Source organism: Mytilus edulis, chromosome 14 (assembly GCF_963676685.1).
Source record: "Mytilus edulis chromosome 14, xbMytEdul2.2, whole genome shotgun sequence".
NCBI lineage: Eukaryota > Metazoa > Mollusca > Bivalvia > Mytilida > Mytilidae > Mytilus > Mytilus edulis.
Genome location: NC_092357.1, coordinates 17,589,719 through 17,661,807, shown reverse-complemented (window position 1 = coordinate 17,661,807; position 72,089 = coordinate 17,589,719). Strand labels below are relative to the sequence as shown.

General features: G+C 32.3%; 1 protein-coding gene across 1 annotated transcript; it reads left to right on the top strand.

The window, feature by feature from the left end:
- The first annotated feature begins 44,254 nt into the window (after positions 1-44,254).
- Positions 44,255-70,498, top strand: LOC139503052 (cell division cycle protein 27 homolog). Its single transcript, XM_071292726.1, has 20 exons — positions 44,255-44,384; positions 48,505-48,580; positions 49,192-49,339; positions 50,108-50,236; positions 51,134-51,231; positions 51,679-51,821; positions 53,553-53,737; positions 58,577-58,694; positions 59,338-59,432; positions 60,267-60,339; positions 60,621-60,816; positions 62,872-63,044; positions 64,947-65,099; positions 65,770-65,850; positions 66,165-66,292; positions 66,916-67,033; positions 67,270-67,398; positions 68,105-68,179; positions 68,794-68,950; positions 70,258-70,498. The coding sequence occupies exons 1-20, from the start codon at positions 44,361-44,363 to the stop codon at positions 70,344-70,346; spliced, it is 2,388 nt and encodes a 795-aa protein (XP_071148827.1). The 5' UTR covers positions 44,255-44,360; the 3' UTR covers positions 70,347-70,498.
- Positions 70,499-72,089: the final 1,591 nt, after the last annotated feature.

Sequence of the window (72,089 nt, the reverse complement as noted above, 5' to 3'; positions counted from 1 at the left end):
TTCATGTATTTCATTTTGAAATGAAAAATGATGATAGATTGGTGTGAGCCAATCAAAATAACGTATAATAATGAATCATACATCTAATGTAATTATATATAATTCCTGCGATTTGACTGGAAAAAAACAAATTTCATGGAGTAAATAAATATCATTAAGAAAGTTATTTTGGAAATGAACTAGTTAAATCAAGACGCACTAGCACATGAAATTAGTATGATTAAAACAAATAAATAACATACACGTTACTCATTACTTTCTAACAAGCAACAGTTACAAAATATCAATTTCTTTTCATAGCACTCGGTTGATAACGCTGATGGTTGTCTGTTTATAAGCTTTGATGGAATGTTTATCAACATCATATCTTTACTGAAAGAGTAGTTTCCCTCAAACTAGATAAAACTGAGAATGGAAATGGGGAGTTTGCAAAAGAGACAGCAGCCCGCAGAAAGAGCAGACAACAGCCGAAGGCAACCAAGGGGTCTTTAACGCAGCAAGAAAATCCTGCACCGCAGGTGATTCTCAGATGGCCCCTAAATAAAATGGTAAACTAGTTCAGTAAAAATGGATTTCACACTTAACTTCAAAACATATAAATGAACTAAAATTAAAAAAATACGAAACTAGCAATGACCAGAGGCACATGCAGCGGTGTTAAACATGTTTTGTGAGATTTTGGTACTTCAGAAGACAGTCGGTATTATAAAAGAATGGAGTTTTGTATGACTGTAATACAAATGAGAGGTCTAATCAGCTTAACACCAGTTTAATTCACCATTTTCTACATACAAAAATGCCTATACCAGGTCAGGAATATGACAGTTGTCATTTTTAACCGGATTTTTGTGACAAAAATGTCGGTTATTGATTTGGGGATGTACGGCGGGCGGGTGGTCGGGCGGGCGGTCGGTCGGTCGGGTGGGCGGGCGGGAATCAAATGTTGTCCGTGCATTAACTCATGAACCGTTCAACCAAAGCTTTTAAAATTTTAATATGTTGTTACTGACAACTAAATGAAGGTCAAGTTCAATAATGGCGATTTTGACTTTTACCGTTCAGGAGTTATGGTTCTTGAAAGATTGAAAAATGGAGTTTCCAGTCGTGTCCCTGCATTTACGCATGAACTGTTCTTCCTAAGCTTTCCAAATTTTAATATGTTGTTACTGATGACAAAATGGAGATCAAGTCCAATAATGGCGATTTTGACTTTTACCGTTCAGGAGTTATGGTTCTTGAAAGATTGAAAAATGGAGTTTCCAGTCATGTCCGTGCATTTACGCATGAACTGTTCTACCTAAGCTTCCCAAATTTTAATATGTTGTTACTGATGACAAAATGGAGGTCAAGTTCATTAATGACGATTTTGACTTTTACCGTTCAGGAGTTATGGTTCTTGAAAGATTGAAAAATGGTGTTTCCAGTCGTGTTCGTGCATTTACGCATGAACTGTTTTACCAAAGCTTCCCAAATTTTAATATGTTGTTACTGATGACAAAATAGAGGTCAAGTTCAATAATGACGATTTTGACTTTTACCGTTCAGGAGTTATGGTTCTTGAAAGATTGAAAAATGGTGTTTCCAGTCGTGTCCGTGCATTTTCTCATGAACCATTCAACCAAAGCTTTTGAAATTTTTATATGTTGTTACTGATGGCAAATTAGAGGTCAAGTTCAATAATGACGATTTTGACTTTTACCGTTCAGGAGTTATGGTTCTTGAAAGATTGTGAAATGGCGTTTCCATTCACGTTGTTGCATTTACTCATGAACCATTCAATCTAAGCTTTTCAAATTTTAAGATGTTGATACTGATGACAAAATGGAGGTCAAATTTGATATTGACGATTTTCACTTTCACCATTCATCAGTAATGGTTCTTGTGATATTGCCAGGACACAAATAAATATTAATAAATCCGGTTTGCTGTCGTTGTGACAGCCTCTTGTCTATTTATTTGATGCATTTGTGCTTTTTAATTTTAACATTTGCTTATGGACTTTTCATTCTGAATTGTCCTTAGAGCTCGATATTTTTGTTATTTAGCATTTTTCCAAAAGACGGTAACCTCACACTACTACTGTTTTTTGTACTTTTTGGAAGATAATTTATAAAAAAACAAAAAACAAAAAAAAAAAAAAAACAACCCTTCTCAAAGACAAAAAGAAAAAGCAGCTTGCAATTAATTATCAAAGGTACCAGAATTATAATTTAGAACGTCAGACGCGAGTTTCGTCGACATAAGACTCATCAGTGACGCTAATATCAAAATATTTATCAAGCCAAACAAGTACAAGGTTGAAGAGCATTGAGGATCCAAAATTCCAAACAGTTGTGCCAAATACGGCTAAGGTAATCTAGGCCTGGGATAGGAAAATCCTTAGTTTTTCAAAAAATTCTAAGTTTTGTTAACAGGAAATTTATAAAAATGAATATCTTATTCTGAGATACAGTGATGATGTTCTGGCACTCAATAACCTACATTTCAGTGATTGCTTACATTACTTATAATTCGCTCACAATGGTATCATCACCTGTGGAGTCATCATTGATATTTGTATTTGTCGTTACAATTAACAGTTGAGAAATTTGAATAATTTAAAACACTAAGCTTGTGTAGGGTAGACATTTTTCTTTTACATAAACTTTATATTTGGTTTGGTCCCTGTTGCCAATTCGTCCCCGAGGGTATCACCAGCCCAGTAGTCAGCACCTTAGTATCAATTATATGGTATTTTTCAAAAATTTAATTATTGCATTGTATGAATTATTCTCGTCAATGATGAGTCTTTTGTAGACGTAACGTGTGTCTGGCGAAAAATAAAAATTTCAATCCTGGTATAAAGATGAGTTTATATACCGATTTCTCAAACTCATCATTTCATTAAAAAAAATCAAAATCAGATTAAAATAAAACAATTGAGTAACACGATTGATATTCTAAAAGAGAGAAGTTAAGGTCCGCCGATGTAGTAGGGTTGCCAATTATATTTACTGATATCACCTGTCCTGATAAAGTTGCTCCCATTGGCTGATACTCAACCCGCAGCGGTATTGACCGAGTGGGTGTAAAGATCATGATATCTGCAAGAACAATACGTGTATTTATTAAACCTATTAAATCCACCAATACTGGAAATTGATGCTTATATAAGATCTAACATATATGTTAAATAATGATAAATCTATTAACTATTCATTGTATTCTACCTACAATTTTAAACGAAGGAAATGGAACCTCACGAAAAGTAATACAATCATCGGGTTTTAATGAAAAAACGGTCACTCCTTATTTAAATTAGAGCTGAAATTAGACAAGGCATTGGTTTAATGTTGCAACTACGATGAAAAATATTCTTTTATTACGTAGGTATCAAAAGAGGATGGTTGCAGCAATAGCTAAATAGAAGGTATAATCAGAGAATGGATATTTACCTGTTGCCTGTCTAACGTCTAACATGAAGATTATTTTAGTTGTACTCTTCATTCTTTTGTTTCATGGAATCAATGCAGAAAATGAAACTATTCCTCATTTAATGGTAAAGAGAGCATGGGGACCAACATTACCGTGTCGTTACTATGGAGAATGGTATTTTATTCCAATCGGGCTTACGAGATTCAGCTACAAACACCCGAAATGTTATTGTGTTGTAAAAAGACTCGGTAGATGAATGGTGATATTTTAAGCTAACGAATGTTTCGTAAACTATAGACATAAACTGGGAAAGCTAGTTGACATTAATATCAGCACGATTCTAATTTATGGACAGAATGGACCAATAGGGTGCATATTTGCTTCTATGTGAACATTAAACTGTTTCGAAATCATATTGGTTGAAGATTGACATACCGTCCAATACAGATTTAACATCACATAGTAGGCAGACCTTGGGCCTACTTTCAAATTGCACTCTGGAACCAGCACTGCAATAGCACCACCCGTTTGCATACGGGCTCTTAAAAGAATGTACGATTGTGTATGGTCCACCACCAAAATGACAATGTATATAAGTAAAACTTGATGTATTGAACAGTATTAGTAATAAGTACTTCATTTTGAATTTTCCTGTGTGTTTTTTTTTCCAGACAATTACGGTTAATATAAAGCTGTTGATGATGTTTATTTATTGTTTCTGTCTCAAATTTAAAGGATAGATGAAATTATTAGAAAAAGTTTGTGTTACATGTATTTCGTTATTTAAGAAAAGATCCATGAATATCACCATCAATTAAATTTACCATTATACATTAACATACAAATTGTTGCATATTACACTGTAAATAAACTCATCATAGATACCAGGACTAAATTTTGTATATACGCCAGACGCGCGTTTCGTCTACAAAAGACTCATCAGTGACGCTAGAATCCAAAACAGTTAAAAAGGCCAAATAAAGTACGAAGTTGAAGAGCATTGAGGACCACAATTCCTACAAGTTTTGCCAAATCCAGCTAAGGTAAAACATATCATAAAACAGCATCTACGATTAACACCTATTTCTTTTCAGTGGGACATAAACATGTTAAGTTTCCTGAGAAAACCTACATCAGTATCGCGCCGTTGTGGCCATATAATTAGTTGCCAATAATAAGGTCTTAATGCTCAACATTTTGATATGAAAAAGAAGCTTTAGGAGGTACCGCCTTGTCTTTGTGCTGATTTGTCTTCATACAAAACTCATAGAGTTCGTCCATGGCAAGCCGCAGTCCACGCACAGTTAGAATGAAACGAAAATAACTATTTTTTACTTAAAGATAATCAATTTATTTTCTTAAAATTGAGCCTGTATCGCGCACCTAAGCGTTTGTGGGTATTCAACAATGGACACTCTGTAACATACTCTGTAACCTTTTGGACTTGAGTATGAACTTTTTTGTTGTTGATCCTGTATCAATGATAAATATTAATCCACCAGTTTCTCGATATTTTGTTAACTTTTGCATCAAATTCAAGAAATGATAAAACATTGTTATTTACAGGGCAATCACTCCCATTAAAAGTATACTTACAATTGCAGCAAAATTTTGTTTAATTTGTAGATCTTTGTCGTGCTGATAATTTTTGCTTTTTAACGTGATTATCTCTCTTTTTTAGTTTTCGAGGTTTTAGGGTAAAACATGAAATATTTGCAAATCGTCAATAGGATCAAAAAGGATTTTAAACCTTGAAGATTGACGCATTTGTAGATCTTAACTTGTTGATAACATGGATAACTTTTCCTCATTTCAGATTCTATCTATCTAATATATGGATTCTGATATTAGACAAAACAATGATAAAATCGACATTAAATGGCAATAACAAATATAAAGAGAAGTCGGACGATTTCGCCAGTTTGACGTTGTTTAATATCTTGTCTTGTGGATTATGTTTGCTGTTTTAAGTTTCTCTCTATCTTTTCTGATTTTCAAAATCAAAAGCAAAAATGCCAAAACATTGTAAAATTCGTCATTTAAGGGCATTTACTTCTATAATCTGACAGTTTAAATGTGAATAGACAATAAGTAGATCTAATCTAGTGAACATTTATGCTTATAACAAATATTCCCTACCTTATAGAGGTTTTCAGGATAATAGAAAAAATGTTTTTATCCTCATGTAATATTCTTAGCTATGCCGGCCATCTCTTATCATTTATATATGTATATATTCTTCCGTGTTTTATTTGAAAAAGTTGCAGTAATAAATAAAATAAGTTGTTTTCTACCTCATTTCATTCGTACTAAAATAAATATTTTCTGATCTAACTAAAATAAACAACAAACAGGAAATAAGGTTGTGCGTTCGTTACAAAGATCGCATTAAATAAAGTCTGACGGTATCTCTCCAAAATTCTAAACAATTCTTAAGACTATTTTTAACAGTTTTCGACTTAAAACATACATTATTGTCAAACTCAGATTGTTCATCTAAAAGTATAAAATTAGAATACTCATCTTTACTGCTGTTTGTTGAAAGGTTCTGGGTTGGTGACTGTAGCGGCCGCTGGTTGTCCAAGTTGTAATTGGGCTGTGTAGGGGCAGAACTTGGCGAAATGCCCTGGCAGGTTACAGTAGTGGCAGGTAATGTTTGCTCCTGGGGTAAAGTTTTGTCTGTAGTTTTGAAATTGTGGTCTTGGATTGAAGATTTGGCGCTGACCGTAGTTTTGAGAGCCGAGAAAAAGCTGGTTATTAGACATGCCGTCGAAAACTCCTGGTCTAGTACGCTGATAAGATTGTTGTGTGGGTTGATTTCTGGCATAGGGAGTCTGCCTCTTCTTGGAGGCTCTGAAGATGGCTGCCCGGAACTTGGAGGCATCCTCACTATTGTCAGTAAGATCATTATCGGAATATTCTTTAACCGTCCCCCAACCATGTCGGTCTGCTATCCTAAGTAATTTATTACGATGAGCAAGTGCCTTCTTTTCTGAATCAATTAATTCGAAAACTTCTTCTACATTTCCCCTAGACAAATAGTTTTTAAAGCGGTTAAGATTACTAAGTCTTTCTTGGTTAAACGAAAATTGGATTTTTATCCCTTCCCCTTTAATATCCGTGTTTACCTGCAGCTTTTCTTGTAGTTCTGATACGATAGAGGAACGTTGCTTGTCTAACGCAATGTCAATCTTTGTATTAAACAAACTTACTGCGTCTACTGCACTAAACTCATTGGTATCTTTTGGCTTCTGCACATTTGTGTGATTATCAACGGCTATTTCTTCACCTGAATCGGACATTTCAATAATCAAACGCTTTTAAACTAAAAGGCTAACGCAATCTGGAATATATAATAACACGTCCTTTCTAACTTTGTAACAAACGTCGCATTAATCAAACAGACCCACAGACATTCCTTATATACTCTCAACCGAAACCGTCCGTGCAAACACTTAACCCGGGAAAATATACACAGTAAGGGAAAACCCCCTTAATGATATAACGGAACGCAAAGAAATAAATTGCTTGCAAGGGTCTCTCAGGCAGCAAGAGCGTGAAAATGTTTACATTGGCATCCGCTTTAATTCTAAGAGGAGCAGACCCGAGGAGTTCCGAAAACAGACCCAAGATATTCTAAAAGGGATGCTTTCATGGTACGCAATACGAGAGGTGTACTATAAGGCAGGAGAAAGAGGTTTTGAAGTTTCTATATTTATCAAATATTCAAAATGTAAGTAACAAGTAGTGAATATATGATAAATAAAATAAACAAACAAACAAACCAATCACATGGTAACTACTGTTTACGATTTAATTTCAATCTTTGTAAAAGTCATCTAATTTAGGAAATGAAGATATGTATGGACGAAATACTGCAACCCTGCTATATCTATCTTTTGGTGAAAGTTTATATCCATAAAGTCTCTACCTAACCTAAACAACAACAAAAAACAAACAAACGCCCCCTTTGAGAACGCCTTATTTGTCTTTTACTATCGTTTTTCTTATTTCTGCTTCTGGCAAATACTTATAATTATAACATTACCGTAATGGAGAGAAGGGGTGAAAGTACTATTTGTCACAGAATTTAATACTTTACGAATGAGACTACTTGGTATAATAAGTGATAAGAAATTATATCTAAATTATTATTTTAAATGCAGTATTTAATTGGAATTGTCCATGTGAATCCTGTTTATGGTAATGTTATAATATTCTAATATGACTTTATAAAATTTGTTTGCGTATGCGTATATCGACTACTGCAGAAAAATGAATTTTATCAAATTGGCATACATTCATTATATTTGATTAACTTAAAACACTTCTGACCTCTTAAATGATGCACATGTTGTTACTAATTCAATTATTATGACTGTAACGTGTTGCGATTCGAAATTGACATGTTTGACCTAGATACGACAACCGTTCATGCTGTCTGTTCAAAACTCCTACCTCACAAAAAATCACATTGCCAGTCGTTTGTTTGTTATCAAACAAAAAGGGAGGCTCATAGAAGAACCTACACAAACGCTCTACATCTATGCACATTGGACATACAATTACCGTAATTGTCCTTATCCGAATCGAAATAGTTGATGCAAGCTATAACTTATTGTAGTTTTATCATGGGTAGGCATCATGTTCAGGTTATTTTAGCCCTCACTATCGCTCGGGCAAATATAATCACGAATATAATGCCTATCCATGTTAAAACTACAATAAAGTATAGCTTTCATTAATTATGTCTTAAATAACGTCTATCTAAACGTACTATTTGCATTTGTAATGTTAAGTAACTTATTAAAGATTTTTTACTGGATAACGAGAGACAATCCAATTGAACCAAATTACATTATTGTATTTTATTTCATGTCTGGTTTTTTCACGCATCGTTGTAAATATAACGGAATTTGATGACACTGTCGGACAAGTGAGAGGTTTAGCGCTAAAAAAAACAGGTTTACACCATTTTCTACATTTGAAAATGCCTGTACCAAGTCAGGAATATAACAGTTGTTGTCCATTCGTTTGATGTGTTTTGTCATTTGACTTGTGATTGGATCATGCCATGCTTTTACGTATTCTGTAAAATGTTTTTTTTTAATTTTAGGACATACAATGACCAGAAAAAAATCTAGAGCTTGATTTGATCAAAAAGAAAAGAAAGAGGGATAAATCAAAATCTTCTGAAGCGGTATGCTTTGCCGCATATCTTGCAAATGTTGGATTTTATCCCTGTGTGCATATCCATGTGGTCTTTCAGATGGGATGCACGACTAAATGTAGCTTCACATTGGGTACATTTGTGATCGCCTCCCTTGTCCTCATACAGGCAGTGGTTCTTCAGATAGGCATCTGTTGCAAATGACCTGCCACACGTTTTACATATGAATGGCTTATGGTTTTGGTGTTTTTCGCTTGCCAAATGGGAAGTAAAGTTTGACTTGCTGAAAAAAAACAAGCTTGCATTCATTACATGAATATGGCCCCTGTCCATCATGCCTCATCTCATATTGTCGTAAACCACTTCGACCTTTAAATTTCTTTCCACAGTGCTTGCACAAATGTGACATATTCTATAAATAAATAGAAAGAAAATTGATTTTTTTAAATGAATATAAGAAAAATATAAATAATCTAACAATAGATATAATCTATTTAAAAACTTATCTCTCATCGCTTCTGTTTTAAGATAGGTTGGTGTCATGCGTGAGTTACTATTACGGGAGAGGTTAACGACTATGACTGGCTATAAAGCCCTTTTACGGTAGGAAAACTAAAATTTATGTATTTATATTGATATGCAAATGAGATGATTTCGGTTCTGTATGTTAATCAAACCTGTTCGCCCTTCGTTATACAAATGCGTTAAGTCCCTTCGATTAACATTCGATAAACAATCAAGGTCGTGAAAGTTGCAAAATGATTCGTCGAACAGAACACCATTCCGAGTTCACTTGTATAAATTTTTAAGACCTCTAACCAGGTTTTGTAAGATACACCACGCGACATATAAGAAAATTAAAGCGACGAGAGATTGCTTTTCAATTAAAATGTTATATAGGTTAAGGCTTATATTAAATTGTTCTTATGTTTTTAGTATAATGTAGTAAAATACATCATTTGACTTTACGTGAAACTTTGTACATACCTTCAGTTTCGGTTTGTGTGTGTGTGTGTGTTATCCGTTAAATTAATGGGGTGTGTGTGGTATCATTTGTGAAAATCGGCTATTCTCCTGTCAAACGACCATTTATCGTAATTATTTGATTGATTAAATCAAAATTAAAGATTATGAATTAAAAAATGCATTCTTTTTCCACTAAAAACTCCCATAACATTGACTTTTCAGAAATTTTGTTATAAAAACATATGAGGTGTGTGTGTTATCTGGTGAAATTTTGGAACTGTGTCGAAATGTTAGCATTAACTGCACGCTTTCCAGCAAGGATAATTGTGTATTTCAAAACTAGATAGTATCCGACATTCGGTGCACTACTTTATTTATTAAATTTTATTGATATAAACAAGTAAATACGGCTACTTACCTTTCAAGCGGTCTGCTCGACTGTTACTTCCGGTGTGTGTATATCCATCACGTGATTTTGATTGTACCCCTTGAATATCATAGCGTATATATTATTATCATATAACTTTTCATTTCACTCTATCTTTAACGCTGAACAACGGAAATAGAACCTCACAAACAATAATACATTCAAAGGATTTGAACAATATAAACCACGCTTTGTATGATTGAGAGCTGAAATCATAAAAGACAGGTGTATAATGGTAAAACTACGACATATACATTATTGAAATAAGTTAGTTCAAAAAGAGTTAATTTGGTTTCACCAATAATAAATTAGAAGGTATAATCAGGGACTAGTAATTTTCATGCAACCATTAAGATTATATTAGCTGCTCTCTTCGTCGTTTTGTTTAGTGGACTCAACGCGGAAAACGAAGTCATTCATCTTCTTATGGTAAAGAAGGCATGGGGGTTTGAAGCAACATTACCTTGTCGTTTTTATAAAAAGTGGTACTTTATTCCCGTCGGACTTACTCGTATTTGCTACAGACACCCTAAATGTTGTTGTGTAAGAAGACTCGATTGATAAATTGTGCTGTTATCATAACATGACTTAACATAGATATACATAAATCAGAAAAAAATGATTTACATTTATATCCAGAGGAATATTTTTTTATTGAGAGACTATATATTTTCTTCTACTTGAAAATTAATTGAATAAACATGAACGGTTTCCACATGCATGTTTTGTGGCGGAAAACAAGCTTATATTTAGGATAGCAAGTTTAAAAGAAAACAGCATGGAACAACATTTATACTTAATTTATGCATTACATTTCATGGAGAATAATACATGGTAAAATATTCAAAACGAGCTGTATAAGCCCAAGCCACACATATTAACCAGAGGGCCAAAGTCTTTTTCAAAACATAATCCAACATGGTTTTGACATCTCACATCAGGGAGAATCTGGTCAATTTTTGAAGTTGGAACCAGCGCTGCAACAGCATCATATTTGCATTTAGGCTCTTAAATGTGCGAGTGTGTATGGTCCGACACCAAAAAAAACTATAGATAAATGTTTTTAGTTCCGACTCATGGTGTTGCTTAACTTTCGATGGCAAATATTTACTCCACTTTCGACACTATTGTAAAAACTACCACCGAAAAGGAGCATGCCAGAACTGCAATTTATATACTGAATGTTAATTCTTGCTGTACAGACATTTAATACATAAGTATTTTTGTTTCTTTTCTTTGTTGTACCTGGATTGGGATAATGTTTGTCAAATATTCATATAGAAAATAGAGAATAATGTATGGTCAAATCCGTAGAACATGCTCTATCAAACAACCGAAAAAGCCAATATCAGCCAGTGCGTCGAAGACCTAATTGATGATATTGATCGGGGGTGATACAGCATATGATACGGATTTCATCGTTTTAATCAATTTATCATATATGTGAACAGAGGACTTTAGTCATTATAAACTGTAGTTTACTTTAGTAATTTATATACTAGTAAAATTCAATAGTTATCAAAGGTACCAGGTTTATAATTTGATACGCCAGACGTTTCGTCCACACAAGACTCATCGTTGACGCTCAGATCAAAATAGTTAGAAAGCCATACATGTATAAAGTTGAAAAGCAAATATGGAATTGAAATCACACAACGGGCAAACACAGAGCTGACTTTTCAAGTTGCACTCTATGACCAGCTCTGCATCTAGGCAATTTGAAGAATGTTCTAATGTACATGTGTACGGCTCATCACCATATGTAATCAGTATTAGTCTCAAAGAATCATTGCAACATATTTGCTCCTTATAGTTATTTAAGGTTCATATAGTACTGTTGATGTCTATTTAATGATTATATGTGAATTGAATTGAAAGTGGAAATAAAAAGATGTGTTGTTTGACATGTATTTGTTATTTTTTTCAGCCTTTGCTTTGGCTGACAATAAATTATACAAAAATCAATAATATGTAAAACATCGTCTTAAAAAATGCACACATCAGAATCGGGCAAGGGTGATCACACAATCAGATGTTGATAATGTAGTTTTTTCCAAAATTAAGCAAAACTAAGTCCAATGTCAACAAATGTCATGAATGGTCGGGGTGAATTCAGTAAATAATGGCAACAGTACTATTCCGGTGTTAAAAAGTTCATAAGTCAATTAAGGGGAAATTAATCCGGGTTACAAATTCAACCCGATGGAAAGAATAACAGGAAATTGTCCACATACATAAAAAATTATGACACTATTTGATAACAGCTGCCATATTCCTGAGTACAGGACATTTTAAGAGAAAACAATGGTGTTTTGAACATGGTTTTATGGCTAGCCAAACCTCTCGCTGAAATGACAATGTCTAAACAATATCGTTGAAATAACAACAATGCGTGACAGAAATATAGCACAAACACTCACAAGGACACTCATCGCAGAGTAAAGCACAAACAAATGATAAAATAGAAGTCACACCATGTTAACCGTAGAACAACAACGAACTTCTTCCATCACCGACAGACATCACAAGACGTCACAAACAGTGACGAATCTAAGGAACAAACTTGCTATCACAAACTTTATACTATTATTTGCACATTACCAGTCCAAACAGCTTTTAAGACAATGATGGTATTGAAAGGCCATTTTGTGATTATTTGGACTACAAACGATAAGGCATACTACATTATCCAATCGAAACCATAACAGAAACAAAAAAAATAAATACATGCATGGTGGATGTGCACAATATCAAGACACGTCGTACAGCAATGCAAATTCACACTCAATATAACAGTCATATTTAAGAATATGACAATGATGGTATAGACATGCAATTGTATAATTATTTTGACAAGGGAGGGACGAAAGTCAAAGTCGTAGATTGAAAATAAACCGACAACGCCATGGCTAAAGATACCAAGACAAACAGACAAATAATAGTACGAAAGACAAAAAATAGAAAACTAAAGTCTATTTTTTTACCCCAAAGATTTTGTTGCTCAAATTATTACAAATCCGGTAAATAGTCTCATTTGCTAGGTCACATTCGTGAAAATGGAAGTGTATTGAAACGGTTATCCCATAACGGTCAACCGACTCATGATGGCGTTAGTAAAATTTACGAAAGGGTGATTTCAACTTCACCATTTGGAACACTTGGTTTAATAGCTTCATTATGAGCAGCAATCCTCTATAAAGGAAGTCATGATAGGACATACAAGCCCGGGAATATCGTATCAATTGGAGTATTGAATTTATTGAAAGTGCAACTGATATCAACAATACTGACGACATCAAAATTAACATTTTATGCATATCAATAAGATCATTTTGAACCTTCTAAAGACGAATGAGTAAGGAAAAGAAAACTGTATTTATTTCTTACACTGTTTTATGAATAAAAGACGAATCATAGTCAATCTCGCAAGCGTAAATACATAATTGATTAGTTTGAAAAGCTATCATCATATGCTGTAAATTGACCTATAATGGTTTACTTTTTTTTAAATTGTTGTTTGGATGGAGAGTTGTCTCATTGGCACTCACACCACATCTTCCTATTTATATATAGCTAGAAAAATGGATAAGTACGGGTGCTTTCAATTTGAAAAAAACAACGTTTGAAACTATTTTTGTGATTACTATGAATACAACTGTCTCACAAGAGTTACATTTAGACACAATGAATGATAAGTAAAAGGCAAATGTTTAACTGGAATATATTGTTAAGGAAGTCAACCTGAATTTATAATAGAGTTATCTATCTTTCTATCGTAAATCATATCATTTCCAATGAATTTTCTAAAAAAATATACATAAGTTTTAATATTTTGTACGACAGACGCGCGTTTTGTTTTCAAAACACTCATCAGTAACGCTCCAATCAAACAACATTACAATTGCCAAATAAATAACGGCAATTTGTCTTAAATGTATGTTTTTTTCTTTCAGAATATGAAGTAAAATGGCAGAAGTCGCGAGGATTTCATTGATAAAATGATACATATGGACTAGAGCACGTAACGTACTGCACTGATATATGACATCATTTTCGAGTGGTATGGCATGTCCATGATCTTAAAATATTACACAGTAAAACCAAAGGGTAAATGTTCAAATTGCCGATAAAAGTATATGCTCCCCATCTAAGTATCCCCGTTGACATTTTCTGATAACAGACGACATCTAGACCATTAAACGTTGGGTATATTCGGAATAAGAATGAAATATTTTTTAAATCAAAATATTTTCTGAAAGGGACACAAAAAACTCATTGGTGGAAAAAAATAACAACGCCATGGTATAGCAAAAAAAAAAGAAAATCACAAATAGGCCAAGAAGTCCATCACCCTCCACAAAGAACGTCTTTTGTTAGTCTTGTATTATTTTTAATTTTAGTTTCTTGTGTACAATTTGGAGTTTAGTATGGAGTTCATTATCACCAAACTAGTATATATATTTGTTAGGGGGCAAGCTGAAGAACGCCTAGGGGTGCGGGAATTTCTCGCTGCATTAAAGACCTGCTGGTGACCTTCTGTTGTTGACTGTTCTATGATCGGGTTGTTGTCTCTTTGACACATTCCCTATATCCATTCACAAATAGGCAAAGAAGTCCACCAACCTCCACAAAGGACCCCTTGTTAGTCTTGTATTATTTCTAAATTTAGTTTCTTGTGTACAATTTGGAGTTTAGTATGGTGTTCATTATCACTAAACTAGTATATATATTTGTTTAGGGGCAAGCCGAAGAACGCCTACGGGTGCGGGAATTTCTTGCTGCATTAAAGACCTGCTGCTGACCTTCTGTTGTTGACTGTTCTATGGTCGGGTTGTTGTCTCTTAGACACATTCCCCATATCCATTTTTAATTTTGTTTTACTAAAGATTCAGCATCATGAACAACACTTAACAAACAAATATAATATCAATCCTAGAATGTAATTACACAACATCTAAAAACTGACTGCTTCTATTTGTTCCATAATTCATTAATAGTTGGTTTGATTATTTTCACAATCATATTAATATGTGATCTTGATCTCAGAGGATTATTCCTGTATATAACTTTTAAAAATTTAATTTACTGTGACCTATTCCCTTTCTAACACGTATCCATTTCAGAAAAACTGAAAGGTCATTACGATACCGAGGTTAAAAGTCTGTCCCACAGAATGCAGATAATGATTTTAAACAATAATAGCCATAAAGGAGATTGCAAATGCACATCCATAATTTGAAGAAAAAGATATTATGTCATGGAAAAATATAAATCAAAAACAGTTCACAAATTGTCATAAAGGAAATTAAAGAGTGAACAACAAGAACACCACAAAAACCGACATAAACTCGGTTGCTTCGAAAGTTGGACGTTATTGCATGCTACTGGAACATGTAACTGAAATAAGTTGATAGCTGACTATGTAGTATGGGCTTTGCTCATTGTTGAAGGCCGTACGGTGACCTATAAGTGTTAATATCTGTGTCATTTTGGTCTTTTGTTGATAGTTGTCTCATTGGCAATCATACCACATCTTCTTTTTTATATTAAAAGATAGATTCAAGTCAGTGAGCATGATTGAATATACTCTCAAGCAAAACAAATTAAAAAATTTAAAAGTAAAATGAGGTTACCTTCAGACTTAAAGTTTAGAAGCAAAACAAAATAATTGTCTACGGACTAAATTCCCTTAAAACTAACTCCACTTTATTATGTCATTTTGTGAACTAGACAATTAATGACGATTATTAATACTTGGTTCTTGCCATAATGCTACTCCGCGAATTTATAGTCCAACAAGAACAGTGCTGATGTAATGTTCTTATGCAATGTTCTTATTCCGCACACAAAAAAAAATTCCCGAGCTATAAGTATAGATAATGAACATAACTCTTGATTAATTTCGTCCGATACTCATTTGCGAATGTGTTTTCATCTTCATCAAGAACAAACCAACAATTTGAGAGCAGAGATTGTATAAGATCAAATCACAAAAAACTATATAACAAAACACGTGAAAATCGTCACATTTTTTAATGTAATATTTTCTTGAGGGAGTTGTAACCTTGGTTTTCTTGAGGGAGTTGTTACCTTGGTTTCTTATTACTTTATGTTTGTTTTTTTTTTAATTCTGACGTCAGACACACAAATCAATGAATGTGTTTGTAGATAGATGTTTTTTGTGTTCTTTTAAATTGTCCCTTTTAAAATTGTTATACGATGATGACTGATGTACCCATATTTTGACGATTTTATTTATTGTGTCTGTTTAGTTTACGCATCAATGTAAATTTGACGAGACCGTCATCAAATTGAGAGGGTTAGCGCTATAAAACCAGGTTTAATCCACCATTTTCTACATTTGAAAATGCTTGTACCAAGTCAGGAATATAACAGTTCTTGTCAATTCGTTTTTGATGCGTTTTGTTATTTGATTTTGCCATGTGATTATGGACTTGATTTTCCTCCAAGTTCAGTATTTTTGTGATCTTACTTTTTTCATCATCATAGAATTTTAAATTATTTATAGTTTGGCATCAATTTTGTCCTTACTTAAGCACTGACAATAAAGTTGGTCATACAAACCAGAATACATGCAATGTAGAAAATTGGTACCAACTATTGTTTTATAACTTTTGTTTATACCCGGATACGATATATTTCCGGTATATAACATGTCGATATGTTCAACCGATATCAATGGAAGATTTTTCGTTTTAAATAATCAATTTTAATTATTCTTTTGCGTCAATGGTTAGATCACCAGTGGATAATGTTCACGGATCAGTTACTTTATTCGTAAACAGGTGGTGTTTGTTATTGTTTAGAAATCCATATAAACATTCAGTTGACGATAGCTTTTCAATTGCGGTCTATATAATTCGAAATGATGATTTCTTTAGTTATTCTCTTCACCATTTTGTTTCCAGGACTGCAAGCAGAACACAATAGTATACCTCAGTTGATAGTTAAAAAAGGATTAGAAAACCAACCTACAATACCGTGTTGCTTTGACGGGAAATTGTACACTATTCCCGTTGGACTAAAATATTTATGTTGCAGGAACTCTAAATGTCAATGTGTGGCCAATCTGAACTGGGTTCGGCTCTGGTGATACATGACTTTGCATATCATATACTTAAACAGGGAAACATAACGAATAACATGTAATTGAAAGTACTGGAATTATTCGTTAAAATGAACTGAAAGACAATTTAACAGAAGAAAAAATGACCTATTTCACGAGCAAGAAATAGAAAAAAAATCAATATTCATAAATATAACATAAGTGTCCAGAAATGAAATTTATTCATCGATACATTTGCTGTAATGGAGGTGACATTATATAGTATTTCATTATTTTGTGTATCTTCTTGATTTTTGTTTAACAAACTATTTTAAAGCGTGGTAATACATTTATCATGTTTATTAACGATTGATATTTAAGCAACCGACTGCTTGATGTGGAACATAACACTACATGAAGATAACTCTGTAAAATCAACTGAACGTTTTAATCACGTTCTATTCTAAGATAATATAAAGCTTCTCAGTGATCAAAATATGTGTTTGTCAAACTATTTTATATCAAATAAAATTTTTAAAGTGTGTGGTTCTAAAATTTGTTTACAGTTTTTATATTTTTGATTATGGGTCAAAGTAAATATTTTGTCGAAATTTAATGAAAATTAAACCAGCCAAATAACTTTTAGTCAAAAACGTTTGGTACCGCCTTGTCTATCCAACGTCTGAGCACGTGGTAATATAATATAATATTAAAAACATTAAACATTTTGTTAAGAAGATAATATATGTGCTTTCACTGTGAACTATATAATACTTAGTATGCAACATTATTAACGTTAAAGAAGTTTTAAAATTAAGGGATATAGAATGATGTGGTATGATCGACAATGATACAAATATTCCTAAGTGTTTGAATGATGTGAATGCAAGCAACATAATTTCGCAGTAAAATATTCAACTGTGATTATATATAAAAATAATATATTGTGTCTGTTGCAAAATAATTTTTCAATGATTTTTCCTCTACCAGAGTGCTGGTCCTTGTTATGTTTATGATTTTGAAAAAAAAGTGTATCACTTAATGTCCTGTATGTGAAATAAAATATGAAATACATTTGTAACTCTTCTTTCCTGTATGGCTACCTGTATGTGCACGGTTTCTGTGAAAGATGTTATTCACATTTCCACGTACTAAATTATAATCCTGGTACCTTTGATACCTAATTCCAATATCAACTGACTTATCAATCTAATGTTTCCATACATAATTCTAAGAACAAACACTGCAAAGAAAATAAAATCCGTAACAGAACAACGGTAATCCTATGGGAGCAAAATGTGCTCTTCTTGTCGATTAGTCTTTTTATTCATGTAGCTTTCAAGAATATGCCAATAAATTACTCATTGTTACTGTTCCTATTATATTTTGCACTCTTCTCATTACATCATATCACTGGAAAATTACACTATGTTGGTGGCATCGAAAACGTAAATAACAAAAATACCGAACACCAAAGAATATCAAGTCCCCTAACAAATAGAAAAAATTAGAATTCAAACAAATCTAACGAATTGAAAACAACTGTACGAATTATTGGTATCGATGAACTTTGTCTTAAAAAAAACTACACTCGTCTTTGACACACCCCTGGTGCATCAACTTTCTGCTCCGGCACAGGGGACGTTTTAGATCTGCAACTAATGAGTTTCGAAATGCATATTCCATATGCAGATGAAGTTGATATACTGCAACTATGATGGGGGAAATTTATAATTCAAAATTAAAATCATCTCGTTTGCTATAGATTTTTGGCGCTTATTTCAAATGTGAGGTAGTATAAAGGGTTGAAAAATCAAAGTTTTTGATAGAACAAATATCAGAATATGATCGAGATCTTCATATTAATTTATACCTACGTATAGTTAAAACCACTACGTGTGTAATCATTTTCCCATTATTTCTGAAAACATTCTTTCACTGCCGACAGAATGTTTGTCAATTTAATGGACATTTCCTTTGAAGATTATTCATATATGCCGGCCATATACCGTTTTTTATACGTAAGTATGTGAAGATTAAGTATCAAATCGAAAATTAAATGGTCATTGAAGCCATGATGGACTTATGATTCGCTCAAATCTCATCTTTGTCAAATGATATGTTATTGTATGCGGGAGTATATGATGCTCGTATCAGAACGATATACAATATAATTTGAAGCTTTGTCCGAAGGGGTAACAACATATATAGTGTCTCATAAGTCGTTTTCGGCTGGCATCCTTTTACATAAATGTTGGGTTCTTATGACTTTATGTGTATATATATATATTGATATTGTAATGGATGGTGACACTTTAATAAAATAAATCTTATCATATTTATCGTAAAAAGATGACAGACATTTCCAAGCTTCTTTCCCTCTGAATACGTACTTTCGTCGATCATGTACAAGTTTTCTCAACTTTTGTATTCGACGTTCTATCAGAGACCTAATACACGGTGGGTATGGTTGTCCTGCGAGAGAATGTACTGTGCTGGTGATTTGGTCCTGACGGGTGCTGGTGATCAATGAAAAAATGTAAACAAAGACGAAAATAATGATTTTTGACGTTTTCACTCATAAAAAATGGAAGAAAACGGTTGAGATTTTTCAATTTTGTTTCTTATGGGTTCATATGTAAACCAATAAAAAGTTGACCCTCTAAACTGTTTCAGTAAGCGTAACACAAAAATGATCATTTTCAGAAAATCTAGAACTGAAAAAATAAAACAAAAATGCTCATAAAGTCCGCTTTCTATACCGCAATCCACACGACAAAACTATTTTATGAAAAAACATTGCAATTTATTAAAATTAAGCATTTTCTCAATTTATTCATGTCCTGATACTGTGCTGGTGGGTCCTGTCATTGTGCTGGTGGGTCCTGATACCGTGCTGGTGATTTTGGATAAGAAGTTGGTCATATTTGAAACAAATGTTACAAAATCAATAAAATTGGGCAGATAATTGTTGTCAATAGGATCTATGACTCCTATTTTAGCTCTTGTGCATCAATTTGGCGGTTTAATATATGTTTTCAAATGATCGTAACTTGTATTACATAATTACATAAAAGGGCAACATCTTTTGTCCAATATCAGATAACAATATATAGTATCTAAAATAAGAATAGTTTTATTAAGATATTAAATGCCCCTTACATTGATGCTTCAACAATGATCAAAGCCCATGCCGCATAGACATGTTTTTTGGCGCTCCGCATACCCCTCCCCACTTCCACCCAACCAACCCTCCTCATTTCCTCCTTCATTGTTACAGTGGTGTACCAACACAACAATTTATCACATAAAATAATAACACAAAGACACATTATTGAACAACGAATGCTCGCAGGTACTGAAAGCTAGTTCAAAGCCGCATTTTCAACTGATAGATAAACCATACAAAAATTCCAATCGTGTCGATTAAAAAAGTCTCAAGACTTAAGTTCGCATTTTAATGTTTGATGAAGTAGAACTTTAAAAGTGTGCAGTGAATCTTGTGCTCACAACAGTTATTGTCATAATTATTTTTACATAAGACTTATAAAAGAATTAAGTAGGTACCAAGAAATATTTTACAGTTCAATTTAATGATCATGAAGGGAAGGAAATGGTACGAAAGTTTACATAGGACAAAAAGATATTGATTGTATTTTTTGGCGAAAGACTTAAAGGCTTCTTTGCATTATATAGTACAGCTCTTCTATAAAAGCATGCAAAACAAACTTTGATTGACTTGCTTGCTATGTTTGCTTGGATGTTTTCAAACAATAGGTAGGCGGAGTTTCAATACATACTGGGATTTGATTGGACAAATACAAACTGACAGGAATTGAAGTTCATGTTTATTGTCCAAACACATTCTAGTATATAGTAAACAGACTACTAACCTGTCGTTTACAAACATCCAAACAATCATAGCAAGCAATTTGATCAATGGTTTGCTTTGCATATATTTATAGAAGAGCTGTTAATCTATAAAAAAAAATCTTGTTGTCGTAGATGGTTAAATTCTCAACAAAATCTCAATAACTTTGTTGGAACGAATACAGGTTTTAAATCAAATTTTCGTGGACTTTTTAGCTTCCACCCTGACGAGGCATGTTAGCTGTTCGTATGCTGTTGCACCTGACTTACGGAAACTTTGATATTTCCATCTTCTTTTCTGAAATATTTTTCCCCAGCTCATACTTGACAAGATTGTTATCCTAGTATTAAAAGGTGTAACCAATGAATTGAACACAAGTTAAAAATTCCACAATACTATATAATTCATTTTATGTGTCAATTTGTTCGAAAAAAGTCGAAAAGAAGAGAGTTTTTTTAATGTCATGATTATCTGTCGCTTTCTAGATCTATGCTTAACATTTATTTCAGATGACATGGACTCCTCACCCTGGTGACCCTGCTGCCTTTCATAACTTTATCCGTATACATATATTGATAGATAAACAAAAGGCTGCAACTGCATGGTATTTTTGTATTTAAAATGAGAATATTTGTGGTGAATGGAAACTGTGAGGGTCAAAATCTTAAATTGCTTATAAATGTTGCTGGACCCAGTTTCGTTATCTGATCTGAATTTTCTGAAATGTGCAACGTAGATAGACATTGGCCTTTTGATTTTTTTTATTCGGTAAGTTTTGCCCTAATTGCTTAAACTTTTGCAATATTAAAGCCGATTTCAATGAGTGTGTAGACAAAGGGAATATCTTTGGTTATCTTGCTTGCTGAACGGAAATACATTGTTAGGTTATGTAAACTACCCTACTTTAAGAGTAGACTAGTCCGACAAATGACACATCTTTCTGTCTGTAGGACCAGGCTACTTCGAAAGGAGGGTAGTATACCTTACATAACGATGACTTCACGGTTTAGCTAACAAGCAAGCTAACCAAAGATATTACCTTTGCCTACATACTCAATGGAATCGGCTGTAACTAAAAACTGGAATACATTTTAACAGACAGTGGTCATGTTTGTTGATGAATATTGTTTTTCCTAGATTCACTCTTGAAAAATCATTTAGTAACATTTGGTCAAGTAATTTCAGAAAATATCTTTTTGTAATTGCGGACGCAAAGACAATATATGAACCTCACATGACCCCTCGACACAGGTGAGCTTATATATGATCTCGTAGCGATTCGGGTTGATAACCAGTTGAAATTAAGCCAGTTTTGTGTGTGTGTAGATTTGTATTGTTTTAAACTGTTATGACCTTTTAAAATTAAATCTAGGTGTTTAATCTAAGAATTTCTTTTTTAAACTTATATACTTGTTTGGTAGTATGAAGCTACGAGATATTTTAATTTTTGAAATTAAAGGCACAATTAACAAAGCAAACGGTAGTTTCAAATACTTTTAAATAGATCTTTAAGGATAATGTACGCTTGTGTTGATCCCATGCTAAACATAACAAAAATCTCTGTACAAAGGTTATCTCGTCTTCATTCTCTGACATATTCTAGTCTGTCCTTTCATAAATAGTGATTTTTTTTAGTGTTATATCGAAAAATTCCTGATAACCGTTCAGACAAAAAAATTATTTTGAAAAAATCTTACAGATACAGCAAGTGATTCTTAATAGATATAAGATACATTTTTCTTTTCAAATACAACTTTTAAATCTTACGGGAAACTATTCCAAGCTTAAAACTTTCACTGTAACCTAGCTCTAACTTATCCCCCCCCTCCCCCCCCCAAAAAAAAACCAAACAAACAAACCCGCAATACTATTGTCATTCTTATAGTCAGCACTAAATTGTTCCCAAACAAATGTGTTTTAAGCTGCTAAAGACATATGATTCAAACGCTCAGAAAGTCCTTTGTTCTATATTTTTGCTCTCCATTTTTATGCAAAACCTTTTACATTTTTATTTTATGGGTTACTGTTGAAGGTCGTACGATGAAGTATGATTGTTAACACATACTTCCTTTGGTTTCTTATGGAAATTTGTCCATTGACAACAAACATACCACATCATCTACTTTATATAAGTATTGTATAAATTACAACGTATTTTGGTGATCTTGCAAGATGATCATCGTAAACATATTTTCTTTCCTTAAAAGGGGGCAAGAAGGGTTCCATTAACAGGCCAATAAATAAAATTACAGTTAATTTAATTTTTTTTTTTTTAAATAGGGGATTTTTTCTCTCATAATAACAGTAAACAGACTCACAACAATGTCAATTTCAAGAAAGCAGACAACAGTTAATTAGTCAATAATAGTACAGCATCAATGATCTTGAATATATGCCACTTTTAACTAAAATATAAAGACACAGAACCAGGACATAGGAGCACAGAACCAGGACCGTTTTTCTTATCACCAGCACATCGTCAGGACAATTCCGTTTAACGAACTTGCACGACTTTTGCAATTTTATATTGTTGAAATATACTTTGCATGGTACTTATGACGCATCAGAGAAAAATTAAGCAACAAAACAGTCGTTTTATTGCCGTTCTGATACAATGTAAACAAACCCACCAGCACAGAATCAGGACCCACCAGCACCCGTCAGGACCAAATCACCAGCACAGTACGTTCTCTCGCAGGACAACCATACCCACCGTGTAATAGATATACCGTAACACATTCTGCATGTTCTTACAAAGTGTCAATCTACAGATTAAGTTATTTGAGCTTTGTTAAAATAAAATCAAAACTATGATAAAAATCGAAAAAAGAACAAACAACCGTATTAAAATAATGCACATAAAATAAAGATGCTCTGGGTGGGTAAGCAGTTTCTGTTCAGCAAGCTGTATTTTTCAAGTTATTCATTGCATGTTCAGATGTGGTGAAAAGTCGCATTTATTGAAAAGAACAGGATCGTGGCTACAAGACGTCTGCTTACCCTTCCGGGGCACCTGAGATCACCCCTAGTTTTTTGGTGGGGTTGGTGTATTCTTTAGTTTTCTATATGTGTCATGTGTGCTGTTGTTTGTTTGTCTTTTTCATTTTTAGCCATGGCGTTGTCAGTTTGTTTTAGATTTATGAGTTTGATTGTCCCTTTGGTATCTTCCGTCCCTCTTTTTTGAACCCTTTGAATTTTTAGATGAAAGTCACCATATCCAAAAGACGTGTCTGCTGTATCTGAGGTTTCTTTATGTCAAGTGCGTTGAAATAGATGAAGCAAACATAGCCACTAAATTATAATCCTGGTACCTTTGATAACTATTGAATTATCATGTAAAATATTTCATCTGTATAGTTGAACACGAAGTCAAGGTTAGTGGATTTAACTAAGGAAACTTCTGTGCTTATTCTATCTCATGAGAATGACTAACCGTCAGACCACGGCTGAAATCATTCCGACTCCAATTGTGTGTTCCAAAACTTATCCGTAAACAAAATAGGTTGTCTTTTTTGTATGTCAGTTATAGTGCTTTTATTTGAAACAGCTTTCATGTTTTACAGTATGAGTTTTTCATTTCTCCAAAAAGACATTCATGAGTATGTGAACATTCATTGTTATAGAACATATGTTGATTTATTCTGTCAACAGATCTGTACGTTCTTGATGAGGAATACTTGTATTATCAGTAAAACACGTACAATTGTTTATAGTATATCAAGAAAAGAATGAATAAGATTGTAAGTACTCTAAACAGGTCTTATACATTTTTATCGAGCCTTCGACTTTAGTCGAAAAAGCGAGACATAGCGATCCTACATTCCGTCGGCGTCGGCGTCGGCGTCGGGGGCGTCCACAAATATTCACTCTGTAGTTAAAGTTTTTGAAGTTTTAATAATTTCTTTAACTATCCTTGATTTCTGCCAAACTCGGTAAGAAAACATTACATTCACTCTGTGGTTAAAGTTTTTATAACTTAGATAACTTTCTTAAAATATCCTGGATTTGTACCAAACCTGGACAGAAGCTTGTTTATGATCATAAGATAGTATCCAGAAGTAAATTTTGTAAAATTAAAATTCCAATTTATCTGTATTTTTCTTTTAAATGGACTTAGTTTTTCTGCCAGTAAACATTACATTCACTCTGTGGTTTAAGTTTTTTAAATTTTGATAACTTTCTTAAACTATCCTGGATTTGTTCCAAACTTGGACAGAAGCATGTTTTAATCATAAGATAGTATCCAGAAGTAAATTTTGTACAAAAAAAATCCCATTTTCCCCGTATTTTACTTATAAATAGATTAGATTTTCTTCCAGTTAACATTGCATAAAGTCTGCAGTTAACGCTAGTTTTTAAAGCATTTCTAGAGATCCTTAAACTATCCTGGATTTTTACCAAACTTGGACAGAAGCTTCTGACAATCAAAGGATAGTATCGAGAGGAACATTTTTATTGATTTCTTTCATCATTTTTGTTGAGTGTGTGATTAACAGCAAAAGTAGGCGAGACACTGGGGTCCGGGGAACCCTTACAAATGTTTTGAACATATATCTTATTTACGCTGGACATAGAGTAGTTAGTTTCATAGTAAACCATGAAGCATATTTTGAGTGAAAATATAATTAAAATAAATAACTTGGAAAGAAATTGTGATGAATCGTGAATAATTTTATTTCAATTTCCAACTGTAAACTGTAAACTTTCCATTCTCCCCAAGCTCCTGTACTTGGAGTATCTATCTCCAATTTGACATTCAAAAACAGGTATTTGAGTTCCATTCATTTTGAGATAAAAAAAAAAATGATTCAAAGAATTGAAACTTACCCATGTTACTGAAAACATAGCAATCTTTTGATTTAATATTCGAAACGAAGTTAATTTTACAATGTTTTAGTCATCCCACACTTTAATCATAGCGCTTAATAGCAGTTTCGCTCGAGAAAGAGAGGTTTTTTTTAATGCAAGAGTATAGTGCTTTTGACAACACACGAGTGCAAAAAATATGTTGTGTTTAGCAAAACTTTTAGGAAATTTCTGTCGTCAATGCTGTGCAATTTCGCAGTTTATTTGACCCTTTTAACCTGCTGAGTCTTTTCGAGACAAAACGCACGTCTGGCGCAAATATAAAGCTTCAATCTTGGTATCTATGGTGAGTTTATTTGCATTGTTGCATTTTATGGACTGAAAATATGGTGACAAACCGCATCATCTGGTTGCAGAAAATGATGAAACACTCGCTTCTATGTGAAAGGTTCATTATCTTAGACTATCAGTATACTCTAAAACTGATAGTTATAAGCCAAAGCTATCACTGGTTGTATAAACTATAATAATTTCTTTGCGCCTATATTCTGGTTTCTATATTCATTCAATTTCCTCGAATAACTGTATTAGTAAAGACATTGATGTCATTCTATGGGTATTTTGATATTTCATCTATTTATGTTTAGACACAATCTTTTTCGACGAATATTATTTCAATCTTTTCACTCAACCTTTAGAGTACATGATTAATTGATACTTCACGAATAATACTATTTTTTTTAACAGGAAGATATTATTTACTTTTGACGCAGTTATTAGCAAATTCATGATACCATTAATTAAAGACGGTTCTAAACAAAGTTTATAGGGTCACTGATGAGTATTTTGTAATCGAAACACACCATCTGGCGGACGTAATTAAAAGCATGATGAAGCTTTTTGCGTCATTTGTATATTTATTCATACTTTAGGAACTACATGTTTCCTTTTCTGTTATCGACAATAAACATTATATCAGCTGTGTTCATGCCAAGTCATTTTGAATGCAAAAAGGGGTATTTTAGGATGTCTACTTAGAAAGTTATAATATCTTTGGCTACATTTTAAGGATTTGTTTGTCCTCAATGCTCTTCAACATCTTACTTTATTTGGCCTTTTACACTTTTATGATTCGAGCGTCACTGGTGAGTCGTTTGAAGACGAAACGCGCGTCTGGCACAAATACAAAATTTCAATACTTGAATATATGATGAATTTATTGATGCATTTCAAGTCCGTGCGTTTAATTGGTAAAGGTGCCAGAAAAAGATACAGACACTTAATTTTGATTTGATTAATACTTACTGTTATTATAATTTTGTCATGTTATATCCGACAGTAGAGTGGTTATCCTTGAGCGCAAATGAAATGTTATCACTACTTTTGAACTTCTAGGGAAAGATGTGGTACCAGCATAAGCCATAAGGGCGTTAAAAAAATACTAGATCCCACATTTAATGCACCTTATTGTCACGAGTTCATTTAGTTTCATAAGTTTATGCTATTTTATTTTTTGAATAAATACTAGTTAAATATAAAAAAAATAATCATGAAAAAGCTAGCAAATTATTAGGTGCAATCTGTTAAAGGTTGTTTTTTCGCTCATTACTTAAGTTCAGACAACCTTGTTTTGCCATGAGATCATGGACTTCATGTTGGATTTTCCTCTGAGTTCAGTATTTTTCTGATTTTACTTTTGTTACATAATTGGTTACAAATAAACGAGTAAATATGTAATCTAATATAATGTCTGATAAAAGGGACAGGACATATTTCTTCTGTTTTTTTGTTGTTTTTTTATACACAGGGACACATCATAGGCATTTTTAACAATTTTAAGAAATTTGGAAATTAACGTGTAAATGAACCTTTTTCAATAATTTGACATACATTATTCGCAAATATTAAAGAAAATATGCATCGCTTTAAGGTAGATTCATGGTATACCGCCATCTTGGATTGAACAATCAGAGTAAATAATCGGTCTAGTTATTTGCCTAAATCTGCAGATTTGGAGACAGATTTGCAATTTAATGGTTAGACTGCTCAATAATATACAGAAAACTTGGCAACTTATTGTATAATTAAAAATATTTCAACAAATATAATTTTTTTTGCAGTTAAAATCATTTTTTTCAAACGAGCCATTAAAGGGAAGATAACTCTTTGAGTAAAAAATTTATACTGGACAGATAGGGATTTTTTTTCTTTTTACTTGTAGCAAGAAAACGAGTTCGGTGACACCATTTTTTCATTTTATTTTCTTAAAACATATTACAAAACCTATCTTTTCACAATTTATTTCAAAATTCTATCTCATAGATTTTTTTTTATGCACACAAATGAGTTTTTCCATGAACAATCTGACCAAATTTAGGCAATTTTGAACGACTCATAGCTTGAAAAATAGCACGGTGACCCCTACTTTTTATTATATTTTTGAAAAGAGCATATTAAAATCTTCATTCTGGCTAAGTATAAGAAAATTCTGTCTCAAAAAACATTTACTTATGATCTACCTTAAATTGAAGTTGAAGACAATATTGACATAGTAGTGTACGATATACTTTAATCAACAAGATTTACTAAAGATTGTTTTTATCTTTTCTTCTTTATTCGTTTATTTGCTGACATGGTTATAACAGATATTATTCTGCTACATATAATAACTTTGATCCGTTTTGATCTTCCGTCTCTCTTTAAAGTTATAAAAGATGTTTTAAGCCTTTATGATTTCTTAAAATGTACAGAAATACTACATAGTGTTAAGCAGTAAACATAAGAGGCTATTGAATGCTAGTCAAATAAAATTACTTTTGGAAATAACCTGAGGAAACTGCATGAAAAATAAAACCATCGAATCACAATACCAATTAATCCAGTTCCTGCATTCCAGCTACTTGTTTTATTCTGACAAAGTCATTCTGTCCTTTTATAGTTGTTTTAACTTTTGAATTTGTTCCTTTCCATAAGATTTTGTTATTTACAATGATTTATATGTTTATGAAAGATATATAATTTTTATTTCTACTTTTTAACTTTAATTATAACAAATTTGACTATATTGTAGTGGTAAGTTTTTGTTGGTCGAAGAAAGCCGATGTACCCGGAGATAACTACTGCCCTTCTGCGAGAAAAAAAACCCTCACAATCTAGTCAATTAAGATTAACTATATATATATCGACAGGAGCTACCATGTGCAGGGATAGAACTCACAACCTCTATGTTCACATGCAACTGATACAATAGATGAACAAATCAGACTAATAGGCCATCAAGGGCAAAAAGATTGTTTTAGATTTGAACATAAGCCAATTGATTTAATAAACACTATGTGAATTTGATTATTTGCCTTTGGTGTCTTTATATGTATTCGTTAGTATGTGAATATATATTTATTATAAATAAGATATATATATCACGGGTTATCTTTCTCATACATAAAATTAAATGAACTCTTAATTTGCATCTTTATAAGGTAAAATATATCAGTAATGTTACCCAACAAATTTATTAAGAGAAATAAAACACCAATATTTTCAATTTCAAGAACAAATTCCAGTCCTAAAATTCTAAAAATACAAAATATTACATTTTTTCCTTAAAACGACATTCTACTTTTTCTCTGCATCTCTTTTTTTAGCATATGCTGACGAGTGCTATCACGTCCTCCATTCAATTTTGCACCATAATGGTCTGCATTCGGTTGACAAATGAACTGAAAATGAGATCATTATCAAATAGGTTTATTTCAAGAGAAAAATGTGCGAAACGACTATTTATGTGAAGATTGACCAACCTTTTTTTTTGTAAAAGAGGGACGAAAGATACCAAAGGGACAGTCAAACTCATAAATCTAAAACAAACTGACAACGCCATGGCTAAAAATGAAAAAGATAAACAAACAACAGCACACACGACACAACATAGAAAACTAAGGAATAAACAACACGAACCCCACTTTTTTTTGTAACCGCCTTTTTTAAAATTATAGTTACTGATACTTTAACATAATACTTTACGTAAGTAATTTGATAGTTTCCAATTGAATACTGCTAAGTCTACCATCGTATTAATTACATATTCACCACCCATATTATGTATTTCAAGTGTTGGCGCAATCCATATAAGCAATATATCTAATAACTGTCCTGGTAAAAATTCAATAAATAACAAAGATTTATCAAGCCTCAATTTATAATGTTCTCAATCACGGACATCGTCATCATAGTTATTCATTGCAAACAAAAACGATTTATATTTATATAAAAAGCATTGCCACTGCTAGTATTGCTCATAAACAATTGCCAAATACCTGAAATATCACTTTCTTAAGACCATCAACTGGCCCACATTTTTCCCCAATTTTTGTAAAAAGATTTTGTAAGACAAAATCAACTGTTTAAACATCTTCCGTGTTTAACAAATGAAGGGAACAGACAGCTAATCTATACGAGTATGATGTACAGCAGAATAACACAAGACTAGCCTTTTCGGCTGTTTCGGAAGTAGTGCAATTAATACAGCATATTTATCATTGTATGTATTCTTCTTGTCATGTAATGTTATCATTTTAGAGTTATATTAACATTTTCATAAAAGTGCGAGGTGTAGCTAGCCACAAAACCAGGTTAAACCCAACATTTTATCTTAAAATGTCCTGTACCAAGTCAGGAAAATGACAGCTGTTATATTATAGTTCGCTTCTGTGTGTGTTGCATTGTCTTTTGTGTTTTTACTGCACTTCAGTGTTTATGTTGTTTCGTTGTTTTCCTGTTACAGTTGATGTGTTTCTCTTGAATTTAGTTTGTAACTCGGATTTGGTTTTTTATCTCAATCGATTTATGACTTTTGAACAGCGGTATACTATTGTTGCCTTTATTTTTATGTCCCTTTTATTCATATTGCTCCTATTTTTTCTAGTTATTTTATATGTTAGAATTTCAAATGCATAGTTTTTAGCCTTCCTGGTGAAATTAAATCAAGAAAAAGGGAATCGGACGCGGGAAATTTACAGAGTGTAGTTTAGTCTTCATTTAACTGTTTTTCGTCCTTCAAGAGGGGCGGTAGGTCACATTCATGAAAAGGGAAAGGGGTTAAAGTTACGACAAAAAGGACATATCCACTAGCATCTGTGAAACGGTTATTCCATAACGATCAACCATGCAACTCGTGATGGCGTCCATAAAAATTCCGAAAGGATTATTTTAACTTCACCATTAGGCTGGTCCTCTCCCTTGCAACATACGGGTATCACAGATACCTTTTTGTTATCTGTCAAAGCCAAACATATAAAGGACAGAGAACCAGTCTACTTCACCATTTGGAACTCAAGTCGACATAAACAATTTAGATCACATAAATATACATAACCCCGTCAGAGACCGAGAAGAAGGGACACACAATGAATCATAACGTTACCAGTGATTTGAATATTTCTATTTTGGTATATACATATGTTTAGATCAGGAATTAATAGGCCGATGGCAGGATAAAAGTAATGATTTGCATATCATGTAAATAAACACATGATCATATTTGACATCTGTTTTATATTTTGTAACTGGTCTAATGATATTAATGATAAGACATACTAACATAATTAATGTATACAATTTTCCAAAAAAGTATGATCCATTTTGTTTGACGGCATACCTGTTTGGAAATTGCAATCATGTGTAAGAAAGACAGACAACACCATACCAAAAACAGGACTAAACATATAAAGAATGTAAAAGCGGATTACCGTATAAATAGTTATCAAAGACCAGGATTATAAAAAGTAAAATCACAAAAATACTGAACTCAGAGGAAAATCAATTCAGAAAGTCTATAATCACATGACAAAATCAAATAACAAAACGCATCAAAAACGAATGGACAAGTACTGTCATATTCCTGACTTGGTACAGGCATTTTCAAATGAAGAAAATGGAGGATTAAACCTGGTTTTTAGTACGCCAGACGCGCGTTTCGTCTACATAAGACTTATCAGTGACGCTCATATCAAAATATTTATCAAGCCAAACAAGTACAAAGTTGAAGAGCATTGAGGATCCAAAATTCCAAAAAGTTGTGCCAAATACGGCTAAGGTAATCTATGCTTGGGAAAAGAAAATCCTTAGTTGTTCGAACAATTCAAATTTTTTTGTAAACAGGAAATTTATAAAAATGACCACATTATTGATATGAACACCGAAGTGTTGACTACTGGGCTGGTGATACCCTCGGAGACGAAACATCCACCAGCAGTGGCATCGACCCAGTGATGTAAAAATATGTGCTTATGTTGTATAATGACTGAGTAGTTGAAAATTTATAAACACTTTTGTAATTATTCCATGTGAAATGTTCACTCATTTGTCAGTTCTAATTATAAAATGTACCTGATCTTTAAAGTTTACTTTTGTCATGCATTGCTTCTTTTTGTATGATTAGTTAGAAACAATACATTTGCCTGCTTGATACATTGTCTTATCATTAAACCTTAATGTTTCTGTTATTGTCGTTTCATGTTGACAATGTACCAATGATTGACAAAGAACTGTTAACCTTTTCGGGACTTCTGATTTCTTGCATTCCTATGTTTAAATTTGGGCTCGAGTTTTTTTTTAAGCAAACAAATAACTGTTTTGTAAAACTATTTCATGTTCTAATTCGAATAGAACATGTGCTGCACGTGATTGACGTCACAATTAAAATTGCAACGTCAGATGAATTTTAAACAACGCCAGAGATCCAAATAGACATGTTTGTTGGTGTTGCTCGCTAGGAAATTAAATAAACAAAATTCTAAAAGTAAGTTTGAATGTTTCTGTTCTTTTTTTCTTGATAAACTGTTGATTTTTCTATAACGTTTTTGTTCATCAAATCAAAATGGCGACATTTCGAGCGTCTACTATAGGTCCGCTTCGAAGTACAAAGTTCAAAATATTCCTATTAGAATCGAAATAATTCTATCATGCCATGGTCTATGCTCATTTTAACATTAGTAGGCATTATATTTGTAGACGTTTAAACTTACGCTTGGTATTAAGATATCAACAAATATAATGCCTATCCATGTTAAAATGAGCATAGAGCATGGCATGAAAGGTCATTCTTTCTGATGCACATGTTTACTTGGCTATCATACTTCTCCGTTCTACTTATTTAAATGTTTATACGCATTGCTATCGGTATGATGTCATAACACCTGAAAACCCGAGAATGGCAAGTTTCTAAATCGTGTGTATTGAAACCATGCAGGTGCGTCGGATTTAAGATTCTAATTCTTCTTTACATAATTGCCTACCTAATATGAAAACAACTTACATAAGAGTGAAATTGAAACGATCCGTATTTGTTTTTCCAATTAAAAGTTGTTATAAAATTTTAAATATATGTAGGTGTATAGATATATAATAAAGATTTTCTCTGCAAAGAGTAAAATAACAAAAATACCGAGCTCCTAGGAACATTCTAAACGAGTGAGGCTATTTTGGAGTTGTTCAGTACAATGAATATCTTAACAGCCGTTATTCTTACAATACTGATATCCCACCTATATGCCAAGGAGGCTAGCCATGTTATCAAAGAGAACACAATGTACAAGTCGAAGGGTCAACACAAAGTTGTGCAATGCCGTATTGGTGGAGAGTTGTACAAGGTGTCTGCTAGCCTTGCAATTACCTGCTACAGAAATCCAATGTGTAAGTGTGTTTTGAAATAAATCAGCCATGATGGAAAAACGAAGACCGAGACGACAAAATGTAAACAATTTTACTTTCAGTTGTGATAAGTGCTGTTTTTAATCGTGATAAAGAAGAATGCAGCACAATTGAATCATAAAACATTTCTACTTGAAATAAAGATACAACAGATACTGTTACGTCTTTTTTATAACTTAACTTACATCTAGAAATTAGAATTCGGGTTAGGATGAGAACAAAACTTTACGACAAAAGAGATGATTTCAGTTTTTGATTGTGAACTTTTCATTTCTATGCAGAATCATTCCCGCATCGCCTGCGTCTGGAGTGTATATCTTCTAGTGGCTACGATATTTCAGAGAATGCATTTCGTATAAGATTTCCTTGATAGACGATTGTTGCTTACAAGAATACTTTTAATCCAAGAATTCCAAATAGTCAAGTTAAAATTCTTCCAGCAAACATTTTATAGACACCATCCGAATTGACCATTATGATCAATATTTCGATCACATATGACGGCGGATATGATCAAAGTGCCGTTTTCACCATTACATTTTATTTTCCTCCGTGTGACCTTCCGAATAAGACGGGGTAAAATTGGGATAAATACTTAGTTCATTGAATATGCGGTATGGGCTTTGCTCATTGTTGAAGGCCGTACGGTGACCTATGTTTGTTAATGTATATGTCATATTGGTCTCTTGTTGGCAGTTGTCTCATTGGCAATCATACCACATCTTATTTTTTATATTGTATTTCAATTCATTTTTCTATACAATCGACTCAATCGGTCTTCTCTCTCACATATACACATTTGTACGGTTGATTGTCTTTTTTCAGGTAAGTTTGATAAGTACTGCTTTTACATTGTAACATCGCTTATAAGTTCTACTCTAATATTGTATGGTCTCTAATAAATGGCAGTACAGGTCTTCGTCGGTTGTGAAGCAACTATGTATGAGCGAAAGAATTATGAATAGTCTACTTCAAATTCTTAAAGGACATTTTAAATGTTTCATTAAATATAAATTATGATTTTTCATGCTGAAGTATATTGTAATACAAATTGATTCACAAAAATAGCTTCGCACGGATTCATAAAAATACATAATATGCAATAAGAAGATGTGATTTGATTGCCAATGATACAACTCTCCAATAGAGACAAAATGGCGTAAAAGTTGGCAACAAAAGGTCACTATACGGCATGTCTCAATGAGCAAAACTCAAACCGATTAGTAAGCTTTAGTCCCCGAAAGGAAACATGTTTATCAAATCAAACTAACGGATTGATTTATGCACAAACCAATTAACGATAATCATATTTGCTATGCAGCAACAAACGACAACCACTGTATTGCAGGCTCCTACTGATTTTGGACAGGGTGATACAGGATTTAGCGAGTTTACACATGTTACTGACGCCAAAACCGCCACCAAAGGTAAATATGTTGATCATGATAAGCAGAAATCTTTGGAAAAAATAAAACCAAGAAAAACAATCGTTTGAATGGTCTTGGCGACATCAAAGCTATATGTTATCATTTGAACGTAAGACATAGTTTAAGCATACAATTGAAATAAGTTTATTATAATGAATAGATACTAGTATATGTGTATTTATAATAAATATTTAAATGTCTAAGAATATAAGTTAAACACGCTAATTGATACATTAAAAAGTTTTATTATAATTTGAATAGTCAAATTAGCTTCATAATGCGTGTGCATCTCTCAAGGGGAAATTGATTTGGTTTTTTTTTTTAAATCTTTTTTCGTCGCTTTCATTGAGTCAATCAGGTTCAAAAGTTCGTAACTGGTGCATTCAAAATCTTTTTGTACCCCGTTACTTTATAATTTAATGAAAACTGTTGACTTTACCGTCATATTTTGACCAACATTGTCCTCTTTGTCCCTATAAAGGGTGAGAGAAAAAATATTAAGCGAAAACCAAATATCAACAATTAAGTTAATGATGTACAAAGTGTTATTTGTGATCGTGTGTTGTTTGGTTTGATTTTTTTCTTTTCTTTTGTGTTAAAACGTCGTTTTTTGTTGTTGTTTTTTTTTTGGGGGGGGGGGGAGTATTACATATTGTAAGCGTCTTCATATATAGTGATATTGGTCAGGTCGGCCAAATATGTAATTGGTATTTGTTTATCATGTTCGCAGAACTGTTTGGTACAATTGTTTCTTCTGGACATGAACTTTATACGACGATTCCTGGTAAAATACAAAACAAAAAAATCAGTCCACAAAATACTGGGCGATAAATCGTCATCACATGGTTTATATTTTTATAACATTATTTCTGTTATCTAAAAATAGGTTTCACTAATGATCGAATTGTCTCAAAGTTTCATTGAAATGCACGTTCTCATTGCTTATACTATAGTATTCATCAATCAAAATTTCCATTAATATCACACATCGTTGTCAATATGATGGATTTTTATGCGATTGTCATACAAGCGAGAGGTTGAGCAAGCTTTAAAATAAGGTATTATCCACCATTTTTTACATAAAAATGCCTGTACCAAGTCAGGAATGTGACAGTTGTTACCCATTCACTTGATGTGTTCGAGCTTTTGAATTTAACATTTAACAAGTTTCATTGAAATGCACGTTCTCATTGCTTATACTATAGTATTCATCAATCAAAATTTCCATTAATATCACACATCGTTGTCAATATGATGGATTTTTATGCGATTGTCATACAAGTGAGAGGTTGAGCAAGCTTTAAGATAAGGTATTATCCACCATTTTTTACATAAAAATGCCTGTACCAAGTCAGGAATGTGACAGTTGTTACCCATTCACTTGATGTGTTCGAGCTTTTGAATTTAACATTTGATAAGGAACTCTCTCTTTTTAAATTTTTTCGGAGTAATTTTGTGATTTTACTATTTTCCGATAAGTTGAGATCCAATATGGCCATCGTAACTTATAATCCTACGTTCTACATTACACTTCTGAATAAACTTGTGTAAATGTATCAACTTCGTTACTAAAAAAGTAATATTATTAAGTAGTTGATGCTATAGGCGAGTGTAATATTTGAAAAAGACGTCTAGTTAAGGACTTTAATGCACCCACCTAATATACGGCTATTTCTTTTTTAAAATGAAAGAATAATGATTTAACTTTGATGTTTGCCCGGTCGTCACAAAATCGTACGGTGCAGTTTTTGTAAAACTGACGTTTATTTCAGAAATTACTTGAAAATTATAAAATTACGACATGTTTTTCAAGCAAAGGAAATTAGGCGTATCTCTTCTTTTAAGCAGAATAATTAAGTGAATTAGATTCTTAAAATATTGAAAAACAATATTTACAACTGTAAGTCCGCATGCTTTTGCATTCCAAATTAATATTTGGTATTTTATACGAAAATTTTCATAATCTCGACCTTTCGGATCTACAATTTATTTTTTATTATTATTCAATATTGTTGCACTCCATCCGTTTTAGAACACACCAAATTACTCGTTTTTTCATACAAGATCAAGACTTTATCTCAACATTTCTTATAATCACGAATTTCTGTAATTTTATGATGTTGGGTAACATCACTATAGTTTCCGGAATCCCTTATCTATTTCGTTATCGTTTTTTTACTGAATATATTAGTCGATTTCCGTGTACTTATAGTGCTATTAGAGCACGATAAATCATATTTAAACGGTTATATTTCTATCTTGAACTTCAGTGGAGCTCAAATAGATATAAAATCGTCCGAAAATAAGATCAAATCAAAGTAAAACATAGTTTTTGAGTTCTGTAGAATTCACCCATTTCTAAATAAGGAATCGTATCGGAAAATTGTAGAAAATCTTCCGAGTCCTGTCAAATTTTCAGTCCAGTTTTCAATAAAACCCTTCCTATGCTAAAGAGCAAAAACTATCCATTGATTGACAACAGATGCATAGTATGTCATGTATTTACTACACAGAAACTATGTAGTTAAACACTTAAATGAAGATGCAGTTGTATTGCCGCAGTGGGAAAACGAAAAGACGTTAGTTTACAGACTGGTCGATGAATATGAAAAAAATGAAAACATCCCATTTGAAAATACAAAATATCATAAGAGTTGCTATGAATATTTCAAAGTAAGTACAACCTATCAGCTTCTGTTTTGTCTGTACAAAGACTTTGTACTACATGTACCAATTCTACCGACCAGTCTCTTCTCATATATCAACGAGGGCAGTAGATCTACAACTCATTCTGATTTGTCTGTTTGTATATTTTGCAAATGTATAAAGCCTATAAGCAAGTTACACAACTTCATAAGGTATCCTCTGGATAGCAAACTCAAGCTGTATTGAGTGTTAATACATATATCTCCTACAATATATATCAAAAGAAAATGTGGTATGATTGCCAATGAGACAACTATCCACAAAAGACCAAAATGACACTAACATTAACAACTATAGGTCACCGTACGGCCTTCAACAATGAGCAAAGCCCATACCGCATAGTCAGCTATAAAAGCCCGATAAGACAATGTAAAACAATTCAAACGATAAAACTAACGGCCTTATTTATGTAAAAAAAAATGAACGAAAAACAAATATGTAACACATAAACAAACGACAACCACTGAATTACAGGCTCCTGACTTGGGACAGGCACATACATAAATAATGTGGCAGGGTTAACATGTTAACGGGATCCAAACCCTCCCCTAACCTGGGACAGTGGTATAACAGTACAACATAAGAACGAACTATAAAAATTAGTTGAAAAAGGCTTAACTCATCAGATGGACAAAAATACAAGTGGACGTAATGATCTGTTTTACAAAATAACTCATGATAATTTTACTATTAAGTCTGTATACCATCGAGCTTGCATCGCTAAATATTAGCTACCAAATTTGAAGTGAGAAAGTAAAGAGCTATTTTAATCTGAACATAAAACAGCTTTTACTAACATTTCGACGATTAAAGATGACGTGCCTGTACACAAGGAAGTATTCTGGTTAACAACTTTAATTACTTAATTTATGCCGAGGATCGCCGCCGAGAAAACTAAATAACATATTATCAGCTTCAACAAATACTAAAAATATATGGTCAATTTATAGTTACAATGTACATGTATACAGCCTCAACAAGGCCAAGGTACATCCAATGTTGTATACAGTAGCTCTATAAATTTGTCTTATTCTTTTTAACTCTTTTTCATTTAGATTTATCATTACAAATGCACCGTATTTGTGGACACACCTTTGATAACTATTAACAAGTTTGACTGATCAACAGATAAGAAAAATTGAAAATGGGGCATACATTCTACATGGCATTATTTTTCTTCTGGGGGTCAAAATTTTATCCAAGACAATGTTAACCTAACTACAGAAACAATAAAAGTTCTGCATGAATTTGGTTGGTTAAAAGGCAATATCGGTCCGGTATGATGTTATCCAACTTTCTACAAGATTTGATCTGTTCACGCAGGGGGGAGGGTTGAGATTGCAAAAACATGTTTAACCCCGCCGCAATTTTGCGCCTGTCACAAGTTAGGAGCCCCTGGCCTTTTTTATTTTTGTATGATTTTTTGTTTTAATTTCTTGAGTATATTTCAAAGCTGAGTATGACGTCCATAATCATTTCAAACTAGTACATTTTTGTTTAGAAGCCAGCTGAAGAACGCCTCCGGGTTTGGGAGATTCTTGCTGCATTGATGACCCATTTGTGGTCGTCGGCCGTTGTCTGCTTTTTGAACGTGTTGGTGTCTCTTTGACAACTCCCTCATGTCCATTTCCAATTTTTAATTCAATCTGTATATAGTAGATCTTGTGTCCGCTTTGAGCAAAACCTCTGCTGTACTGGTATATGCCCATGCCAAGGAAGTTGTCTTTGTATGGATATTATTCCGATAAGAATGATGAGATAACAAGTTAAAATGAAGCTATAATATTCTGATATCGCAATATTTCGACACCTAAATGGTCATACATCCCATTGGTCCGACGTTTCGATCATTTAGGTTATACGCTAACGGGATTTTAACATAAGAAAGCCAAATAAAAGGTTCAATATTAGGATAACCTTGTCCTCCGTTTGAAGCGGTGAAACAAGATATAAAAAAGTAATACGTAGTGCCAAAGTAGCCCGAAGGTCATCACTAGCGTAATTTAAAATAAGTACAAACTTCTTTGTCAAGTGTTGTTTGATTAATAAGATATCTCAAGATACACGGCGGCCGACTAAAGTAAAATCAAACACAGTTTAACGTAACAATGAGTGGTCACATTTTCCTTGTGATGTTTTATATTAAAAATTAATTGTCAATTTGTTGATATAAATATACTAGTAGCACTTTACTCATTTTAGTAATGTTAGTTAGTACTCTTGTCATATCTGATTTAGTGATGTAAATGAAATTGCGGTATGATCCAGACTCAACATATTGCACTACAATAATAAAAAAAAATCCGCCCTATGGTTGTCTGATCTTGAAGCGGTTGGTAGGCTTTCAAACTAACAGGAGACCATACGCTTCCTGAATTTTAATGTACAGCTCATCATGGAACTTTCTAAACAATTAAAAATATGTCATATGTTATATTTTCCCCTTGCTTCAAATATTTTGCTTCGAATTATTTATATCAAATTTGCAGATATATGATTGTAAATACGTGCAATCAAATGATATGGAGGTATAATAAGATTTAGATAATGCAAGGGCGACTACAGATACATTTGTGTGACTTAATGGTTGATTTTCAAAGACTCCGAGAGAAAACGTTACGTAACATGCGTTACCGTTAAAATCAACCAACATTAATTAATACTATGATAGAAATATATTTCCCAACAGTAATACAGCATTCCTATAAAATTGTTTCATTTTTGTATTTGTTTTGACTCGATTTTTCTACTGGAAGTATCCGTGAATTGAAATTGCACCCATGACCTTTGACCTCGATTTAAAAAAAATGCACCATAATTTCTTTTGACGATCGACCGGGATATTTAGAAAGTACACATTCTTAGCTTTCCAGTGATATATAATTTAGCCGTGTGTTAGGTAGGTGCATTAAAAATGTGAATTTGGCTCTCATATCACTCGCCTATAGTGTATAGTGACACGTATATAAATTATTTGCATTTCTTTAAGATAATCAAATCATTGAAAAAGATCAGAGGCGGACTCGGCCATTTTTAAAAGGGTTGGGGCCACTGAGTGTTTATTACATAATACAAGAGATACGTTACCCCGAAATACTACAAGCACCAAAGTAAGATTCGTGCGTATTCGATCCGACGGACGTCAACTGTTTACCAGCGGCTCCTTGACCCTGTATAGATAATTACATCCTTAGTGGCACCGTTCAATGTCAACTTCGTAAACTTTGGTTTTGGAGAATCTAGGTCATCCTGCTTCGCCGACGCAATCTTTGCCAGCCAAATATCAGATATTGCGGGGAAGAGTGAGTGGCTATCTCTAATGGCTGAAATTATAGTTCTTACAGTAGCCAAAGCAATTCCAATACAGTTTATCTGCGACACATTTTTAAGTGGTTTTGTGTCAAAAAAATGTCCTAAAACTTTTGAATACGTGCATCCTCCAAAACAATAAATAAAAAAATAAATAAGTGCTAACAAATTCACTGCCCCGATGATCGATCCGTCAAGGCTTAATTATATTCTGCACCTTCCTGAACTTGCACTTTAAATTTATTTATAAACACATTTCCTACACCCGAGGTGCATAGTAGATGGAAGGCGATAGAAAATGGTATAAAAAACTGAAAAAAAATAGATGTATAAATATATATCTGTAAAAATTATTTAAACACGATTAAAAAGATAACAAAAACTACACGAAACCTATAATCAATTTAGTGGAATAAATGTATATGATTATATATGAAATATAAATGATAAGTGATGTGAACCTCAAAAAAAGTTTATCTGATTACAAGCAATCCTTGGTCTAATTTGTCTAACTTTCTCCATTTGCTTCATTAAGCATTGGTAAGGTCAGAATGTCCTTCTCATAGACTATATGTCTACCCACCTACCCTTTTTCAAAGATGTAATCGGAAACACACATATTTTGTGGGGGCCTAATAGAATATTACCCATTGTGGGATGGTGTATTTCCCATTATCCTTGGTTATGATATCCATTATGTTTATAAGATAAGGAATCTTCTAGAACAGTTGTTTTTGAAGTGGAACATTTGATTTCCAAGCCCGCAGAAATTGTTAAATGTTTAACTTTAACCATTTTGGATTAAAATTGTAGTTACTCTGAATCTCAGGCTTGTATTGTCCTGAATATGTGAAAAAGTTTTTTTTTAATCAGATAGGCATGGAGACTAAAATTCATTTGACGCTTTAATTTCTCTTTGTTGTAAAAAAAAAAAAAAAAGACTACCTACCTACCCACTTGTTCAACCTTTGGGTAGGTTTGGACAAATCATAACATTTTTAAGTGTAGCCTAATTAAACAGTGTACATAAATCAAAAAAAAATACAAACTATTATCTATATTTTAAAATCGGCAGTTCAAACAAACGAAACATAGGAAATTGATTGCTAAACTTGATATGAAATATTTGCTTAAAGTTATGAAATAAAATAACTTGGAAATTTACTCACACTGTCATTGACTGTAGTTTACCAAGTACTGCACGAAAATCGTAAATATAAAAAACGAATCACAATCTTTCTTCACATCTGAATCAATGAAACTGATAAGGGTACCACTGATAAGATTTTACACGTCATGTTTTAAACAGTGAAAGTACGTGTAAAATACGGGATTTGAAATATCAAAAATAAGTAATAATGACAAAAAATATTCAAGTTTGGTAACATCATGAAACGTACTGACATTTAACATGGTTAACTGTCAGGTTATGTAAGCGGCCATTTTTTTTTAGAAATAATGGGTTAATTGTAACACTTGTAAAACTGACAAAAAACAATGCCTAAATATGAAAAATACATAGTTCATAACCCTGTACCGATAATAATTGCAATGCTCGCCTTAAGCTATCACGTGCACTAGTCTTGTTCATCTTGACAAAATCTTTTAAAAACCTCTACGATAATATTTAAGTTTGACAATGTTTGAGTATTTTAGCTGACATATGATTTCTGATTACAAGTTTAATTGATTATACTTCATGTCGAAATGTATAATATTGTAATTAGTTATCTGTGTATTTCTCAGTCTTATGTGTTCTTGCATTTATTTGTACTGTTTTCTGTCATGTAAATTAATATTGTCATTTTAGCGGTATATTTAAAATTGCCATTAAGCGCGAGGTTTGGCTAGCCACAAAACCAGGATCAATCCCAAATTTGTTCTTAAAATACCAATTAAAAAATATGGAAGTTGTTATCTTATATTTCATATTTAGGCATTGTTTTTTTTCTTCCAAAACGTTCCGCACGGTCAGTTTAAAAAGTGTTACAATAAACCCATTAGTAAAGCCATCAAAGCTTTGGATGAAATTAATTCTAAAAATTGATACAGATACAGTTAAGTCGGCCTCATATCTTGACTTACATCTATAAATTGACAATGAGGGTCGGTTGAAAACAAAACTTTACGCATGCCAAGAAATCCTCGCTAAAAATTCCGGTCGACCTCCTACGGCAGTCATTAGTAGCTAAAGATTTGATTTCATTCAAGAAATTAATTTATGACCTTCATGTACGTGTCGCTTAGAACACGGCCATATACCAAATGGTCAATAATAATCATTCATGTAATTTGCTCTATGGGATATTTTCAGAATTTCAACAGAGGCAATTTCTTGGCATGACAAAAAAAGATGATTTCAGTTTTCCAATTGTGAACTTTCCATTTCTAAGTAGCAACATTCCAACAGCACCTGCATACGGGGTATATATCCCAATTTGCTTGTATCTCCTATCATGATTTTCTTGATAGAGGGTTGCTGCTCACAAGGAAGCTATTAAACCAAGAGTTCCAAATGGTGAAGTTGAAATCATCCCTTGGTAAATTTTACGGACGCCATCACGAGTTGGTTGACCGTTTTTGGAATAACCGTTTCAGCGAAATGATATCGGATATGTTCCTTACGTCGTAACTACAGTCCCCTTCCCTTTCATGAATGTGACCTACCGAATTAGACTATTTACCGGATTTGTTATCACATTAGCAACACGACGGGTGCCACATGTGGAGCAGGGTCTACAATGTGAATTGTTCATGGTTAGACAGAATAAAGACTGTTCTAAACGAATGCGGTATGACTATCTCTAATGTGTGGGAAACGATGATTGTGAAGTATTTCTATATGTTAAATTTCAACAGGGACTTTCTATACTAAAGTTAGTCAGGAACATATATACTATACATTAATATACTGTTTCCAGAGTTTGTAAAGAAAGTCCCTGCCGATTTCACTGATTACTCAGCTTTTGTGGACCACATGAAAACCGCGTCTGGTCAAGTTTTACCAATTTTGATCTTTGAACAAATATGTATTTTAAATGGTGAAGTGATTTTTTCCGTTAAAAAACCCCCCACAAAATCAAATATATACTTATAATTGAATACAACAGGGACCAAACAAAGTGGCAAAACCATTATCAATTAAGTGTTCGGTACACCCCCCTTTTTTCAAAAAATAATAAAAAGAAAATCACGAACTACAAAAAAAAAAAAAAAACGAAAGATGCAACACAGAACCCATATATCTTCATATTTTACTTTATAAGAATATGTCATGTTAATGAAGAAATTATACAAATATTTTTTTTAAAAGTTTGTAAAGGAAAATGTGTGTCGAAGGGAAACGAGCCGGGTCCCAGAAAAGTAACCAGTCTTGAATTATCGCCCCTGTGACCCAAATATTATTGAAATCGAGGCGGTTAAAAAGAATGAATACAATCAACGAAAGTGTGAAAGACAGGGCAAATAAAACGTAAAATAGAAGTAATATGTTACTTCAAGAACCCGTACAGGTATGAAAACTGACAATGCTATTAGATGACTAAATATACCTACCCAAAATAAGTCACATTTCCTGTAAATAAAGTGTATTAGAGCTAAAAAACAGAACAACTAAAAGTGACATGAATCCATATAAACAGGTGTCTTATTGTTATTCGTAGATTTCCTCCTTTTTAACGATTTGAATTAAATTCATTCAAAATTGAATTGGCACCAGCAGTGTTCACATGAAGAAATTTATTGGCATCAGAAATATATGATGAGCCTGACAGTCTCAACTGAACTTGAGACCATTGTCTTGATAGTTGGCAAGGACCAGTCTGCTCAGAAATTCAGCTTTTTTCTTCAAAATTCCCAATTGCAACATCCTATCAAATCACTCTCTCTACATGCAAATGAATCAGCAATTACACACATGATTAGTCTTCAAATATTATCAGTCTGGGGTAACCATGATCATGATAACAACATCAGAACATCAACAATTTTGATTTGTCCCTCTATAAAAAAAAGTCGCTGTCGCGTAAATTTGGCACCATGTTTTTTGTTAAAATTTTCTTGAATATAGACCGTGTTTACTAAAGAACATGTTTTTCAATTAGCGGAAGAAAAATCCTGTCCAAATAACCACTGCAGTCCTACCTTTTATTGTGTTTGCACTGTATAATCCTGACCTTCACATAATCCAGGATTATTTTGTATGGTGGAATCCGACATTGTTATTGCCGGAAGTGTTGCCGTGGAGTTCCACGTGCTCTCCATTTTCTTGTGTCTCTTGGAGCTTTTTGTCATCTTTATGTAAAAAGCACGGGAAATTGTATCATCAATGACAATGATCTTACTGGAGAATAACGAATGTTATGGAACAAGGGATCCTCATAGAAACCAAGATGGCAGTTTTACAATGTAAATAATCTTAAAAATTTGAAGGTCAGGATTATACAGTGCAAACACAATAAAAAGTAAGACCGTAGTGGATATTTGGACTGGATTTAACTTTCACTAAATAAAAACATCATCTTGAATAAACACGGCTGATATTTAAAAAAATTTTAACAAAAAAACATGGTGCCAATTTTACGTGATCGTGATGGCGACTATAGTCTAGTCCAAATATTCATGATATTTATGAGTCTTGCAATGCTATTTCAAATAATTACACAAGGCTATTTTGATTTTCTTCTGAGACATCTTTCTACGATGTCATAACGCTGAAGCCATTTTTAGTGTCTTCTGAAGGCTTATGGTGCCGACTTTAAAATCATTAATCCTCTGTATGCCGCATTCGTTTCTGTGTATTACAATTTCATAACAACTTCTGATTCCAGACATCGATTTTAATGCATGATTATGCATTTGAATCATTTAATTTGTAAATTAGGATTGAAAAACAATCACTATCGTAAATGTGTATCCTTTTATTTATGTTAATTATTAGATTTCATCTCTTCTACATGAACGTTATTTGTTTATTTGTAACCGGATGTTTTTACTGTAGATATTTGTAGTACGCATGCATGAATTTAGTATCGGGACAACTCGCCCTGTTTACATGTTCGCCCTTGAAGTTACGAATTTGCAATCTTGTAGACAAGAAGATTTTGTTTTTAATAAATAAAAGGGATCTATTTCTTATTAAATTGTTGTCTTTATTCATTGTTTTCCTTTGTCATGTGAATTAGATACCCTTTTACTTCAAATGGTTTGAATCTATTTATAAAATTATTCAAGACTCAGTTGACAAGAGCAGTCAGTACGTTGCTGTTGGGAGAATTTTTATTAAACTCTAAATGCTTATAGAATATGAAATATAATCTAAACTGAATGTACCTCCTTCTGAATAATTTATTGCAATATAAATATAAATCCCTTTTGATAAGAGAAATCTGACTTTTGTCAGAAATATTTTTTTCACATGTGCAAAGGTAATCACGTGTGGCGGCCATATTAGTTTGTTTACAAATTTGTTAAGAAGCCTCTAGAACCATGACCTAACCATAAATAGTCTTCCGAAAACTTAAACTTTATGCAATACTATTTTATCAATCATGATTATTTTCATAAATTTAAATTTGATTATTTAAAGAAATAAAATTATAACAATTACCATTTTAGATTAGAGATTCTCCACAGACATGCTTTGATCTATTTATAGCCAAATTAGTTTACCTGTGTGAAAATGTAAATAATGGATATTTAATTTGTTTACTAAACAAGTAAAGACAAACTATGGATGGGAGATAATAATTCACATAAATATTTCAGGACATTTGACTTATTTTAATAAATATAGGATTTAAAAACTGCAAGTGCAAACAAATTCAATCATTACATAATCAGCTGATAATTTTTTAAGCAACCATCGTGGTGATGTAACTGATAAAAAACACTCCATCAGTCCTCCAGCCCTTTCACATATTAAGCAATATATCTGCTTAATTATTATTGCAGAATATTCAATGAATATACATTCATCGTCTAATTGAATATATCGGGTAATCTGATATTTTTAGCTGACATTTTGGGTATCCGGTTGGCCGGAGTCTACTGTACTACCTTAAAGTAAAATTTTTAAGATTTTTAACTCAAAAGTGGGAAAATTCATTATATTTGGAACAACTTTTCTAAATGAGGGGTCAAATTAATAAAGAAGATATATAACATGTATAAGTTAAGAAACATCACAAAATTCTTTTGACATGTTTTGACCATTTAATACTTAATAGATGCATAGTTCTTGGGGAAAAGTTTCATCAAATAATATGAATATAAAGGTGCTCATTTTTTACAGTGGGTTGTAATGTTCTTCCAGTGAGGGTTACCCCTCATTTGGAGTGTTGTTCCCAACCTGTTAAAAGTCCATCTTTGTGCATAATTCAAAATTGGAAATTTCTACAAGCCATGATCTAATATTCTTACACAAATAGATAAACCCTGATCTGCTAGCTACTTGTTCATCTTTTCTACCGATTTAATAACTAGAATCATGCAAACAGACTTAAGAAAAAGACATGCAAGTTTATCATACAAATATGACACTTTTTCTAGACAATCCAGATCGTGCAAAATACTTTGCTAAAAATTGTAACGTTTGAAATTGTTGTTGCGCACTAAAAAAAACCATGAGAACTTTCAAAAGTTGGCGGGTATGTAACAAGTCTTACTATCTTTATGCCCCATTTATGGGCATTATGTTTTCTGGTTTGTCCGCCCATCCTGCTTCAGGTTAAAGTTTATGGTCGAGGTAGTTTTTGATGAACTTGAAATCCAATTAACTTGAAACTTAGAAATCGTCACATGTGTTTCTTATGATATGATCTTTCTAATTTACCGCCAAGTTAAACATGTTTTTACCTAATTTTCACAGTCCACTGAACATAGAAAATGATTGTAGGGATGGGAAATCCATTTACTTATGACACATTCTTGTTTGAAGAAAAAAAATACATCATAATAAAAATGGAACAAAGCAGCCAGGGTTAGTGGGGCTGCTTTTATGGTAATTCAAGTTACCTTTTATTCACCTTCTTCCACCTCAGAGCTATCAGCTCTTTGATTACATCTTGACTTTGAGAAAGAATTTTTCTTTGGGGGGGAGGGACCTTGAGAACAAATTTTGGCATGTATTCATCATTGCCAGCTAGTTAATTTTACACAGTTACAAAGTCTTACATGTACCTTTTTTGTGCTTATCGATGCAAAATATTCCAAAAATACCCAAAAGAAATGATAAAATAAGAAACGATTGAGGTTGGCAAATATTTATTTTGTTTTCAAAATGGTTTTCAAGAATTTCCAAGAAATGTCACTTCCAGTAAATATAAACATGATAAATGATTAAACTAGTAAAAATTTGATGGACCTGAATTTCAAGAACATTGAATTTTCAGTATCCATAAAATTCAGGTCTGTCAAATTTACCAAGTTTAATATTTTTAGTCTTTTTCCCTGAAATCTGAGTAGGGTTCTGATCCTTTTAAAAATCTCCTTGACACTAAAACACATGTAAATCAAACATATAAAGTCAAATGATTCATGATTAAAATAAATAAGTTGAATTCATTTTTTACTACATATTGGGAAAACAACGATATAAACATGATAAACACAACATGAATTTGTCAATTTCAGGCAGCAATATGGGACTCCCTGAACCATTATGCCTATACAGATGCCACTTTCCTGGCTGAAAGATTATATGCAGAAGGTAAACATTATTTGAATTGTTAACAAAATTACATATAAATACTTTAAATTTCATTTATATATATTTGTTTCACAAACCACGCTGAGAGCTGTCACACATGCACTTACATGTACACATATACATGTACATGTATCATGTAATTCAAGTTTTCCATCGCTTTTGAAGAAAAAAAAATTACAAAAACTAACAGGATTTTTTTAATAATATTTTATTTACATGCAACTATTCTTCTTTATCAAATTGACAATTTTACCCAAAATATACCATTTGGAACAGTTGTAGGAGTTGCATTTCAAAGAGAACAGATATAATTTAACATGTTGAATAAAATTTTTTATTATAAATTACTTTTTGAATAAACATTTATCATGTTTGCAGGAAATGTTACAAATTACTAATTAAGTTTGTAGGAAATGTTACAAATTACAAATTTAGTTTATAGGAAATGTTACAAATTACAAATTAAGTTTGTAGGAAATGTTACAAATTACAAATTAAGTTTGCATTCTTTTCTAGTAAAAATCCATTAATTAATAAAGAATCTTTTCATTTAGATTTATTTTATCTCACTGCAAACAATTAAAAACTACTTTCATTTTATTTCATTTCAGTATCAAATGACGATGCCCTACACTTAGTTGCCACATGTTACTACAGAGCAGGCAAACCAATCAAAGCCTATATGATGTTACAGAAACATGGCTGCCCTACACCACAGTGTAAATATCTCCTGGCTAAATGCTGTATGGAAATGAATAAGTGAGTATCTTCCATTAAAAATTCAAGCTTTAAACATGTTAAATACTGTAAATTTAGAAATTATTGCAACGTTTTTGTTATTGCAAAAAATGCAACCGTGTTACAATCGCAATAATTTTAACTCACATTTTGATTTTTTTTTATATGGATTGAGCAGGATTCTTCTCAATATCGCAAAAATTGAAATCTCATTTTAGTCTTAAATAAAAACATGGCAATTATACATGTTATAAATGCACGCAATAATTTCTGATTATACAGTCATGACAGTATTTTTTTTAAATTTACCTTGTTAAATACAATTCATAATATGTCTAACTTATAGTTTAAAAATGTAGATCCTACATGTAAATGATACATGTATGTATCATTTTTACATAGGAAAGAAACCCAGATTTACATTGTAATAGCAATCTTAAAACACAAATAGTAGGTCAAGATAGGATGACTTGGTGCATTTTTGAAATGTGGGGTTGGATGGAGTTTGATAATTGTAATTTTAAAAAGTGCATTGATGAGTTAGGGCTATTCCAGAAAAACTTGTATGGGGGGTTGGAAGGCACTTTTTGTCAGCACCCGCCACCCAGACAATTGTTATTGAGACTTATAGTGCATTATAGTGTGAAAAGTTGCTCTGATACCCATCACCCATGTATTATTAATATAATGTGCCTTCCAACCCCCCCATACATTTTTTTCTGGAATAGCCCTTATGAGCGAGACATCTGTTGTTTTATTCATTTCTATTTTCATCAATTTTATTTCCAGGCTACCGGAAGCTGAAAGTGTACTTGCAGGAAATATAGTAAATGCTAAACCTAAAACCCATGAAGAAATTGAGAGTGAATTTGGTGGTATTGCATGTCATGTTTTCTCAACTCTTGGTGCTATGTATAGGTAAGATAGTCTTCACAATCATAATAAAGAAGAATATGTTGTATGATTGCCAATGAGACAACTCTTCACAAGAGACCAAATAACACTATTGTTCACCTCACGGCGTGCAACAGAAAGCAACTCAATACCGCATAGTGACCAATGTAAAACATTTCAAACAAGAAAACAAGTTGCTGAATTAAATAAATGGTATATTTAACAATGTTTACAGATTATATGCCAATTTAACATGCCAAGGATCTGTTCTGGACAGTTTTTTCGCACTTCTCCCTACATTGCCCTTTTCTGCTGACGCAATGTTAATTAATCATCAATCAGTCATTGACATTATTATAGAGGTTGGAAACTACCAGTATTAATATGCTATTCTAATAGCACTCTTTCATTAAAAGTCAAATGCTAATTCCAATAAATATCATGAATATGGGGTACACTGGCTTGATGTTACAATTAAAACAGGTTGACCAGCTATGTGTAAAATGACGCTTGAAGCCTTGAAATCAAAATGGACATATCTCATAATCTGTGGCAGTTGCTCACCATGAAATGCAATAAAAATCAATATTAAATTAAGTCTATTTGTATTTGTACACTTTGATTAGAATAGAAAGAGCTACTGGTGTAAGTGTCTTATAGGGCTTCTGTGACTATCAAGTGTTCAAATTTTTCTATGAGATTGAACAATAATTCTCTAAGGTCTTTTTTTGAAGCTCCACCATTACTCAGTGTAAAGATTTTGACAAATAAAATGTTTACATATATACCTGTATTAAAATGAGCTTAGAGCTTAACATGAAGAAACTGTTTCTACTTTTAATGAAATTGAACTACACAACTTTTATTTACAAATTTGATCTGTCTAAAGTATTATGAATATATATTTTTGTCATATTTCAGTAAAACAGAAAGAATATCAAAAGCCATAGAATGTTATCGTAGGAGTTTGAAGTTGAATCCTTTATTGTGGTCTTCATTTGAGAGACTTTGTCAGTTAGGTAAGTCTTAGTCACATTTGGTTAAAATACACCATATAAATAAAATTGAGAATAGAAATGGGGAATGTGTCAAGGAGACAACAACCCGAGTATAGAGCTTAAAACAGCCAAAGGACACCAATGAGTCTTCAACAGTTACACAGCGAGAAAATCCTACAGCTGGAGGTTGACCTTTTTTAAATCAATCGAAATTTTATTGAAATGTTTTGGACCACTATCTAACAGGTTAAAGTTCAATTTTTGTTGTTTTTATTTTTACTGTTCCATATACTGAAAGTTGGTTTTTTTTGTCCTTTTTCTCTTTTATCATTCCAGAAATATACATTATATCAAAATTTGTGGTTTCTGGATGATACATGATAAACACTTTAGATGCACAAAATTTATAAAGTATTATATATTCTTTTTTGTATGAAAATGTTCTTATTTCTTTGATTTATTTTTCAGGTGACAAGGCAGACCCAGTCCAAGTCTTTCATTGTATTTCTACTCCCATAGCAACTCAAGTCCCTACCATCAACATCCAGGCCCCTTTACAGAACCTTAATGATGTATTGACACCACAACCACTCATATCCACAGATAATCAGGTATGGTATAAATGTATTAATGATTGTAAACATACACACACACACTCAAGTCCCTACCATCAACATCCAGGCCCCTTTACAGAACCTTAATGATGTATTGACACCACAACCACTCATATCCACAGATAATCAGGTATGGTATAAATGTATTAATGATTGTAAACATACACACACACACTCAAGTCCCTACCATCAACATCCAGGCCCCTTTACAGAACCTTAATGATGTATTGACACCACAACCACTCATATCCACAGATAATCAGGTATGGTATAAATGTATTAATGATTGTAAACATACACACACACACTCAAGTCCCTACCATCAACATCCAGGCCCCTTTACAGAACCTTAATGATGTATTGACACCACAACCACTCATATCCACAGATAATCAGGTATGGTATAAATGTATTAATGATTGTAAACATACACACACTCAGTTTCCTTTCTATCAAAATTCAGGCCCCTTTACCGAAATTTAATGATGTATTGTCACCACAACCACTCATTTCCACAGATATTCAGGTATCAGTAGTATGAATTTATAGCATACAAATGTACAATCACTTATTACATGTATTAAATTACAAGCAACTAAGGCCCTTTTATCAGAACCTGTCAGATGAATTGACAAAAAAAAACACTCATGAGGACCATTTTGATGAGCTGAAGGCCTTGAGTAATTTTCTTGTCTGTAATTCTGTCACAAATTTATTGTTTCTAACATCATTATTCACCACTAGAAGAAGTTGTGTTCTGACCAACAACAAAAACTTCTTTGGAAGTTGAGAAAAATATGAAAAGTATCTAATATAGAGTTGATATTATTCAGCATGATAAAGCTAGAGCCTATTATCAACCTAGTGTTATTTGATATGAATTTATGGTCTCTTCAAGGTTTAAACAAAGATACAAAGTATACCTTTACCTTGTTCTCGACAGATTTTAGAGCTTTTGGAGAACAAGGTAAAGGTATAATTTGTATTTTTGTTTAAACCTTGAAGAGATCATAAATTCATATCAAATGACACTAGATTGCTAATAGGCAAAAAATAGTATTATCATGCTTTTCTCTAGTAATATAGAACAGAATTACTTCATATTTGGTCAGCAATTTGACAGTGATGAGTTGAAAATTATTAGCTCTTCATATCTGTCTAGCAACTTCTTAATATTTGTGATTATTACATTGGTTGCAATGAATTACATTGATTTCCAAGTGAAATAAAAACCGATAATTTCACATGTGAAACAAACGTGGTTATTTCACTCCTCTGACGTCATAAAACAATAGGCATTGTCATGACGTTAATAACGACGCCGACGGATCAAAACAAATTGTGAATGCGTAGAAAAAGATATAGTTCCTTACATTTTCTACTTTAATTTCATAAAAAAAACATTTGCCAATGTAATAAAAAGAATAACCAATCAAAGAATTCAAATATAAAAAAATATTCAACTTGTGACCTAACAACACTGATAATTAACTCATGCGCATTCATGAATTAATGTGTTGTTCCGTCACTCGTTGAATTCTCTATTTGAATTCTTCGATTAGTTATTCTATAAATACTTTTTATATTCCAGTATTTTGGATAAACTTTAAATTTCTTTGATTTATAATTGGGTGTATAATTGTTAGGATAAACAAAATAATGCATTGTTGTTCTTTTATTGTTTTATTGTGAATTAACAAATTAATGAGTTCATGTTTTTGTTTTCAGACACCACAACCTTTGATACAGAATAGTACCATGTCACATACACCAGAAAATTTCCCAGAAGCTACACAAATTAATGAAAAGTGTCCACGTGTCAGACGTGGGTCTCGCTTGAAAGATATTCCAGAACGATCAGACATTACCAAAAATATAATCAAACCATTGTTTCTTAGTCCTTTAACACCAAGGTAAATACATTTGTTGTCTCCCCTGTCAGACATCCAGGCAAAGGGGAAATTAGCAGAATAGCACTTGCCAATGGCTTTCTATAAAGAACTGTATATATTAGCTAAAAATAAAGCAGTGGCATACAATGTCAAATTTTTACAATCAATCCTGAGGATTTTGATTCGGTGCTGGAGGCTCAGTATTATGAATAATAAATCATTAAAATTCAGAAGGTAGAAGACCTTGATACTTCATATCTTATTTTAAATTTTACTGTGTGATGTGTTTTCACATCTTTGGCTTTGGGATGGCCATTAAGTTATATGTATGATTTTTGCAGATTGACTTTTTTTTTCATCTTTGATGCTTATATTTTTTGCTGAGCAAAATCTTTTTTCACTTTTTGTACACAATTATTTCCTGCATTTTGTGTTGCACTTATCTATAATACTGAAACAACGAGGTATAATTTGTTAGCCGTCATGGGGTAAAAACGACAAATCAAAGAATTCAACTATATATATAGCTAATATAGGACAATGGTGTTGATTAAAAATTACACCACTCCAGATCCTTTTGTTTTCCACATAATTAATATCGCCAATAATTAACAAATTCCAGGTTGAATCCAATACCAATACCAATAGTATATTCACCTGTTACCTATTACCTTATCTGTACTTCTGCATCTGACAGGCGCACCACCAATTGGTGTATTTAGGATTTGCTATATACACGGGTAATAATCACAGGATTGACACTACTAAACTCAATCACTGTCACATTGTTTCCTATTGTAGTATTTTAATCAGTATGACTTTATAAGATCTAAAAATCTAGACTTAAAATAAGGCGTATAGTTACAGTTACAGTTTCCAATTTGTTAGCCAGCATAACGTAAAACAGCAAATCAAATAATTCAACTTTATTTATAACTAATATAGGGGAATCAGTGTTCTCCCCAGAAATTTTGGATAGCATCACATTTTGCGTAAATAAAAATAACTGTATTTTTAGCTCACCTGGCCCGAAGGGCCAAGTGAGCTTTTCTCATCACTTGGCGTCCGGCGTCCGGCGTCCGTCGTCGTCCGTCGTCGTTAACTTTTACAAAAATCTTCTCCTCTGAAACTACTGGCCCAAATCAAACCAAACTTGGCCACAATCATCATTGGGGTATCTAGTTTAAAAATTTGTGGTGTGACCTGGTCAACCAACCAAGATGGCCGCCACGGCTAAAAATAGAACATAGGGGTAAAATGCAGTTTTTGGCTTATAACTAAAAAACCAAAGCATTTAGAGCAAATCTGACATGGGGTAAATATGTTTATCAGGTCAAGATCTATCTGCCCTGAAATTTTCAGATGAATCGGTCAATCGGTTGTTGGGTTGCTGCCCCTGAATTGGTAATTTTGAGGAAATTTTGCTGTTTTTGGTTATTATCTTGAATATTATTATAGATAGAGATAAACTGTAAACAGCAATAATGTTCAGCAAAGTAAGATCTACAAATAAGTCAACATGACCAAAATGGTCAGTTGACCCGTTTAGGAGTTATTGCCCTTTATAGTCAATTTTTAACCATTTTTCGTTAATTAAAGTAATCTTTTACAAAAATCTTCTCCTCTGAAACTACTGGGCCAAATTAATCCAAACTTGGCCACAATCATCTTTGGGGTAGCTAGTTTAAAAAATGTGTGGCGTGACCTGGTCAACCAACCAAGATGGCCGCCACGGCTAAAAATAGAACAAAGGGGTAAAATGCAGTTTTTGGCTTATAACTCAAAAACCAAAGCATCTAGAGCAAACATGACAAGAAGTTAAATTGTTAATCAAGTCAATATCTATCTGCCCTGAATTTTTCAGATGAATCGGTCAATCGGTTGTTGGGTTGCTGCCCCTGAATTGGTAATTTTGAGGAAATTTTGGTGTTTTTGGTTATTATCTTGAATATATTATAGATAGAGATAAATTGTAAACTGCAATAATGTTCAGCAAAGTAAGATCTACAAATAAGTCAACATGACCAAAATGGTCAGTTGACCCCTTTAGGAGTTATTGCCCTTTATAGTCAATCTTTAACCATTTTTCATAAATCTAAGTAATCTTTTACAAAATCTCCACTGAAACTACTAGGCCACAATCATCTTTGGGGTATCTAGTTTGAAAAATGTGTCCGATGACCTGGCCATTCAACCAAGATGGCCGCCACGGCTAAAAATAGAACATAGGGGTAAAATGCAGTTTTTGGCTTATAACTATGAAACCAAAGCATCTAGAGCAAATCTGACAAGAAGTTAAATTGTTAATCAAGTCAATATCTATCTGCCCTGAATTTTTCAGATGAATTGGACAACTGGTTGTTGGGTTGCTGCCCTCCAATTGGTAATTTTTAAAGAAATTTTGCCGTTTTTGGTTATCTTGAATACTATTATAGATAGCGATAAACTGTAAACAGCAATAATGTTCAGCAAAGTAAGATCTACAAATAAGTCAACATGACCTAAATGGTCAATTGACCCCTTAAGGAGTTATTGTCCTTTATAGTCAATTTTTAACAATTTTCATTAATTTGGTAAATTTATGTAAATTTTTACCAAATATAGTTCTCTGTTACTAATGGGCAAAGTTCATTATAGATATAATTGTAAGAAGCAAAATCGTTCAGTAAAGTAAGAACTTCAAACACATCACCATCACCAAAATAGAATTTTGTCATGAATCCATTTGTGTCCTTTGTTTAATATGCACATAGACCAAGGTGAGCGACACAGGCTCTTTAGAGCCTCTAGTTTTTAATTTCGTTTGTCGCGTCGCGTTGATGCTCTATTTCTTTAATATGTTTAAGTTTATATTGTTCAATTCATAACTGAGAATACAATTAAACTATAACCACAAAAACAGTTGTTTCAGTTTATGTTTTCTTTATTCATTTATAGTTACAGAATTATTTTTTTTCTCTTGTGCCAAATAAAAATAAATATGTGGTTTCAATTACCCAACAATAAGTCAAATGAATGAATAGTTCATTATAGATCAACCTGTATATATACAAAACTAAATATCTAGTACACAAAATTAACTATTTTTTATAGTATATCAAGTAAAGATAAAGTAGCAAAAGTAGCAAAAAAAAATCAATTTAAAAACTTTTTTTTATCATGTTTATGAAATTCATTGTTTCATGGCACTTAATGAATTAGTTCCAGTTGTTTCTTATTTTTACATAAAAATGATATGTATTTTTAACAAAGTCATCTAACAAATAGTCTGTTAAAGCATAGTATTCTCTCTTGGTATATTTTTTCTGTCTACTGTCCATCTGTTGTCATTATCGTGAAAATGCGGATTTTTGTCATATCTGGTCCGGTTCCGATCCGTAGTTTACACAAAAATGTGCAATGGCGGCCGTAGAAAAATTTACGAAAATGAGTCCGAGAATAAACATTGTTTGACAAGAGATTGTAAATGAATAAGACGCTTTTAATGCATTAAATGGATTAAACATAAACTTAAGCCAATTATGATAACTTTTTAAAGAAGTATTAAACTTATTTTAGCTCTAAACCAAAATTCTCGCTCTCGTATTTAAATACCGGAAGAGAAAGAAAGTAATTTTTGGAGAGTTGCACAAATAAACGACCTTTTTTAAAAAAAATAAAAATTGTTTCAATCTTTGAAGTTTCGTAATACAAAACGTAGATTTTGAATTGTTTTGTGATTGCATTTTTCCATGTCGAAATTGGTTATTGTAGACACGTGGTATTAGTCGTGTCTCAAGTGTCAGCTTGGGATATTCGCATCCAAACAGTTATCACCCTGAGGGCAATTAACACCTAGCTATTTAATCTCTTAATTGCCTTTAGTGACCGACTTAAAGGGATTACAATTAAAGGTGATATAATTTTTATGATCATAATCGATAATAGATGAAAGTTCAAAATTGAGGACAAGTAAAATAATTATAGCGTCACGGGAATAATTATAGCGTCGCGGGAATTATTATAGCATCACGGTGAAAAAATATAGCGTCGCGGTACCTGTACGGCCTGGGGAGAACACTGGGAATGCTGTTGATTAAAAATTACTCCATTCCAGGCCCTTTTGTTTTCCAAATGATTGATATTACCAATAATTGATAAGTTCCAGGTCGACGGGTTCAAACAGAAAGATTTTAAAAGCAGAGAAAACTGTGCATCTTATACATGTTATAATTAGCATGACTTTATCAGATGACAAAACCAATACTTAAAATCCAGGCTAATATAAGGCTTACTCATAGTTATCTACTTTAATTCAGTCATGGACCTGCGATATCACGGGTGTGTTTTAGTATATTCTATTTTGAACAAATGTAATGTTCCTCAATAGGAAGCTCAGTATAATTTTGTTTAAACTCTCCAATCCTTCAGAGAATTGACAAGATGAATAGTATAACTGAAGTTTATATATATTTGCTGTAGTCTTCATATATAGAAATTAGAACAAAAGCCCAAACTTTACTATAAAACAGAAAAATAATGAGATATGCATTTTTTTGTTGATCACATAATGATATGATATGTAAAACAATACATAAGGCGTACATTATTTTTAAACACAAAAAAAGAATAATGGGAACAACATATGACAATATTTTACATTATAATAGATAAAAAATTCCAAATCATACTAGAAAAAAACAAAATATGAGTTATTTTCGCAGCATCATTGCTAATTTTTGGTAATGTACATTTACTGATTGTCATGAACTCAGTTCAAGTGGTTATAGTCAATCCAAGGATAAGGAATTATTGTTAATAACAAAAAAGAACAGGTTGTACAAATATTATATATACATGCTATATGTTCCTACATTTCAGTTTTGGGTTTTTACCTCTGGACACACCCAGTCCAGGTGGACCTGGGAACATTCCATATGATACACCTTCACCAATGATGGAGAACACACTCAGAGCTCCAGGAGCACCGAGACGAACAGTAAGTACTAGGAAAGGAGATCTGTACCCATAGACAACTAGGCTGAGAGTTATGAATACTGGCACCTCAAATTTTTCTTATAATAGCAAAAGAGATTCTGTAAACCAACTAATGTTTGCAGGTGTTTTATTTCTGTGACTTTAGCAAGTAAAAACATTTAAATTGTTAGGCACATGTATCTTTCCTTATATAAATACAGAAAGTTAAAAAATCTCAAAAAATCAATGTCTGCAAAATTCTCTAGAAAGGGATTAATGTGGAAAATGTTTGGGTACAGTACTTTTTCTATACAGAGACCTTTCTTGTTAAACAAAAAACAAAGTTTAGATTTCTGAAGTTGAGATCTCAACTGAATAATAGACAACATTGGCTTTTACCACCAGCTTAATTGAAAGTTCTATGGACACTTTACAAATGGAATAAATTCCAAACAATAGAAGTACCTTGTCAAACATTTAGGTTTAGCAAGAGAGTGTGTTAGTTCACCCTTTCAGAATCTATATCATTCTTGGAAACAGTTTCAAAAGCAGATACAAGTGAGCCATAGCCCATAAGAAACAAATATGTATGTTTTGTTTAAATTAATCCATGTTTATAGCTGCTTTCATGCAAATTTTATGTATGACAATATTTCTATTTTTAGGTTTCAGTGAGAGGATCCCAGAATCACCCAGTACCTCCACCAGTGTTAAATTTTTCGGGAAATAATACAAATACTAGAGAAAATCAACCAGCTGGGTAAGAATTTAACCTCTGTTACAGTAATTATTTAAAATACTGTGGAGTCATTTATTTTCGTGGGTACCAATTTCGTGGATTGAAGAAAACTTACATGTTCGTGGATATTTAATTTCATGGTTTTGCCAAAAAATGCAACACGCCTACGGAAAATTTGATATTTGTTGAACATTTAATTTTCTGGTTCCCCTGTTCCCACGAAATCCGTGAAAATTGGTATCCAATGAATAATAATGAATGGTACAGTAGATACTTTAAGAATGTGATTATAATGGATATCTTATTTCATTGTCTATAAATTGTATATTAAAATTGCAATAAATATTGTTTTTTTTTTTAATTCATGATGCTAGTTAGAGGTATAATGATATACTAGATAAACAAAAATTGTAAATATTACCCTTTTTCAGGAAATATTCAATTCAAATGTGGATATGTATTATTGTATTGTGAAGAAATATAATGCCATTTAGATGTAAAATATTTGCTAATAAATGTTAAAGTGTCCTGTTCATCACAAAGACACAAGAAGGAGAAAATGAAAAGCCTGATCTTTAATATTTGATTTTGAACTAGTATTATTTGTATTCTGAAACAAATATATATATTTCTAGATTTAAAAAAAAATCAAAATCGCTAGAATCTGTTCTTGATTAAATGCATTAGAGACATTTTCTTTAGACCTCAACCAGCCACGTTATAAAATAGAATAAAGAACTTCAGACTTAAAAAATAATATATATGATAAATGTCTTATTTCATGAAAAAAAAATGATATTATAGTTAAGAGAATTGTATTAAAAAAAAAACTATGAAAATGACCCTCTTTTTTAGCATTCAGAACAACCCCCCTCCAGTTAGGAGAAGTTCACGTTTGTTTGGTAGTAATAACTCAAGTTCTGTGAAGGTATGTATAGTCTTTTCTACATATACTGTATACTTTACTGAAAGAAACTTATTTAAAACTTTATTTTTTTCTCCAGCCATACAATATTTGACCAGAAGCTATTAGGGGAGTGTGTAGCAACTTTTTCTACCAATGATAATTGCACGGACTGAAAAAAAGCTTTTACAAATTAATTCAGTTAATCAAATATGGAATTAAGTACATGTGGTGTATTGCTGTTATTTGTCTAAAAGTATGTTTATTCTCATAATTTTTTTTTTTTTAATTAACTCTACTTTTAGGAAAACAACAAAAGTCATGGAACAAAAACACGTCTTCAGAGTCCAAAGGCTTTAGGCAGGAAGTCAAAAACCAGAAGCAGTAAATCTCAACAGGAACTCAATAAAATAAATAAATCAGAACCTACCTTAGATTCTAAACCTGTTCCCCAGGTGCCAACACAAACTCAGATCTTACAAATGCAACAACAGTCTCTCAGTAAGTACATTATCTTTTTGTAAAAAATAGAAAAATAAGGTGATGTGGTAGAATTGACAATAACATTGATTGTTTATGAACTATGCACCAAATTATGTGGATTTTAGTAGTGTTGTCAAATCGTACACTTTTGCCTAACCGGTTACTCGGATAATCGTTCGACCGATTAACCGGTTAACCGGTAGTTTGAGTTGGTGCTTGTAGTACCCTACACTTAGATATAAGATGTGGTATGATAGTCAATTTGACAACCTTTCATCCAAGTCATAAATTTACGCTTTTGAATTGAAGTTTGTCCTCTGGCATTATAAGGCTTGTCTGTGAGGATTTCTGGCGAAGTTTGACGTTTAATAACCGACTACACCGTATCAACAAAAACGTTTGTACCAACTTTAGATTGAAAAATAAAAAAAAAAGACTTCTTGATCTCTTAGAATTGAATATGTCTGAAACTGATTATTCTTTCCTTTTCACTTGTTGTCTCCGAAAATGATGTGGAGTGTTTCAGTTTGAATGATTAATTATAAAAAAGAAGATGTGGTATGATTACCAATGAGACAATTCTCCACAAGAGATCACAATGACACAGACATTAAGAACTATAGTCACCGTACGGCCTGTTTCTTTACTTTGTTTGCATGTTACTCGTACTATCATGGATACATTGAGTACATTCACATTGGTTTGCATTTCACAATTTTTGAGTTAGCATTTCGTTTAAAGTAAGACTAAGCCTTGCACGACGGAGGTTGCACATTAGATGTAGGTTTATATCAGAAACGAAATAATGAAGTAAATCGTAAAATTTCATCGCATTACTGATTTAGAGTTACTGTTAAAAAAACATGTATACTAATTATGTTTCTTTAAGATCCTGCCCCGAGCTGAGAAACAAGTTCTAATTAATTTTATGTTCTTATGATTAACAATAAAAATCAATCTACTGAACAATTGATCTGTCAAATTAATTACCACGACGACAATTTTTAAATAAAACCTAACTATTCAATGATTTCAATACAAATTCATATCAAATCTATCAAAATTGAAAAAAAGTCCGGTTAACCGGTTAGCGTTTTTGGTATTCGGTATTCGGTCGTTCGACCGGTTAACCGGTTAACCGGTTAACCGTTGACAACACTAGATTTTAGTAATTATAGGTTACCATTCTGCCTTATAAAGAGAATAACCCATACAATATAGTTAGCTGTAAAAGACCTAGATGTAAACAAATTAATTGAGAAAACAAATGCCAGATTTATACCAATACAATTTAGGGCTATTCCAGAAAATAATGTTTTTGGGGGAGGGGGGTTGGGGGTTGGAAGGCAGTTTTTGTCAGCACCCGCCACCCAGACAATTGTAATTGAGAATTATAGTGCATAATAGTGTGAAAAGTTGCTCTGATACCTATCACCCATGTATTATTAATATAATGTGCCTTCAAACCCCCAACCTCCAGACATGTGCCAGACATGAACCAATAGCAACCATTGTATTACAGTTTCCTGACTCAGGACAGACACATACATGATGTATGTACACTATAGCTAAATGTTGTTTAAACATTTTCAACTGTTCTTTTGGAAGTGAACTCAGAATGGACAAAAGTTTTATATTGTCCCCTGCAAACTTGAAATGTTTTGCATAATTTTAACATATTGCCTATCTGATGTGCACTATCATGATTATACTATCAAAATTACATAGATGAGATATATTTTTGCATAAATATTTTATTTCAGGGCAGATGGAAACAAAAGAAAAACATCTTTGTGTGTAATTGTACTTTATAAAAATCAAGCATGTTGTTACAACAAAAACTGTTAAAATGTATGGATAATTAAAGGAATATTACATTGGTGTAGTTGAGATTTGAAGTCTACTCAAATTCAAATGACACAAAATTTATTGTTTAAATAATATTTTGAAATAACTATATAATATTTCAGTTTTTGTGATGAAACTAAGAGTTGGTCAGGAGAAAGGAATCAAACATACATTTTTAGTGGCATTAAACACAGTTATTAATTTAATGTGTATATTTATTTGTAGCTGGTATTTTACATCTCCTACAATGTATTGGTAAAGCTTACCAAGCCCTGTCACAATATGATTGTAAAAAGGCTATAGAAATGTATGAAGATCTTCCCATACACCAGTATAACACTGCTTATGTCCTTTGTCAGCTAGGCAGGGCATACTTTGAATTATCGGAATATCAAAATGTAAGTACAAATCTAATAACAAAACTTATTTACTCTATTGTGCAAAATTACAAGATACATAATAGACCCAAGAAGATTTTATTTAAGTGCCAACATTGGCCAATGAGACAACTATCCCTCCAAGTTAACATATATTATAATCTATTGATTTTGGGTAATTTCATTGTCAGGGTTTCCCCTGGGTCAATTATTTTTTTCGCCACCTCTTTCGCTAAAACAATATATTTTTCGCCACTTTATTATTTTTTTCGCCAAGTAACATAACTATATTTTTCGTTTAAAATTTATCTTTTTTTCCTACCCCCCCCCCCCCCCCCCCCCCCTCCTTTTCCCTTAAATAAGGTGATTTTGCCCCATTCTGTCAAACTTATTTTAGAGTCTTCATTTAATGAATAAACACTAAAAAGTTACTTTAAAACAACAAATTTTGTTTTTAACATAAAAGGGAAAAATATTCATTGTATTATAAACATTTTTCTAAATGAGGGGGCCACTTTACTTTTAATAATAAAGAAGATATAAGTCCTGGAATACAACAAAATTAATGGACATGTTTTGATTATATAATACCAGTATAGTTCGTAGGGAAAGTTTCTTTAAAAGAAAAATATTGATGTGCCCTTTTGTACTAAGAAGTGGTTTTTACAACAAAACAAAAGCTTTTATCACATGATATTTTGATCCCTCATTTCATGTGTTGTCATAACATTAAAGGGCTACTCTCATTCGAGGGGTTGTTCCCAACCTTTTGGATAGATTTCTTCATTACGACAGTTTTCTTTTCTTGACCATCGTAAATGAAAAAAGTTGAGACGTAAAACTATGCTTGAAACACACGTGTCACTCAAACGACTTTAAAGTAGTCTCCCTAATCAATTACCTATATTAAAGTCAAAGGATAATTAAAGTTTTAAATCGGAGATTTTTCTTGCTTATGAAATTTGTTCGTCACAACATCTTTCTTTTCTAAACTATCTTTAAAAGGAGAGGAGATGTCAAAAGTTTGCTTCAAACACGTGCGTCGCAAAAGTGGTAAATAAAATCTGTATGTGACATTAAGCGGAAGCCATTTAACCATATCATTTTGTCAAACAATTCAATCAACACCTTTATTAATTAGTCCTTTGTTGTCGATAGCTATAAAATGCAATCAGCTGATTATTGATTTTCTGTCCAAATCTTAATGAGGAGGTCAAGGTGAATTCCGAGTATTGTCTGATCGGGTAAAGTCCGAGAAACTCGAAAAAAGTAAATAAACAAGATGGAGGAAAATAAATCGTTCTATATATTTCTTTCGCCAAATTCTTTCGCAAATGACGAATTTTTATCGCCACAATTATTATTTTTTCGCTAATTGCGAAAATGGCGACCGCCAGCGGAAACCCTGTTCATTGTACAGCTAGATGATAATAACATAAAAACATTGGTTGGAAATCCATTGTGAAGAAAAATTTTAACCAACTGCATGAATTTTTGTTTACCTTTGAATATGTTATTTATAATGCATAATAGATTCTTTCATGGTGAATTAGACAAGCTAAATTTACTGCTTAATTTTGATGAAGCTTTGATGTATACTGTAAATTCTGAAAATTATTGCTTACATTACTTTCGTCATTTTCGTAGATTTTGTAGAATGAATATAATATGAGATTAACTTTTATTATTCAAGGAAGTATATATCTATATGTATATATATATATCAGATATAAGTACGGTATTATTGCGATACTTATTCAGTCACATTATTCACAAAACTCATGAAAAAACAGGCAATAATTTCTGAATTTACAGTATTTAGAAAACTATTGCAGAATTGCTGAAACTTTTGATTAGCAAATAATATAACTTTTAAATGTATCATTTAAGTTTATTTCATGAATAAATATTTTTATTTTTAAGGCTGAAAGGTTATTTGGTGAAGCAAGAAGTTTAGAACCTTATCATTTAGAAGGCATGGAAATATTCAGTACAACTTTGTGGCATTTACAACGGGAAGTAGAGTTATCTGCTCTTGCTCAAGAATTAACAGATATGGAAAAAAATTCCCCTGAGGTGAGATATAATCGTTGAAGTAAGAACAAATCAAAATTGAGAATTCTAGTTCATGTATAGGATAATTTTTGATTTATTACTAAAAAAAGATCCCTTATCCCTTTCTAGCCAACTAAACAGAAATTTATTTTCATAATTTTCTAATTATCCTTGTACAATGTATGGTTTCACTTATTTGAAAAATCCTAAATTTACATGTTCAATGCAAATTTTCTTCTCAGGCCATAAAAAGGATAGGTTTGTTTGCCCAAATGTTACCTACCCAGAATAAAAGCTGCCTATTCAAATTCTTTTATTGTCCTGATTTGAAGAAGTATTTTTTTAATCAGATAGGCATGAAGACTAATTAACAACCGATACTTCAATTTCTTTAGAAAAAAAAAAAATGCCTACCTACCTACCCACTGTCTAAATACCCACTGTCTAAACCTTGGGTAGGGTTTGGGCAAATCAAAATATATTTAATTGTGGCCTCAGGGAAAGAAACTTAATGTATTGCCATTAGAAATTAACTGGTTCACAGTGCTGAAAAATCTTTTGAAACATCCTTGAACATATTGTATGGGAATAATCTATGAGAAGCTAGTTAAAAAAAAAAAGTATTTTTTTGCATCTTATTGATGGTATTATTTCATCTTTTATTTCTACATTTCTATATGATTATCCATAGGCATGGTGTGCTACAGGGAACTGTTTTAGTTTACAAAAAGAACATGATACTGCCATTAAATTCTTCCAAAGAGCTATTCAGGTATAGTAACATAGATTTTATATTTATTAGTGTTTGGTTCATTACTGTTAACCTTGGTTAGAAACCAGGATTTAATACTAATCACTGTATGTTTTGTATGAAACTTCTATATTAAACTGTAATCACTTTTTTTTTTCTAAATAGAAAACTTATTAAAGTTATGCTTGAAGAATTTTGCCTCTTAAAATAAAATCAGATATTTAAATACTAGTGTTAATTACTACATGCAAATCAGTTAGTTCCTAGTATTTTTTTTTTCCTTCAGCAATTTTATTAATATATATATTAAAATTGTTTTGTGGATTTTTTTGCAGGTTGATCCTAATTTTGCCTATGCTTTTACATTACTTGGTCATGAGTATGTGTTCACTGAGGAATTAGACAAGGCTATGTCATGTTTTAGGAATGCTATACGGGTGGACCCACGTCATTTTAATGCATGGTAAGTAAATTACCATAAAAAAAAAATTAAAGAGTATATTTATGTTTTTATCATGTTTGTTGGGCCATCTGTCATTTTTGTTCCCTAGCTTTTGTAAAAAAAAAATGAGATGTGGATAATAAATGAGACAACTATCCAACTTTTTACCAATTACTAAAGAAAAAGGATGTAAACAACTACACATCATCTTACCAGATACTTAACCTCTGTATAAGTTTTACAACATCGTTAGTCTTGTGGTAGTGTGTTCGCCTTGAGTGTGGGAGGTCGTGGGTTTGAACTTTCTATTTTGCTATTTTCTGCTTAGCAGATGCTGCATTTAGGAGAATAATCAAAAGCTGGTCCGTTCGAAGTCAATATAATGTGTCTAGGAAGGGTGACATGTCTTCTTGCAGACTATTACCTTGTGAACTAGCACATTAAAAATCCAGCTAAGCATGTCAATTAGAGTTTTGACCCCAACTTCACAGTCCACTGAACTTAGAAAATGATAGTGCAAGTGGGGCAGCCATGTACTTTGTACACATTCTTGAAATTTTGTAACAATTAATCTCCCTATTATCTACCAAAAGTCATATTTTATGTACAGCAATAATAAAGTTCCATAACATTGTATATTTCAGGTATGGTGTAGGAATGATTTATTACAAGCAGGAGAAATTTGATTTTGCTGAAGTCCATTTTAGAAAAGCTTTACATATAAATCCTCACAGCGCTGCACTTCTTTGTCACATAGGGGTGGTAAGTTTATCATTCAGTATGTAAACTAACAAAGACATTGGTTGAATATTCAAAAATGACTCATATACAAATAAGAAGATTTGGTATGACAGCTATTTTATGATTTTTAAAGTGTACCCATTGATTTCATACTCTTGTTTTATATCTTTAAACAGGGCAAGTAAATTTTTGATATCTATTTATTATTCATCAAGACAAAAGGGTAGTGTCATTTCATATTTAATTTTTCTTTTCAGGTACAACATGCCCAACAGAAGTCAGAGAGTGCTTTATCAACCTTAAATAAAGCCATAGCAACAGATCCTAGAAACCCACTTTGTAAATTTCACAGGGCATCTATATTGTTTGCTAGTGATAAACATAATGTAAGTTATTATTCTTATGCTTCTTTGACCTCTTTTGTAAATTTCACAGGTCCACTATATTATTTGATAGTAAATATTCACTTTAATGCTGATTGTTGATGAGTTTGAAAACAAAAAGACTATGGTGTATCAAGTCAATGAAATGAAAGGAACAGAGCTGTTATTACCAAACTTTATCTAAAAGTATGAGTTACCTTCAACACACAGTAAAAACTCCAAGCTCAGGACATTTTGTTTTGTGTATAAAAACAATTGAAATGTTCCCCATCTAAGTATGAAAATAAATCTGTATGTATGTTATGGATAGAAGATGCATTGAGTTAAACATCCAACAAAACATTTGTTCATTTTATCAGGAGAAGTTATTGTATGATATGGATATGGATCATTTTGTATTAAACACATATTAAAGCACAACGTAACAGTATGCAGGCAGATATGTTTTTTTCTATCAAGATGTTTTATTTTGGCTCGGAGCCAATTAGTTTTGATTATGAAATTTGCTGGCATTGAGATAAACTAGTTTGGCATATATATTGTTGAGGTCACTACCCAGTCATGTGTTCAAGGCAATGTTATGAGTGAATTTTTAAATGCTTACTATGTTACTGCTAAAATAACTATTTAAAACATACATTTGATCACTATTATGTCAAAATTAAACCTACTTAAAACTAACTTGCAATTCTTTTGTTTGTTTTTACAGGAAGCTCTTAAAGAATTAGAAGAATTAAAACAAATAGTTCCTAAAGAATCTCTAGTCTACTTTTTAATTGGAAAGGTGAGAAAGTTAACAGACGACTATATTGCTAAGTGGGATTTTTGGCAACTTTTTATATCAGCCTCTATTCCATTTTAATGATATTGAAAAGTAGAAAGGGATGTTTTATTTTAAGACATTAGTTGTTGTGGGTCATTTGATGTGTCCATAATTACTCAAGGGAAATAACTGCTTGTTGGGGAATGTAGGAATTTAGGAAATCTCATCCTACTGACCCACTTTCATTTTTATGGAAAAACCCTTATAGATCTGGATTTAATGGAATAGACCCTATGCAATCAATTTTAAAATATTTTAAAAATTGATGGGAACTTCTATGATTTTTGTAGTCATTGAAAAATAAGACTAAGTCATATTTTCAAATAATGAGATTAAACTATCAGATGAAATCATTAGACATTTCTTTAAAATTACTGAAGCAAAAAGTCTTTGAAAATGGGAGATAACTCTACTCTAATATAACATTCAACAGAAGATCAATAATTGCATGGCATATGATTTAACCAATAGAACTCTAACATTCATCTAGGTAAATTTCCTCTAAAGGGAGATGGGATTTGGAATTTTGAAGATTCATTTTTCCTGGATAATTTACTTGACTGTTCTGTTTTCAGGTGCATAAAAAATTGGGTAATACACATTTTGCATTGATGAATTTCTCGTGGGCAATGGACTTGGATCCCAAAGGAATTAACAACCAGATTAAAGAGGCTATTGATAAACGTTATGTTACAGAGGATGATGAATCTTTAGCGAGGTTGAATGATACAGGTAATTATTTGAACATTAATGACCATGTCAGTACTGTTGTCAGTTAGATATGATGGATCAAAAACAAATAATAAATGTAATAGAACACATTGGAACTGTCACTGTGACAATGGAAAATATGTAAAATGTTGAAAACTTAATTTCAGAAATACTGCTAAACTGGTTTAAATGGGTTTACATAAAACTAACTTGACAAACTTAACACTTTCATTTTGTATTTGCATTGTGAAGTTTAAAAAGCCTGAAAGTCCAATCAAGGTCCATTTGCATAATTCTACTTAATCAATAGGATATTAAAAGTTAAAATTTTAAAAGATTAATGTCTGATAGAAAAAAAAATGATTTGTGTTTTGTGTTTGTAATGGTTTTTGGTATTTTTGTTGAAGAACTATGTATCAAAGATCTGACTGGAAGAAGTCAGTTATTTACCAAGAGAATCTAGGCAATATCAATTGTAGTATCTATGTTGTTCAAGCACTTTCTCATCTAGAAATTTTGAATGACATGAAAGCTTATAAAGTAAAGCACATATTGTTTTTGTGCACATGGATGCAGAGATTTTTATAATACAAATAATTTATATTTGGTGCATCAGATTATGCAGTAATCCTCCAAGACAATATATACAAGAGAGAAAAAAATATTAGCAAGATAAGATCTACAAATCAGTCAGCATAGATGAAATTGTCAGTTGTCTTCTTTTAGGAGTTATTGCTCTTAAATGAAAATTTATACCATTTTAGAGCTTTTAGTTGAGATTAATGGAAACTGTAAAAAAACACATGATCAGCAATACACAATCAACAAAAGATGAAATTTAAATTATGTATTTTATCAGGGGTCGAATTTTAGCTTTTTAGTGTACTGGCTGGCCAGACCAGTGGACTTTAGATCTACTGGTCCGGCTCCAAATTTACTGGTCCTGCAAAAATGACATTCATTTGATAACCACTTAAAGATATGACAGATGTTTAGTTTTATTTTCCTCAGCTGCTTTCCTCTTTTTTATTCCAAAAATAGCACCCCAATACCCTAAAAATAATTTCTCAGGTTTATTTTTTTGTAAACAAACCAAGATAGAGATGCAATCATTGATTTTATGAAAAATTTCTACTGGTCCGACACAAATTCTACTGGTACCGGACCACCGGACCAGCACCAATTTCAACCCCTGTTTTATTCAAGTCTACAATTTATGACCGCGGATATTGTTAGATGTAAATAGACCTAGGTGAGCGACACAGGATTTTTAGAGATTCTACTTTAGTTTCTGTTATCTACATGTACAAATATATTCTTATTTTTAGGTCTGGATGATGACATAGGACTAGAAGATGTTGTAGATGGGAATGAAGACTTACAATTACAGGCCATTGAAAGTGATGAAAGCTTGTGATAGTAGTCATGTGATTTTAGATTGTCTGAGTCAGAAAAACTCTTTATTCTGTATCGGAAAGATGCTTTTATGGAATGAAACTGCAGATGTGATAATGAACTTGTTATATTGAGAAATTATTAGTACATAGATAAATTAATTATGTAGAAGAATTATTTTTTAAAGCTCAATGCATTTTTATACGACCGCAAATTTTGAAAAAATTTTCGTCGTATATTGCTATCACGTTGGCGTCGGCGTCGTCGTCGTCGTCGTCGTCGTCGGCGGCGTCGTCGTCGTCGTCGTCGTCGTCCGGCGTCCGAATACTTTTAGTTTTCGCACTCTAACTTTAGTAAAAGTGAATGGAAATCTATGAAATTTTAACACAAGGTTTATGACCACAAAAGGAAGGTTGGTATTGATTTTGGGAGTTTTGGTCCCAACATTTTAGGAATTAGGGGCCAAAAAGGGCCCAAATAAGCATTTTCTTGGTTTTCGCACTATAACTTTAGTTTAAGTTAATAGAAATCTATGAAATTTTGACACAAGGTTTATGACCACAAAAGAACGGTTGGGATTGATTTTGGGAGTTTTGGTCTCAACAGTTTAGGAATTAGGGGCCAAAAAAGGGCCCAAATAAGCATTATTCTTGGTTTTCGCACAATAACATTAGTTTAAGTAAATAGAAATCAATGAAATTTAAACACAATGTTAATGACTACAAAAGGAAGGTTGGTATTGATTATGGGAGTTTAGGTCCCAACAGTTTAGGAATTAGGGGCCAAAAAGGGACCCAAATAAGCATTTTTCTTGGTTTTCGCACCATAATGTTAGTATAAGTAAATAGAAATCTATGAAAATTTAAACACAAGGTTTATGACCATAAAAGAAAGGTTGGGTTTGATTTTGGGAGTTTTGGTCCCAACATAATAAGGGGCCCAAAGGGTCCAAAATTAAACTTTTGTTTGATTTCATCAAAATTGAATAATTGGGGTTCTTTGATATGCTGAATCTAACTGTCATGACTGTGTATGTAGATTCTTAACTTTTGGTCCCGTTTTCAAATTGGTCTACATTAAGGTCCAAAGGGTCCAAAATTAAACTTAGTTTGATTTTGACAAAAAATGAATCAGTTAGGTTCTTTGATATGCTGAATCTAAAAATGTACTTAGATTCTTGATTATTGGCCCAGTTTTCAAGTTGGTCCAAATCGGGGTCCAAATTAAACTTTGTTTGATTTCATCAAAAATTGAATAAATGGGGTTCTTTGATATACCAAATCTAACTGTGTATGTAGATTCTTCATTTTTGGTCCTGTTTTCAAATTGGTCTACACTAAAGTCCAAAGGGTCCAAAATTAAACTTAGTCTGATTTTAACAAAAATTGAAATCTTGAAGTTCTTTGATATGCTGAATCCAAAAATGTACTTAGATTTTTTATTATGGGCCCAGTTTTCAAGTTGGTCCAAATCAGGATCTAAAATTATTATATTAAGTATTGTGCAATAGCAAGTCTTTTCAATTGCACAGTATTGCGCAATGGCAAGAAATATCTAATTGCACAATATTGTGAAATATCAAACTTTTTTTTAATTAGAGTTATCTTTCTTTGTCCAGAATAGTAAGCAAGAAATATCTAATTGCAAAATATTGTGCAATAGCAAGATTTTTTTTTATTGGAGTTATCTTTCTTTGTCCAGAATCAACTTAAATCTTTGTTATATACAATATACAATGTATATTCACTTTTTACTACCAACTGAT

Excerpts from the sequence above, each read along its gene's own strand:
- LOC139503052 (XM_071292726.1), top strand. The coding sequence starts at position 44,361 with ATGTTACTTCAAGAACCCGTACAG. Across the intron at positions 65,100-65,769 it reads TGGAAAAAAATTCCCCTGAG|GCATGGTGTGCTACAGGGAA; the intron begins GTGAGATATAAT and ends GATTATCCATAG. Across the intron at positions 68,951-70,257 it reads AGCGAGGTTGAATGATACAG|GTCTGGATGATGACATAGGA; the intron begins GTAATTATTTGA and ends TCTTATTTTTAG.